General features: G+C 47.6%; 9 protein-coding genes across 9 annotated transcripts in view; 2 read left to right on the top strand and 7 right to left on the bottom strand.

Moving 5' to 3' along the window:
• The window catches only part of LOC101785554 (pentatricopeptide repeat-containing protein At3g04130, mitochondrial), a 2,017-nt gene extending 1,578 nt beyond the window's left edge, over window positions 1–439 (bottom strand). Inside the window, exon 1 of the mRNA XM_004952947.3 lies at window positions 1–439. This exon is cut by the window's left edge and continues 1,578 nt beyond it. Within this exon, the coding sequence (XP_004953004.1) occupies window positions 1–270 (270 nt within the window). The 5' untranslated portion in view covers window positions 271–439.
• Window positions 440–1,572: 1,133 nt separating this feature from the next.
• On the bottom strand, window positions 1,573–4,958 carry LOC101785151 (glyceraldehyde-3-phosphate dehydrogenase 3, cytosolic). Its single transcript, XM_004952946.2, has 12 exons — window positions 4,801–4,958; window positions 4,652–4,675; window positions 4,462–4,562; window positions 3,672–3,787; window positions 3,492–3,591; window positions 3,254–3,400; window positions 3,106–3,166; window positions 2,936–3,033; window positions 2,623–2,765; window positions 2,157–2,240; window positions 1,956–2,045; window positions 1,573–1,856 (listed from the first exon to the last, which is right to left on the bottom strand). The coding sequence occupies exons 1-12, from the start codon at window positions 4,802–4,804 to the stop codon at window positions 1,811–1,813; spliced, it is 1,014 nt and encodes a 337-aa protein (XP_004953003.1). The 5' UTR covers window positions 4,805–4,958; the 3' UTR covers window positions 1,573–1,810.
• Window positions 4,959–21,226: 16,268 nt separating this feature from the next.
• On the bottom strand, window positions 21,227–23,260 carry LOC101784757 (anthocyanidin 3-O-glucoside 6''-O-acyltransferase). The gene is made up of 2 exons (XM_004952945.3): window positions 22,411–23,260; window positions 21,227–22,328 (listed from the first exon to the last, which is right to left on the bottom strand). The coding sequence occupies exons 1-2, from the start codon at window positions 23,137–23,139 to the stop codon at window positions 21,630–21,632; spliced, it is 1,428 nt and encodes a 475-aa protein (XP_004953002.1). The 5' UTR covers window positions 23,140–23,260; the 3' UTR covers window positions 21,227–21,629.
• Window positions 23,261–24,944: 1,684 nt separating this feature from the next.
• LOC101784357 (cytosolic Fe-S cluster assembly factor NBP35) lies at window positions 24,945–27,909 on the top strand. The gene is made up of 3 exons (XM_004952944.3): window positions 24,945–25,100; window positions 25,363–25,464; window positions 26,759–27,909. Exons 1-3 carry the CDS (start codon window positions 25,043–25,045, stop codon window positions 27,652–27,654), a joined length of 1,056 nt encoding a protein of 351 aa, XP_004953001.1. The 5' UTR covers window positions 24,945–25,042; the 3' UTR covers window positions 27,655–27,909.
• A 527-nt stretch (window positions 27,910–28,436) lies between these two features.
• LOC101783950 (glucose-6-phosphate 1-dehydrogenase, cytoplasmic isoform) lies at window positions 28,437–34,852 on the bottom strand. The gene is made up of 16 exons (XM_004952943.3): window positions 34,570–34,852; window positions 33,070–33,291; window positions 32,718–32,803; window positions 32,520–32,565; window positions 32,256–32,442; window positions 31,404–31,561; window positions 31,255–31,323; window positions 31,000–31,058; window positions 30,534–30,570; window positions 30,168–30,239; window positions 29,854–30,001; window positions 29,550–29,645; window positions 29,261–29,331; window positions 29,037–29,152; window positions 28,866–28,911; window positions 28,437–28,780 (listed from the first exon to the last, which is right to left on the bottom strand). The coding sequence occupies exons 2-16, from the start codon at window positions 33,250–33,252 to the stop codon at window positions 28,604–28,606; spliced, it is 1,551 nt and encodes a 516-aa protein (XP_004953000.1). The 5' UTR covers window positions 33,253–33,291; window positions 34,570–34,852; the 3' UTR covers window positions 28,437–28,603.
• Window positions 34,853–53,532: 18,680 nt separating this feature from the next.
• Window positions 53,533–55,418, top strand: LOC101783266 (protein HHL1, chloroplastic). Its single transcript, XM_004952942.4, has 6 exons — window positions 53,533–53,865; window positions 53,972–54,109; window positions 54,295–54,381; window positions 54,478–54,525; window positions 54,871–55,066; window positions 55,184–55,418. Exons 1-6 carry the CDS (start codon window positions 53,599–53,601, stop codon window positions 55,195–55,197), a joined length of 750 nt encoding a protein of 249 aa, XP_004952999.1. The 5' UTR covers window positions 53,533–53,598; the 3' UTR covers window positions 55,198–55,418.
• Window positions 55,419–55,462: 44 nt separating this feature from the next.
• On the bottom strand, window positions 55,463–58,956 carry LOC101782863 (26S proteasome non-ATPase regulatory subunit 6). Its single transcript, XM_004952940.4, has 8 exons — window positions 58,733–58,956; window positions 58,536–58,650; window positions 57,176–57,266; window positions 56,925–57,070; window positions 56,615–56,834; window positions 56,430–56,538; window positions 56,126–56,294; window positions 55,463–56,018 (listed from the first exon to the last, which is right to left on the bottom strand). Exons 1-8 carry the CDS (start codon window positions 58,875–58,877, stop codon window positions 55,844–55,846), a joined length of 1,170 nt encoding a protein of 389 aa, XP_004952997.1. The 5' UTR covers window positions 58,878–58,956; the 3' UTR covers window positions 55,463–55,843.
• Window positions 58,957–64,972: 6,016 nt separating this feature from the next.
• On the bottom strand, window positions 64,973–66,022 carry LOC101779788 (putative cyclin-F2-1). The gene has a single exon (XM_004954997.1). The coding sequence runs from the start codon at window positions 66,020–66,022 to the stop codon at window positions 64,973–64,975; it is 1,050 nt and encodes a 349-aa protein (XP_004955054.1).
• Window positions 66,023–68,671: 2,649 nt separating this feature from the next.
• The window catches only part of LOC101782462 (telomere length regulation protein TEL2 homolog), a 7,070-nt gene continuing 6,862 nt past the window's right edge, over window positions 68,672–68,879 (bottom strand). Inside the window, exon 13 of the mRNA XM_004952939.2 lies at window positions 68,672–68,879. This exon is cut by the window's right edge and continues 237 nt beyond it. The gene's annotated coding sequence lies outside the window, so the exon portion shown is untranslated.

Below are 68,879 nucleotides of genomic sequence, written 5' to 3'. Positions count from 1 at the left end.
GTCCGCGACGCCGGTCGTGAGCCGGATCTCAGAACACTCCGCCCCGAGGGACCGGACAAGGTCCTCGACGCTCCCCTTGCGCACCTTGAAGAGCGAGCTCTTGATCCGCTCGGCCGCCGCCTCTTCCTCCGCCGTGAGTGCGGTGCCACTGGAATCCTGGCTCGGGCGTGTGGAGGACGATGATGACGAAGATCTGCGGAGAGGGAGCGGTAGCAGGGACCTCCCGGCATCGCAGCACCGGCGCAGACGCCGGAGACCGCGCAGAGGCATCGGGGTTCGCGGCTTCTTCCTCCCTGCGGTTGCTGCTTCTAGCGAGACATCAGGGTCTGTCCCCGCGACAATGGCGGCAGCGGTGGCGGTGGTGGCGGCGGCGGAGGGAGAGGAAGAGCGAGGCAGCGAGCGTTCGGGAGCACCGGAGCAGGGCCGACGTAAAATTGAACACGCGATCAAAAGGCCCCCATATCGGATAGAGGCCCAAAGTACTCTCCCGCTCATAGGCCCATAGCACACAGCTGTTGGCTGAGTTGCACGTGCACATTTCATGTTCGCCCACGAGCAACATCCTCGTTTTAGTTCTTCTAAGAAAACAGGCTCGGCTCAGATTTAGCTTTTTTTAGTGCATATAAATATTTACGAACCTAAAAAAATTAAAACGATCTACAACTTAAAACGGAAGGAATATTAAGTAGCATATATTTGATCTTTGATTTGTACAAAAGCTACAGAAGTACATTGCTCAAGTTGCTTATTGGATTTTGCCTTTCCTGCTGTAAGGAATAGATGAGTCGGCGTTGAACAACACTGAATTTAGAGCATTAGCACTGTGATGCGTAAAAAGCAATGCTTGGAATGTCTTGTAAAAAATGATGCTCAGTTTCATCTTTTGCAAAGCATTGGTTGTGGATCCCATAAGGTACATAAACAAAAAGAAATGAATTGATCATTGGGTCTGTTGTTGAGGGTCAGTGCTATAAATTGTTTACCAAGCATCAAAGGCTGCAGTGGCAAAACCTTTATCTCCAGTTTGAAGCATCGATTTCCCCCCACCCTATGGGTGCCCAGAGGGCGTAGCATCTGGAACAATCATACCTTCAATATATTATGCATCATCTTCTATCTAGTAAAATGGTACTCCGGCACTCTTTCTCGATGGAATGACTGACATAGCATAAATATGAAAACTAAAACCAAAGTTATACTAAGAAATTTAAAATTCGGTACATCCATAGTTCATGCCATACTTTGTCGCAAAAGATTCATACTCAAATTATTTCAGGTGAAGTTACTCAAAAGATTCATATTCAAACTATAGCTATAATCATTATGAATCTTGTATGGACTAACAACAGATGATTTTTTATATCCTTTGGCATGTTCACGAGATAGTGTAAGGCAAACGAAACCATACATCTACTTGTCACCCGTAAGGCCTGGGCATCCTGCACGCAACGACTGTCTATTTCTGAAATTGGCAAGCACCATCAGGTTCCTCAAGAACCATTCTCACCCAGGACATACTAGGTCAACAACTAAACAGCCAGTGAACGAAGCAGAGTAATTTTTTGCAGTCAATTAGAGTCGTGCACAAGCACAATGCGAAAATGAAATAGATATTGATTTAAAGTTTAACGAAGGTACATAGACCTGACAAAATATGAGCCATTACAGCTCAACCAACCACTAGGATACACCCGATATAGTTTCAGACATAATTCCATACAAAAAATTTATTCTCGGTAGAGGGCTCTCTACACTTTCTTCTGGGAAGAAACACCAGCTCCCCTGTATCACCATGCCTCAGCTCGCTCATCTAGTTGGTGCTGTGCATGTGGCGGATCAGGTCGATCACACGGGAGCTGAAAAGAACAATGGAAAATGAGACAGGATTCAGGAATTTAAGTGCTCAGAAGTGCATTTCATAGTGAGATCACACTCGGTAAAGGCAGTTGTCGTACCTGTAACCCCACTCGTTGTCGTACCAGGACACAAGCTTCACGAAGTTGCCGTTCAAAGCAATGCCAGCCTTTGCGTCAAAGATGCTGGACCTGCGATTGAGAAAAACAATCGCAATATTTGTAAGGAGACTTCTGAGGGTCCTGTATATAGACCATGAATCGGAAAATTTCACCACAAACAGTAGATATCTGAATGTATACCTGTTGTCACCCTGGAAGTCGGTGGAAACAAGGTCCTCGTCAACGTAACCCAAAATGCCCTTGAGGTTACCCTCTGCCTCAGCCCTGCGATGGTGTTTTTGAACATCAATTACTAAGCACTAAGCACAGGTCACAGAAACCATTCAACAATGCACCAAGCTAAAGCCCTACTAGGGCCTTGTTTAGTTCCCAATTTGGGAGTGGCAAAATTGGCATTTTGCCATAAATACGCAACTGTAGCATTTCATTTGTATTTGTGAAATATTGTCCAAATATTGACTAATTAGGCTTAAAAGATTCGTCTCGCAAAGTACAACAAAACTGTGCAATTAGTTTTTGATTTCGTCTACATTTAGTATTCCATGCATGTACCGCAAGTTTGATGTGATAGAGAATCTTCTTTTTGCATAGTGCCAAAGTTGGGAATTTGGGAGTAACTAAACATGGCCTAGATGGGAAAACTCACTTGATGGCAGCCTTGATCTCATCATAGGTAGCAGACTTCTCAAGCCTAACAGTCAGATCAACAACAGAAACATCAACAGTGGGGACACGGAAAGCCATTCCGGTCAACTTTCCATTGAGGGCAGGAAGCACCTTGCCAACAGCCTGTGGGAAAACATGAAGTTACAACAAGACAAATACAGAATTAAGGAAGCAATGAGAAATTTTGTAACTTTTAGACGAATTTATAGTTACTACTTTCTTTCTGTGAAGCATGCAAAGAGTAGCATTTAGAGCAGTGCTCGACTAAAAGAAATAAGTGTTCAGTTCCTAACCTTAGCAGCTCCAGTGCTGCTGGGAATGATGTTGAAGCTAGCAGCCCTTCCACCCCTCCAGTCCTTAGCTGAGGGCCCATCAACAGTCTTCTGGGTAGCTGCAAGATTCACATTTAGCTGATAAGAAACACCAAACATAATTTTCCACTAAACCAATTTGCAAAACTTACCAGTGATGGCGTGAACAGTGGTCATCAGACCCTCAACAATGCCAAACTTGTCATTGATGACCTGCAGCAAAAATAAATAACCAGTGTAAGATAATAGGATCCCAATGAGCAATTTATATCAGCAGCTAAACACCATAATGAAAAGCACCTTAGCAAGAGGAGCAAGGCAGTTGGTGGTGCAGCTAGCATTGGAGACAATGTTAATGTCAGACTTGTATTCCTTCTCGTTGACACCACAAACAAACATGGGGGCATCCTTGCTAGGAGCAGAAATGACAACCTTCTTGGCACCACCCTGTAAAAGCAAGCAGAGAAACCATTAGATGCTTTCAACAACTAAATGGTATATGGTACCTTGGAATCACAAAAGATTTAAGTAAATGTACCTTCAAGTGAGCCGCAGCCTTCTCCTGGTCAGTGAAAACACCAGTAGACTCAACAACATACTCAGCTCCAGCTGCACCCCACGGGATCTCCTCAGGGTTCCTAAATACTAGATCATTAGCCCACAACAGTTGAATTGGGTATGAATTATGAAAGTTACTATGAAAGGAATGTTAACAAACCTGCAGCCAAACACAGCAACCTCCTTCTCCCCAAAGAGAAGGGTCTTGGAGTCCTTGACCTTGACCTCATGGTGCTTCCACTGTCCGTGGACAGTGTCATACTTGAACATGTAGGTCTGCAAGAACAAAACCACACTCAGGAACTAAACTCAATTGGTGTACCTACAGTATCAACTCATTGAAAGCAATGAATAGAAATTCCCACACAGACTAATCAAGGAGAGACTCAGAGAAGCCAGGTTATTTATAAAATACACCAGATTTGGGTCCTACAGTCCCTATTACGCCTACAACAATGAAATAAAATCTCATCCAAACCATAGATTTGCAGTAATCTGTTATACTAATATATCTGCGGAGCTGCAATTCATAAAATATGCTGATCCCGATCACATGGCAGGCAGAAGTAGGAACAGATAGGTGCATCCACATATCAACGACCATATAACTTCAAAACTCCTATACAGTGTAACAGCCATCGCTGTCAGGTCAATATCACCAACAGACCACATAAAAAATGGCATCTACATCAGATCTACGCATCCCTTTATCCTTTTAAATAATAAATAACTCCATATAATGCAACTGTTGCACATCCAACAAGGTGTTACATTACTAATTCACGATCGTATATTGAAAAATTCCACAAGTAACAGACCAACGACGACCAAATCGTATAAACCGTACAGATCTACTAGCATGGAACAATCACATTCAGTCACTCCCTACATCACTCCCATGATAAGTATCAGTCAAGCGATAAGCATATGAGCAGGGCAGGAGGCTATACCATGTAGTCAGTGGTGATGAAGGGGTCGTTGACGGCGACGAGCTCGACATCGTCGCTCTGCAGGGCCACCCTGGCCACCAGCCTGCCGATCCTGCCGAACCCTGCACCACCAACCCAAACACACATCAAAACCCACACAATCTGCATAACTCAACCAGATCAGAACTCAGATCGGAGCCCGCGAACTCACCGTTGATCCCGATCTTGATCTTCGCTGCACAACAAACCAAACCAAACCAACGAAAACATCAGTGGAACGTCAGATTTACATTTACACCCCAAAAAAACAAATCCAAATGGAACACAGCAACAACAACGCTAGCAGAACGACGGTATTACCCATGGGGATGAGAGGCTGCGTCGACGGAGAAAACGAGGTGGGATGGCTGGGCTTGAAACGGGATCGAGATGGGGTTCGTTTCAAAAGTGCGATGCGGCCAATAGATCGGAGGGGGCGATATATATAAGGGAGGGGGCTATAGGGTTCGGCGGCCACCGCTGCTGGTTTTTTTAGACGGCCGGGCCCAGCCGGCACCGCGGGATGCGGATCACCGGGGCCTTGGTTTTGGCTACCGGGAAAAATGCCGGACCACGGGTGGCTGACAGGTGGGGCGCTCAGGGGATGGTTTCGAGAAGCTTCCCGTGGGTCGGAACGTTGGACCTTGGAAACCCTGGACCGTTGCTGGGTTTGGGCCCACCGGAAGTGGGAGAAAAGCGTACGGTGGAGAGGGCTGCGCTTCTTTCTTGCACAAGAAGAAGAAACGACCGGCCGGGCTGGTTTTCTGCGGCCGCCGGATGGCAAAAGATTCTGTGGACGTTGTTGGGGTGCCTGAGATTTCAGATTTGCGCCTGGTGTGGCTAATCATTGCGTGTCATGACGTGATTGGGAAGAAATTCCGTTTTCTTGCAGAAAAAACTACAGCAAGGTCGACGCTATGTACATAACTGGATCGACTTTTTTATGTTTTTATTACGCAGGTTTATACGGCCATGGCTTGAACTCTTTTATACATGAAGAAAATGAATAGTTTCCAAGCCTCTGCAGCTTTGTGGTTTGCACTTCAACACGTATTTCTTTCATTAAATCAAGACTTTAACTGCCGAAAATATAATCATGTGTGAGGGTGTTCAAAATACTAAATTAGTCAAACCAGCCCAAACGAAGAAAAATAGAAAATACACTAATTATAAACTTCAACTATAGAAGAAGCAAAACACGAGACGTGTATGGTTTGTGTGGTTTAGCCAATTTAGAGTTTTGAACTCACATAACAAAAAGTATATAGTATGGAGGAAGATTTTTTTTAACATGGAACTAGTCACGTCAATTATCATATAAATGTATGGAATAATAAAGTAATTATGGGTCAAAACCTTGTCGTAAGGGTTTATAGAGGGTTCAAATTGTATACATGGGTATTGTGACATGAGCAACTCCAAGAGTATCCTAAAAAATTCTTCCCCAAAACTATGTATTAAGAGTTCTCCCAAAAAAAATTTCCCCCAAAAACATATCAGTTCACAGCAGATCGCTAATAAATAGCCTCCAATATTTCAAACACAGGTCACGTCATCGTATTGGGCCCATCAGAAGGGACGCGTGGGAATCAGGATTGGGGGAGGAATGCCAACGCTAAAATATACGTGGTGGCAGGCAATTTTTTAGCGTCGCTAAAAAATTGGGGAAGGTTTAGGTGGATTGTTGGAGTTCATTTTTTTCTCTCTTTTTTCTTTAAAAAAAGTATTAGGGGTAAGATTAGCAGCCTTTTGGAGTTGCTCTAAGGCCTAACTACTTTATAACAAACGTGTCCATCCTAATTTGAGTCTCGCTTCAAATTTCTGGCTAATTATTGTTTCACATGGTAGATTGTCGCATGTTGTGACTTTTTCATTCCAATCTTTCGAATACATTCATTAAAAGGGTATGTGTACACGTATGCCCTGTGTTGCACTCTGCTTCGTAAAAAAAAAAGATAAAAATACAATACAATGGTTGAGAAGTCATCTGTGGGACATGTTAGTGTTTTGATGATTTTTAAGTAATCGAGAAGAGCTTCGTCTGGCATATATCAATAGAGAAGGACTCTTACAGTAAATTAGAAAGAACAACAACATGTGTTCATTGAGATTGAGATATATCAACTGGGAATGGCCTTAGAAACTGAGGCTGCAGGATTTCATTGCATCAATTAACTAAAAGTAATAAGAGGCAATTTTGAAGAAAGTTCATTAGAGATATTAGTTTTAGTAATATCTTTAGGATGATATATACTCTCTCCCATATATCGCCAATGCCTCCATGTATCGTTACGTTGACATTTAAGACATGCTTCTTGTTGCGAATTGAGCGTAGCTCAGTTGGTAAGGTTCCTTATAGTGAAACCTACCCACCAGGGTTCAAGTTCTCGATTCGGCACTAGTACCGGCGCTATTCTTTTAGTGGTAGGCGACGTGCCCCTCGACAGTGAGGCGCCAGTGGTGACTTTGTCAGTCTCGAGGATTTGCTGCCTCAGTCTTTCGGAGGTACTCATAGTGGTAGGGTTGCGTGCGTATGTTCGTAGGGGTGAGTGTGCGTATGTGTATGTGACCATCTGCGTTTGTATCGTGTGATTCGTAAAAAAAAGACATGCTCCATGTTAGCGATAGGTCTATCTTTTTGTTTTTTTTGAACGGGCGATAGGTCTATCTTTGACTGACTTAAGGTGTGTTTGGATAGCAGGTGCTAAATTTTAGCACCTGTCACATTAGATGTTTGGACACTAATTAGGAGTATTAAACATAGTCTAATTACAAAACTAATTGCACAACCCCTAGGCTAAATCACGGAACGAATCAATTAAGCCTAATTAATCCATCATTAGCGAATGGTTACTGTAGCACCACATTGTCAAATCATGGACTAATTAGGCTTAATAGATTCGTCTCGCGATTTAGCCTAGGGGTTGTGCAATTAGTTTTGTAATTAGATTATGTTTAATACTCCTAATTAGTGTCCAAACATCCGATGTGACATGTGCTAAAATTTAGCACATGCCTCCCAAACACCCCCTTAGGTTGGTTTAACTCGTCAGCCTTCAGGCCTGCATCGATCTCGGGCGGCACGCGGGTTTTGGTGGATTGGATGGGCTTCGTGCAGATGGTTTCATGGACGCAAACGACGACGTCCATGGGCCATCTCGCGAACGAGAAACCGAACGAAACCAAACGCAGGCTTAGGATTAAATTTCATGCATAAAGTGACTTCATGCATATATCATTATAAAGTGTTAATATTACAAAATGATCTGAGGGTCTAAATAGAAAATTACACATCATTGGACTAATCGCAGTGGAGGGCTCCATCTTTCGTCGATCGGGGGCACGCCAGTCTAGAACTCTAAGTCTCCTGTGCAGCTCCTTCTACTTCTATCTGAACATCATTTAAGGGGGAGGGAGAAACACAACAGGGGTTGAAGGGAAAAACGGTGAGTACATCAAAATGTACTCTGCAAGTGTGGGAGGTAAGGGTACGAGGGGCTTAGATCAAAAGGCTGACACAACTGGCTGCAAGCACAAGTTTTAGTTGGCCATAATTTATTAAACAACCTAGTTACTACGGTGAGAGTCTTCCCATCCCAAACCAAACTTAAAAGTAGAGCATCTATAATATATAACCAAGCAACCCATCCAAACCAGCCATTCCACCTACTAAACATATGAGGGTTCGGACCGCTCTTGACCATGAGCACGGCTGTTATAACAGTTTGTAACACTCTACAGAGGTTGTACATCTTTACCCACGAGTCATGTCACCATTCGCTCTACTAACCCCCCCCCCCCCACACACACACACATATTTCCGAGATGTGTGTGCTACGTGGTGCACTACGAGGCCTTTACATAGATTCACCGGTAGTGCATTAACCCACTCAAGGTTCGAGTACCCATTGTTGCGCCAGCAGACTGTTGGGTGGTCAAAGCCACCCTCACTGCAACCAACAGCCTAACGCGGGCTGCTGGATTTCCTGATTTACCCTACTTAATTGGCCAAGACCATTGCCCATCCGGTTCTCGTGGTTGTATTGTTCATCATGGGTGGTCGCTCCACATATCAATCCTTGAAGTGGCTCGAGCAAGGCAAGCATCAACCCAAAACACCATCCCCCGATCAAACACTTGCTTGAGCCCCTAGGTTCCACTTTCTAAAAAATCACCAAACCATGTGGTTATATAGTTAATTAGTCAATATTAAGATTAAACCCAACCCATATGTAGAGCACAACTAAGCAATTTACTACCCAAAACCCACAACTCTCTAAGGGCTTCAAGGATGTCATAAACAGTACTAGTAAACCCTACATAGAATTCCCATCATATTGACTCAATGCATGCATAAAGCGTAAATAAAAAGTGATTTTATTGTAAATGCAGGTAACAAGGAGTATGCATCAAGGACAATTGCCTGATTTCCCAAGACCACTGCTCCGAAATGTTCCCCAATGCAAAGCAATTAACTGAAACAATACAATTAAGCAACTAAAAACAATACACCAATCAGTAATAAAATTATTTTGAAAAATGTACTATTAGCTAACACTAGTTACTACGGATGCAGGAGCGCAAGAAACGCTGAAAATGGAGCTACGGTTGGAAACATAGGATTGGCTAGTGGGGTGGGGGTTTTGTTTGGGTGCAGTTGTCATTTGATGGTTAGTAGATGGTTACTGTTGGAAAGGCAAGGATTTGGGAACGGAGGCGAGGCTATAGAAAGATTTTGGAAAAAGGGTATGCTCTTTTAGTTGTCGTACATGATGAGGCAAGAGTGTTGCATATGGTGGGAACGGCCAGAACATGCCGAGGACGATGTGATCACCGGGGCAAGGAAGGGAGTGTTTCGAGCATGTTTTCTTGTGTTCTAGTTATTGCATTGAGATACGAGGGAATTCTCTTGTGGGTGTGCAAAGGATGGAAGTGAACATGATGTGACTGGGTGGTGCAGCGAGAGAGACTCTAGATCAATGGGAAACATGGGCAAGATCTCTGGTGCACGTGCTAGAGATGTAAACAGTTGAGCAGTGAGCGCCATGAGAAGGGAAAAGCTTGTCTCTGGTTTACTTATGGCCGAGCCATTTTGTGGTATTGTGCCCAACTACTAAAGACACCTGCTCGTCGAAGGGCTTGTCGATCCGCAACCTGGTTTGATGGGGAACACGAATGGCACTGGGTGCCACTGCTGCTAGGACCTCAGGAGCAGTGAGCACCACGACCTTGATTCCTTGGACATCGCAACTCCTATAGACGAACTGATGGGTAGGACGCTGTGCAACTATAAGGGACACTCGGTGGTAAAAGGATATGGTGATCAGGCTAACGGTGTGCTGGGGAACATGAAGGGAAGACAGGGTGGCACGGCTGTGAACAGCAGCGGTGGTGAGCACGACGAGATCAATATTTCAAGAACCGTGACAGATATGGCTGAGCCGATTTGCTGGGTCATGCGCAGGTACATGATATGTGACTCTGTCAAAGGGTTTGGCAACTGACACGTGCATCTCTGGGGAACGCAGAGGAAAGGTAGGATGGCACAGCTGAGAACAGCAGGGACGGTCAGCACTATGAGATCCATATCTCAGGAATTGCTGTAGATATGGCTAGCCATTGTGCATGGACATGTGCAGGTATAAGGTACATGTGGTGGTAAAGGGTTTGATGTTTAGACAACTGGATCAGCGGGGAAAGCGAGAACAAAACGTGATCATGTGGTTGTGTAAACAGAACGGGCAGCAAGCGTAGCAAGATTAACATATGGCAGATCCTTTGTGCAGAGGTATATGAGGCAGGTTGTGGTCAAAGGATTTATCAAACCGTGTACTATGTCAACGGGAACGCGAGCGACAAACGGAAGCCTGGCGGCTGGCCGTGAAGGACAGGAACATGGCATGCGGGAAAACTCGCCAGGGTTTCAACGGGATTGGCACTATGGGTATGAATCACATCACAAGCCTCACATTGGGGTTTATGGTGAACGGAGGCAGACAGGACTATGTCTGGTGGTCATGATGGGGCAAGATCGCTGGCAGCTGGTGCGGATCAGCAGGGCTACGGTATCATCTCGGCGTCTGTGATGAATGATTCGGAGGATGTCTTCAAGGGCCTGCAATGCAAGGGGATGAAAGAGGGGCGCCAATAGGTGAAAAACAAGATAGGGCAGCGGCTCACCAAACAAGGACGACGACAAGGAGGGAGGGGTCGGCTTGTCACGGGTTCAGCAGGGATGTGGCTTCACCTTGGCGTCGATGCTGATTGGGAGGGCATCTGTAGGGGGCCTGCAACGTGATGAGATGAGAGAGGGTAGGTACTGCATGATAGAGGAGAGGGGCACGACCTCACCATGGCGCATGAATCACGATGGTCATGGGTAACTCTTCCTCGCTCGTGGTTCAGGAAGAAGACGACGACCTCCATCTCCAATCCACTGCTCAAGTGTGCGAGGAGAGCGATGCAGCGGCAAAACGGAATAATGGCAACAAGGGCACTCAATTTTGGCGGTTAGGAAGGCATAAATTTACGTTTGACCATTTTACGTTTGACCAAAATGGTCAAATTTATAGGGAGGATCAAATTAATTTATGAACCGAATAGATATACTATGAAAATATATTTAGTGAAGAAATTAATGGTACTTATTTGGTATCATGAATGTTAGTATTGAAATGTTTTGATTCTAAAAAAATTGGAATGACTTACAATTTGAAATGGAGGGAGTATATGTTAACTCTGCACACGAAGAAAAAATACATAATCAAAAGTGTCTCCTACAAGTTGAGGACCCAACTTTTAGAACGCATTTCTTCTTGTGTTTGCCACCATCCAGAGCCAGTAGAAAAATTAGCACCAGCAAAGCAACGATCAACAGTGGCCATCCGATTGATGACCTGCCGTTTTCTTTTCAGAGTCATCGCATGCATATGCCGGGCCAGCCAGTGAGCAAGGCAGCAGTCAACGGGCGAGTCTAAAGGGTATTTGGTTCCACGACTAAAATTCAATCCCTGTCGCATCGAATATTTAGATAATAATTAGGAGTGTTAAATATAGACTAATTACAAAATCAATTGCACAGATGGAGGCTAATTCGTGAGATGAATTTATTAAGCTTAATTAATTCATGATTAACATATATTTACTGTAGCATTATATTGTCAAATCATGAACTAATTAGGCTTAATAGATTCGTCTCGCGAATTAGCTTCTATCTATACAATTGGTTTTATAATTAACTCACGTTTACTCTTTGTAATTAGTATCTAAATATTCTAAACATTCCATATAGCAGGGACTAAACTTTAGTCCGTGATCAAACAGGTGTTTTGGACGGGCTCTGCGCTCGACTCTCCCTCACTCCCTGCCGTGCCGTGAGGAACCTTCGCGGCAGCTTCCGCAACTCCGCGGGAAAGGAGGAGGGGGGCACTGATGAGCCAGTGATCCGCCGCATCAGCCTCGCAGCGAAGAAGAGCGTCGTGATGGTGAGAACTGAGAAGCAAAGGGAACGGTTTCAAGGGAAATTTAGGTGACGACGACGACGGATAGATTTTATTTTAGGGGGTCGACGACGGATAGATAAGGTTGCGTCGCGTGCAAGCTTTCCGTCGAGCGCCCCCCGCCAGTGCCACTGCCTGCCTGCCAAAATGAGACGAGATGCAGGAGGTAGCTAGGGCTGGAAGCTGCCATGAAGTTTCCTTGCGGGTTTGCAATCGGAGATGTTCAGATGAGAGGAGGACGACGACTTCCATCCAGTTCCAGCCCTCGGACCTCTATTAATAGCGGAGTCGTCGGGACGGACACGATAAGACGCGAAACAACTGAGCCCTCCTTGTCTTCTCCAGCCAGCCGCCGCCGTCCGCCGGCGATACATCGTCCTTTATTTTCCCTATCCGATGGCCGCGCGGGAAGACGGCGCCAAGAAAGACCCGGCGGCGAGGCGGCTTACATTTGAGGTTGGTGACGGCGACCTCACCGGAGGGCATCCCGTCGGGCAGGACAGCGTTGACTTCGGTGGGCAAGGCTCCATGTCCACGGGGCCTGGCGGCGGTAGCCGTGATCATGCCTTCTTCTTCGACGCCCCGGCCCCGCCTGGCGGTGGCCTTGATCATGCCTTCGCCTTCGACGCCCCACCAGGACCCGGCGGCGGCGGCGGCGGTGAAGGCCTCAGATCTCCTGCTGGCCGACTCACGCGTCCACTGCTCGGCGCCGAACACATCGGCGGTGCCGACCCAGCATCGGCCGGCCGCCATGGTGATCACCATGACCAGGAGCGGGACCCACTTCGCGTCGCTGTACGAGACTTTCAGCGCGCCGGCGGCGACCGCGGTGGGATGCTGCGCCATCTCGCGCTCCTATTCTTGCTTCTGGGCGCGAGCGCGATGGCGCTCGCTGGCGAGCCCGACGCGCCGTGGCCCAACCAGGTCGCTGCTCTCCTGGCCTGGCTCGCCGGGTGCATCCTGCTCTTCCTGTCACTGCAGTAGTGACGCCGGCGGCTGTGCGAGAGCGCCCGCTCCTACGGTCCTACCCGCAGTTCTTCACCCTCCTACCTGTCGACTTCGACAGCGATGGTGATCAGTCCTGCACAAAGAAAAACCTTACTATATAAAACCTAGACACTAAAGGAAAATAAGAAAACTAAAAAATAGCCGTCTGGGCTCGTAGCTCACGTACGGACGTACGGTGGCGCTTGCATGCATGCGCCCTATCTACCTAACCCGCACGTACACGGTTGCGTGCAAATTATGATGAGAACTCCAAATTTTAGAGTCCTAGTTGCTTCCGTTCCAAATTGTAGATTATTTTAATTTTTTATTCATATATATTCTTATACACCTAGATATATATCTAAGTGCATAAGAATATCTATGAAGCTTAAAAAGCTAAAATAACTTACAATTCTCGAAACAGAGGGAGTAGATTCGATTCTATCGACAAGACAAGTACAGTACATGGCAATTTGGAAATCGGACTCAAGAGTATACGGGTCAAAGATTTAAAAGGGAAAAGAACTGCCCAGAATATTCATGACAGTTGCATCGCTTGGTCATGTCATGTCACGTGGGTCCCATCCCCTATATAATGGATGTGTGTGTGGTTGTTCTTGTAATCCCGTCATGAGTGGTCATGTTTCTATCGGTTCTATACTTCTACTAGAATTAACTATTGCAATTGCAAGTGTGTATAGAATACGGTTAATTTAGTTTGATATATCAATGTCTATGCAATGGTTTAACTTAGCTTTAGTACTATGGCCATGGGAAAATTCTTATTGTGATGGTGGCGGGAGTTGAGGGGATGTACTGTTCTTCCTGTGAAAGGAAGAATTTTGAGATGAAGAGTGAATGAGTGCTCGAGATTTGAGTTTGTAACGAGCGATTGTATTTTTTTATAACTATTTTATTTTAGTGGTAGGTGTCGTGAACGTCGATATTGTGGCATAGTGCGCGCGCGGGTGTTTATTACGAAGTTGAGTGTGCATGTGTGTGTATGCCTTCGTGTTTACAGTGTGTTTTGGGAAAAAAAAAGTTTAAGATGACCAAGCTGAGCCCTAATTCGCTTCAACTTAGGCTTGATCGGAGTTTTGGCTCTCGTCAAGATAAGCTAGCGAGAGAGTGTAAGTATCTCCAGGGGAAAAAAGAGGGGCAGGGGCGCAGGGCACTCTCCATTCTTCATTCGAAACTCATGAATGTCGGGAACAAGGTTTAGCAAAAACAAAGTTATTTAGGACATTCGGTTACACCTGCTTCAAAGGCTTACTCAGATTACTTGAGCCGGTCTCATGTCTCAAGCCCAGTTCCAAGCTCAAATCCTAGTTTAATCCATGTCTTAAGCCAATTCCTTTGCCTGCGGCCACTAGTAGAGAACTGGGCTTTAGTCCCGGTTGGTAGGGTGCAAAGATCCCGAAAATGCATCCGGGATAAACCAACCGGGACAAAAGACCACCCACGGCCGACGCTGCAAAAAAAAAATTCCCAAGCTCCCAGGAGCGATTTTTCACGCGAAATATGCGCGTGCGCGGTTCGTGGGATTCGAACCCACAACCTCCAGCCTCGCGCGTAGCTTCCTTGCCATCCCACCTACACACCACATCTGACTATGTAGGGGATACTATCCTTTTGTATTAACTCGTGGGGGACCCTTTTATCCCGGTTGGAAACACCAACCGGGATAAAAGACCCCCTTTTATCCCGGTTGGTGTTTCCAACTGTTAGGGGGGAATATTAACGATCCCCTAAGCAACATTTAGGGAATCAAACACAGAAGGCCCAGGCCCACCAAGACGTGATCAAAACTCCACCTCGCCCGATCAAGACGCCAGGGTCGGAAACGGCCGACCCCCCTCCGCAAGGTCTCCGCCTCGCCCGACCGTAACCCCAGGGTCGGGGGCGCCCGACCCTGTGCCACGAAAGTTCCGCCTCGTCCGACCCCGAGCGAAGGAGTCGGGCACGCTGGGGCCCACGGGGTCAGAACCCCCCTCAGATACGATCCGCATGAGCAAGACAGACAAAAACCAGTGGGTCCCCCCCGTCGCCCTCGCCGTAAATGCGCCGCAGGTCTGGCAGAGGGCAGGGCGACCGCGCCCCTCACACAACCCGGCGCAAGTACCCGTGCACGACCGTCCTGTGCGGGCTACAGTGCCGGCGGCCGGCTCCCATTCGCCGCAGGGTACTCATGACCTGCGGCGACCGGAGCAAAGGAGGGAGCGGCCCGTCCTCGGGTCCCGCACGCCCTCGGGTCCCGCGCGAACAGCAGTACAGATGTAAAGCTCCTCCTCTCAACAGCCGTCACCGGAGCAGCGGCATCCACCGTCCACCCTAACGGACGTTGGGGTAACGACGAAGCCGCCTCATCATGATCTGGCCTGGTACCTACGAGCATCGAAGTAGCTATCTACGGGGAGCAGCGACACTTGGCGTCCGGCGACCTCCCCCTCCGACATGCACACCGGCACGCGTTTAGGGTCGGCAGGACATCGGGCGCCTAGGATCTCTCTCCTCCTTCCGGCCATACCTTTTACCGTTCTGCTCTTTACTCTTTACAGGCCTTTTTACCCGATCCCAATTGTAACTCCGGCCGTCCCCTTGCGATATAAAAGGAGGAACCCAGAACCGGAGAGGGGGGGGATCAAGGAGCTTCTTCTCCCGTACACCATAGTACACTACCACTCTTCCTAAGAGCACAAAAACCGAAGAGACTTGGGACCAGTCCCTCTCTCGCCAATCTGTAACCCCCTACTACAGAACCCCCGCGCGAGCAACACGAGCATCCTCGATACTGGACGTAGGGCTTCCTTTGCCCGAACCAGTCTAATCCGTGTCTCCCGCGCAACCACCTGAGGCTCACGCGCATAAAAGAAATTTACTAGTCTAAGTCTTGATCCGCTGATCTTGACAACGACACCAACCGGGATAAAAGGGTTCGAGGATTTAATCCCCTTCCAGCCACCTTCCAGTGACCTCGTTGGGGGACCCTTTTATCCCGGTTTGAAACACCAACCGGGATAAAAGACCCCTCAGAGTCTTTTTTTCCCACTAGCCTTTGCAACCGGGATAAAAGGTTCCGGTTGGTGAGCCCCCCACCAGTGACCGAGTTTTAGTCCCGGTTGGTGAACCTTTTGTCCCGGGCCAACTTTAAACCGGGACAAAAGGGGGCGGATGGAAAGTCGTTTTTCTACTAGTGGGCATTTGTGGCCACTGTGGTAAGACACTTTAGGAGACTTATTGGACGTTGGAATACAACACGCGAGATGACATATGAGCTTGATTTCCACCGATTCAGAGGGAACGAGTTTTGAATTGTAGGACTCATCCTTGTAGCTATCTTCCATTCAGAAACGCATCACAAAGAATCAAACTCTTATGCGGGTGTTTGTCACATCAAGTTCGTGCATCCACATCGGGAAACGAACAACAACGAACGTACAGTATATTAAATGCCAGTTTACAATTCCAGGCAAGAATTAGTGTCCCCACCAATAGCATCCACTTGACGTTTTGATTACCGGTTTCGTCCATCCCTGCAATGATGCAATCAGCTGCAGTTTTACCGTACTGTCCCGATCGAATCGCTGCAGGTGTGGCCCTGACAGTCGCTAATTCAGATTGCACTGGAGGCTGAAGCTTCGGAATCTGCTCTGTCTTTGTATGCCAGAAAAGTCCGAAATCCAATCCAGGAAGAAAAAGCTAGCTCTATCTGACGCCCACGGCGCACTCTAAAAAAAAGAAACTTCGAATGGACCCGACGGACAGATACCGAACAACAGACCTGCGAGGCTGCGACTCCATGATGACAACTTGTCGATCAACTCTTATATATCGTTGAAGTAGTCGTTCCGAATTGTAAATCGTACATCTAGATATAATATAGGTTTAGAAAAGTTAGAAGGATCTATAATTTGAAACGGAGGGAGCAGCATCTATCATCTACGATTCGATCTGGCACATGTACTCACGATATCGGTCCTCAATTTTCGCCGCGTGTGCCTGTACATGTAGCATACAGCAGACTGTATAGCGACGGCCAAAGGGCGCTGTGGATTAAGAGTGTAGGCGCTGCAGCAGCTACGTGAACCGCTCGGGAACTTCGTGGCAGCTTCGCGCGCGGACGGGACTACGGGAGGCGACGCCGACCCGCGTCGTCGTACTCGCGGCGGTGTGAGGCCGTGGCCTGGGGCGACAGCATGTCGCAAAAGCGAAGGGGTAGTGGCACGCGGCTGTAGCTGTAGCGAGGCTGCGTCGCGCGTGCGAGTGCAACCCATGGCATCGCTTCTGCGCGTAGCTTGCTTGCCCCGTCGTCGGGTCGGCTCTCGGGCGCCCAACGCGATACCAAACATGATCGGGGCGAGACGAAGCTGCCAGGAAGCTAGCTGGTTGCATCTATACATAAGGGACGACCAACGCGATACCAAACATGATCGGGGCGATGGACGCACGGGAAGACGTCGTCAAGGGAGATCAGGCGGTGGAGGAGGAGGCTTCCTTCGGGGCTAGCGGCGGCGAGCTCGCGGGACTCCAGTCCGTTGGACAGGGCGGCCGCGTTGACTTCGGTGTACAAGGCTCTACGGAGCTCGTAGGCGCCGATCTCCTCCCACAAGGTCTCCTTCGACCGGCCGGCGGCTCGACAGGCTTCGATTCATCACCTGACCTGGGGGGAGTAAGCTCGACGGAGCTCCGCCCGCGCGCAAGAGCTCGCCGGATCCGCGCCGGTGGTGTCTATGATCATGCCGTCGGTGCCCCGGTGCCGGTCGGCGGCGTCGGCGTCGGAGAACTCGGCTCACCTGACCAGCCCGAGAGACCATTAGTGGGCATGGAAGACGTCGTCGGGGTCCCCGGCGCTGACCAGCGGGCACCGCTTCCCGCGCCGCCGGCAGGGCGCCGCGCTGACCGCCACGGCCTGGAAAATGACCTTCAGTTCCGGCACGTCGACGCCGTCGGCGTTATGGCGATGCGTTCGGCTGCGCTCCTAGCCATGTTTGGCGCCGCGATGGCGCTCATCGGCGAGCAGGATGCGTCGTGGCGCAACCAGTTCAGGACCATCATGTTCTGGCTCGCCGGGTGCGTAGGGCTCTTCCGGTGGATCCTGTTCCTGTCACGGCGCTGACGCCGCCCGGGACGTCGACCACTCCTGAACATCGTTTCTCTAAAATTATTTAAAAAGGAAAAAGAAAACAGTTATCCGATAAACAAATCTTCTTTAAAATAAACACTACTACGATCTCTGCGGAGCGTCAATTTTTTTCATTAAAAAGCATAGTAGTCTGTCATTTTTTAGTGAAATCGGCAATTCTACAGCTTAGTTTTCAAGTCCGACGGCGAATTGGATTTGATCGAAAGACATGAAAAGTTCTTGCGGATTTAGCCTCACAGTACACATACGGTCAAGGACATCAAAGGACGAACATGTACAACACAGACAACGACAACTGAATCAGTTGGCTCGACAGGTCCTATTTGAATGTTTGTACAAAAAGTCACGAGTGCTGTTGTTCGTCGTTGCCTTTGGCTATGAACTTGGGATCAACGAACCTTTTCTTCTTTACAAATGCGCATAGCACATGTCTGTGCCTGTGCCTCTTGTTGCTTAATCAGGTCTCGGGTGTAGTACTACTTCTCTATGCAATTGACGAAATAATGCTGCTGAGGCTCACTTGGCATGTACAATTTCTTCTCTGTCAGAGTTCAGAGGTGCAAGTATACCTACGGTTTGTGAAAACAAGTTGGAGATGAACAAGCTGACCCAATTAATCATCGGCGAATCCTTTGCTCGATAGAACTTGGATCTCGTCCCCGATGAGGCTTGAGCAAGACTCGTTACTCCAGTCGCTCTCAATTTTGCTTGACAACTTTGGAATGGCACATGCGAGATGAGCTCGACTTTAAACGATTCAGAAGGAGCTCCAAATCGTAGGATGCATATGCCAATTCCGATTGTAATTCCGAAGGGGTCCAAAGTCCAGACAGCGGATAAAAAATCCAACTACCCAGTTCAACTCCAATTCCACAAAGCCGCACAGGGAAATGTGTTATTCGGTAAAGGACGATCCGTAGAGAAACGATTTTCGATCCGGGAAAAAAACCTTGGAAGGATCCGGAACTAAAGAGACATTAGTCACGGGTCTAAATTTCGTAGTCCCTTGGAGCCCTTTTAATCCCGGTTGGTGGTTCCAATCGAGACAAAAGTGAAACCACTACTATAAAAATGACTTTTCGTTCACTTCCTTAGTACCGGTCACATTTTGATCCGGTACTAATGTTACCGGATCCAAATTTGGAACTCCCTGAAGGTCTTTTAGTATCGGATCGTAACACCATCCGGTACTAAAGGGGCACTTTTAGTATCGGGTGGTATTAGGACATGGTACTAAAAGCTCTCCACGGGTTACTTTATTTTAAAAGCATATCTAGTTTCATCACATGTGTTACTTTAAAAGGAAGACTCGCGCAAGGCTTGAGGTCATGGGTTCGAATCTCACGGACTGCGCACGACGCAAGGCTTTATTTTTTGGCGCAAAACAAGTTAGTACCGGTTGGTGATCCCTTTAGTACCGGGTCGACTCCTTTAGTACCAACACAGCAATACCGGTTGTACAACTGGTACTAGGGGGGTTTGGAACCAGTACTGAAAGTGGAATCCTCAGTAGTGAACTTTTAATTCTCTGCGACTCTCTCTTTCCCTTATCCTTGTCTCGATCTGCTCCCTCCCTCCCTCCCCGCCGCGGCCCGGCGAGGCGCGGGTGAGATTGGCGAGCGATGAATGATTATTTATTTGTGAATGATTCGTTTGTTATTTTATCCGGTGAATCCACCACGTGTTGTGAATCAAATCGAACTCATGTGTTGTGAATAAGATCTTGTGCGAATTGATTGGTTGTGCGTTCTTATATGTGATGATCATTGTGAGATGAGCATGTTTGTTGCTCTTGATTTGATTGTCTCTTTGGTGGAGTTGGAGCTCAAGGAGGTGGTACGGTGGTCGATGAGGTGGCGGGGCGAGCATGTAGGAGGGGGGCAGCCTACTTTTTTTAAAAAAAATCTTTTTAGTTCCGGTACCAACCGGGATTAAAGGGGATCTTTAGTCCTGGGTAAATGACCCGGGACTAGGAGGACTTTAGTCTCGAAAGATTAGTTCCGATTGGATTTTCAAGATACATGAGCCTATCCAACCGGGATCGATGCCCGTTTTTCCACCAGTGGTAGTACGCCGAGGACAATGGATCAGTGTTTCCCACCGATAACATTTCCCGTCACAAGGCAATCACATATACTCCGTTCTACTCCCTCCGTCCACGAACATATGACGTTTAGGACAATATAATGAAATGAACATAGCAGGTTGTCCCTCAGTGAAGATACCAGTGGATTTGTGGTACACATCTATCAGTCCACACCTGATAAGATTCTCCAACCGGCCCGGCAGATCGACAAAGGTTTTTACAATTTAGAGAAGTCCAGGGTCGTTACATTTCCAAAGTAAATTCAGAACACCAGGCCAATCATCGCACATATCAGCGTCACTCCTCGGCAGCCTGCGTTTTCACAGCCGTGCATCAGCCTCGCAGTCCTGCAGGGTTTGCCGCAGTATGTCAGCACTTCGTTTCGGAAGATCATACCATTCCTTCTCTTCCACAATTTCCAGCAGCACAGAATCACAAATGAGTCCAGCAACAGGGGACGCGATCCGGCCGTGGAGTGGTATGTAGATTACAGGTCTTGTGGTGAGGCGGCAGGTGGAAGCAGCACTCGGCACTCCAGAACGACCGTGCAATCGTGCACCAAGTCTCCAACATGACCTGGGTAGGTCTCCGGGGCGTTGCCGCAGATAGTTGTCACAGGCAGCTGCACACAGGCCGGTGATTGCCTGGTACACCGGTAGCAAAGCCCGCAGCGCGTCGCAGTGATGCCCCATAACCTTGTGTTCAATTGTGGTGATGCTGGCATGCCTGATGACCGAAACTGCCCAGGAAGATCGTGCACCTTGGTTTAGCCGGTGGATGAGCTTTTATTAGCAGTAGGAACGGATTCTGCGCACCAAGGTGTTTTATGCCAAGTGCTCCCTGATCTCGGTCGCAATGAACCTTGTCCAAGGCAATCAGGCAGCTCGATCCGCTAGCAGTATCTTCACCAGTCCACTGTCCACAAGAAGCTGCGCCATTGTTTGTCCATCTATGATATGCACCCTGTGGTAGAGCTATGCATGGCAGTATGTCACACATCAGATAGGACATTGGAGAGCTTTGCCATGTTGATCAGCACTGTTCGTTCCATGGAGTTGAGCAGCGACGCCTGCCAACCCGCGAGCGGCGAGATAGCGGCCTTCCCGGCAAATGTATCATGTATGAATCGAAGGCAGATAGCCTCAGCCCTCAGCCCTCAGCCCTCAGTGATTGTAATTTATTTCCGAATGCGATGGTCATTCGATGCTCAATTTGCACTTTTAATGAAAAGGCAGAGCACCTGCCCAAGGTTCATAAGGGAAAAAAACTACCCAATTCAACTCTAATTTCGCAAAGTCGCGTCCTTTAATTCAGGAAAAAACAGCCAATGTTCGATAAAAGGACATTCAGTTGACCGATGATAATGGATTTCCCACCAAAAACAGCCAATATTCGATTAAGGACGAGGACAGACAGACATCCACAGTCAGAATCCTCAAACCTGCAGGAAGTTTGCCGCGAAGTGGTCCATGTGCGCGTGGTCGAGCTCCACGGTCACCTGCACGCCGCCGTTCGGCGCACCCAGCAGCAGCACCATCCCCCTGCCGGACGGCGACGACACGAGCTCAACCCGGCTCGGCGCGCCCCAACCCATGTCCGTGTCGTCGTACGCCATGAAGCGGTTGGACGACCCCGTCGGCGTGAACCTCTCGCGGGGGATCCCCGCGTAGACCTCGGCCCACCGCTCGGCACCCCGCAGCGGGTTCGCCAGCTTCTCGCGGGCGGCGTCGCGGATGGCCGCGGCCGCGTGCGCCATCCCGGCGTCGGGTTTCGTCAGGTCACGCGCGGCGGCCTTCGCAAACGACAGAGAGAGGCAGTTCCCGAAGTAGCCTTCGCCGACGCCCGGTAGCAGGCGGCGCCGGCAGTCCACAGGCACCAGGAAGTAGCAGGTGTCGTCGTCGTCGCCGCCGCCGCCGCCGCCGTGGTCCAGCGCCTTAGCGCGCACGATGGACGTCCACACTAACGACGACACCGCGACATAGGTGCTTGGAAGTTTTTCCAGCGGCTCGCTGATGGCAACGCTCTGTTCCATTACGCGCTGCTTCAACGAGTGGATCTGATCGCGGCGTATCAGAAAGCTCCTTCGCCGCTGGGCCAGCTCCAGCGTGGGGCGGGACGCCGGCGGCGGCCTGACCTGCGAATTTTATGTTCGTGATGAACAATGTTCATTGACCATGCGCAGCAGGGGGGAAGACCATCTCAGCGAGAGAGGCTACCGTAGGCAGCGCCGGCGCAATCGTGCGCAAGAACCTGCGCGTCAGCTCCTCCGCTTCCGGGTGCTGAATCGCCGCCCGGTCGAACGTCGGCGGCGGCACGAGGCTTTGGGACGACGCCGACCGCGCTACGGCAGACCATGCCCTCATGAACTGCCACACCGAATGGCCGTCGGCGACGGCGTGGTGGATGGACACCCCGACCACCGCGCCTCCATCACCGGCGGCCGGCCGAGTGACCTGCACGGCGAGCACCGGGGCGGGGAGGCGGCCGACCTCAAGCTCGGGCCCGAGCCGCAGCAAGTCCTCCGGGTCGTGCTCCTCGCCACAGGCGAGGCGGCGCATATCGCCGATGCTGCCGTCGTACTGGGCCTCCACGAACCTAACTCCAGGGTAGACGGCGGCCGGCGAACAGTCCACGACGAGGTCGCCTGCTGACGGGCGGTAGGAGAGCTTACCGGCGAGCGGGAGGAAGTCACCGAGCGCGGCGGCGAGGGAGGACCGCAGGGACCGGACGAGGCACGGGAAGGGCGGGACGCCGGGGCCTTCGTAGACGAAGAGCCGCTGCATGGGCAACACCCCGACGAACAAGCAGTCCATGAAGGAGAGCTTCAGAACGCGGTCGTCAGGGAGTGGTTGATGATGAGGTGAGCCGCCTGCTGGGGCGGCTTCATCTGCTCCGGCAGCTGGTAGGACATGGCTGACGCTGACAACTCGCACTCGGGAGCTCATGGCGCACAGAGATCGATGCTATCTCTCCAACTCGATCGGTTGTTTCATACTAGATCGATCCAGCGAGCTATCAGCTCTAGCCAACAAAGTGGTTGATGAGCTAGCAGAAACCACGCAATAATGTAATCAGAGATAGAGCAGTGCTGCAGATTGCCAACGAAAAAAAAATAAGGTTGACAAGGGACGGGAGAGAAACGACACAAATGGTGCCGTGCAGATACCAAGAAGCAAACGGAAGCACGTCAGTCCTAATTTCTAAACGCAAATCGCTCATAATCTGTCCTGCATTGTATGCGCACTACGTACTACCAAGCTGCTTTTCATACGAATATTCTCGTACCAGCCAAAATATTTCTCTACGCATCTTTATATTAAAAAGAGAGCATTGATTATAAAGTGGTTACAACGTGCAACGACGAATTGTGGCCACATTCGTTAAACCCACTAGAGCTATATTGAGCAGTTGGTTACAACTGAGAAAGAGAAGTGCCATGCATGCTTAGCTAAGCCACAAACAGGCAGCCCAACTGAATACCAGCCATAAATAAGTAGAACATTATTGACAACAACATAGAGTTCCCATCACAATACATACACATTCTATATACAAACATACAACTGATAATCTATTGGAGTTAAACCTAGCCACATTATTTTCATCCATCCAATACAATGCCAAACAGGATCGAGATATATTAATACTTAGTAGGTTATACATTGCATGAATTCTATTCAATCATCCTATGACTTGCTTCTTAATTGGAGTTTCTAATGGGTGAGGGTTGTCAGTTCAGGTTCCACAAAGAACCACCAGTGTAGTATGAGCCCGGCCGGTGAAAGATGAAAATTTTAAGTGATGCGTATTGTTTGCTGAAATACATGGATAGTATCACTCTGTGACCACGAGATTGAGGACACGACATGATACACAACAGTGGAAGTCCCCGCGTATAAATCCAGGGGCACTACAATTAGTCCGTCCACGCGCGGATCTTGTATCTCCGCATTGACTAGTAGACACTACGTCTTATCTTTTTTAAAAAAAATTAAAGTTGTTGGGCTAGCAGCTAGGGATATTGAGCTGGCACCTGAGCTGGCACCTGAGCAGAAGTGAAAATGTTCAGATTTGCCAGCTTTAGAGTTTTGGGATAAAAATGTAGTCCTATACAATTTGTAGTAGCCTATCTTAATAGTAGCCTATCTTAATTAGTTAGCTCAATCAGTGGTTCATAAGGCCATTTTTATATAATAGAGTCTAAGGCCGTTCCAGTGGCCATGTGGTATTTAGCGATCATGGTCGCGGTTTGGTTATGCAACTTGTTTACTTATACTATCGGAGTGTTCACTGTGTTGAAACATAGAGCAGATCCTCTTGATCAAAATATGACCCTCGGCACATGGTTCCGTGTTGCGTATCGTGTCAATCATTCAGTCACAGTGGCCTTGTATCACTGCTGAGATTGCACGATTTTGTAGCAGACGGTGAATGGTCCCTTCAGCGTAGATTTGGCTGTCAAAGTAGATGCAAAAGTACCGAAGAATGCTAAGTAGTGTTCATGTTCCTCCAGTCGGATATGCTTTGAACGTTGTTGTTTTGGTAAAAGAGATTTAAAATTGTTTGAAAGTCAACTCGAGAAAATAGGGGTAGGAGAATGACGGAAGCAACGGCGAACAGATGCAAACTTGTAATCGAACACCCCCTCGAATCTGCGGTCGTACCGCCGCACCACAGCAGGACGTCTCGTCCATCCGATCAACATCGAGCGGCCCAGTATCCTCACCGGGCCGGGCTATAACGCAAACGGCAAACCCCTCGTCCCATTCCCATCTGCACCGAGACGGCCCAAACCTGAAAATCTGAAACCCCACCAGAGAGGAAAACTTCGAGAAGGGAGGCAGAGAGATGGAGAACGGCGGCGGCGGCGGCGGCAGAGGCGACGTGCCCGACGACGCCAACGAGCGTAAGAGATCGCTGCCTCTCTCCTTCTACTAGTCTCGACTCCTTCTACTCCCTCTGTTCGATGGGTTTGGTGTCGATTTTTTTTCTGGGTTTGCATCATCTCCTGACAGAAGAAAGGGGAATATTATTTTGGTGGGGAAGATTAGCTGAGATGCACGAATTAGGGCGTCGCGCACCAGTTCCGATCGCCTGTTTTTCTCTATCCAAGCTTGGTTCGAGGTTATACAAGTATTTCTAAGTATGCGTTGTCTGCTGTTGCGCAGATTGCCCTGGTACGCAGTCGGAGGATGCGGGGAAGGCAGATGCCTGCGCCGGATGCCCCAACCAGCAGATTTGCGCCACTGCCCCCAAGGGTCCTGATCCAGGTAATCAGATCATCCATGCCCTTGTGTTGAATTTCCATTCAATTTTGTGACTTGCTTTGGTGCCCCCTCACTGTTATCTGTCATATCATTTTGTTTGATCTAGATTTCCTGGCAATAAGCTTAGTTCGGTTTAGTTAGATTTATTCACAGTAGCTGAGCAGCAGATTTAGTATGTTTTGGTATCAGTACAAATGTCCCCTGAACATGAAACTTAGTAGATTTAAGGGTGGTATTTCTGAGTTGCTGGATTCTTAGTGGCAAATGGAAGGACTAAGGTGCCTGTCACGTGTTATGTAGTAATCATTGAGGAGCTGTTAGCGCCTGTGTACCGGAAAACAGGCTACAGCTACAAGGGCTCAGTGATCTCCAGGGGAGACCTGATATCCTGATGCCACATCACTTTAATAAAAAATAAAATAAAATCCACTACCACTGCTGTTGCTGAAGGTTCAAAGTTTGTGAATCTCTAATTTTGGCTCAGACAGAGATTAGAAGAGTGCATGGGTTCCATATTTGGATCTTGTTCCAACTATCTGCGGGTGTTTGCTTAATTGCTTGGTAGTAAATTCTTGCTTCAAACCTGCATTGTTGTTGCACTATAAGGTCTAACAGATCTCATCACAAGAAAACAACTATACTTTACTCTTTTTTTTGTTACTTCCAATATTAATTTTCTTACTCCGCTTGGAACCTCATGATCTGTTTCATCTCCTACCGTGGAAAATGGACTGGGATTTCGCTATTTAGTATCTGCTATTTGAATATCAATATGTTGAAGTATTACTAAAGTTGCTCCAGTAAATTGCATACTTTTCAATATTGAGTAGCTTCTTGAAAGCTTGGACACTATCCATCTGCTTGTAGTAAATTTGGAGTGATGAATTTCATATTCACGAGGAAAGACACTCATGGCCCTATCCCTGCATTATACTTTGTGGACTTTTGAAGGGTATGCTATCAAGTCTGCCATGTGACTTCAGTCAGTGATCTAAATAAATACTTGATCTGAATGTAATCATTAATGAGAAAGAGAATCTTCAATGTGATATATATTTTTTTATATATTCACTGGAGCGAAGCATCATGGTTAAATTGAAATTTGTGTGATTGCCTAAAGCCCTGAACGCTTGTAGTTGGTAACCTTTTGCTAGTGGGTTAAGCTTTTTGGCATGCATTTTAGTGTGATCATGCTGTTAACCATAAGTGATTAATATGTGCATGAATGCTATTTAGTTTTCCATTTCTATTTGTTCAATGCTAAGTGAACTAATTATTGACTGATTGTATTTTGCAGATGTGGTTGCTATTGTTGAGCGGATGGCTACGGTGAAACACAAGATACTGGTTCTGTCTGGAAAGGGAGGGGTTGGAAAGAGCACATTCTCAGCCCAGCTCTCATTTGCCCTAGCTGAAATGGAGCATCAGGTTGGCCTTCTTGACATAGATATCTGTGGCCCTAGCATCCCAAAAATGTTGGGCCTGGAGGGTCAGGATATACATCAAAGCAACCTTGGGTGGTCACCAGTCTATGTTGAGTCCAACCTTGGTGTCATGTCAATTGGTTTCATGCTGCCTAACCCAGATGACGCCGTCATATGGAGGGGTCCCCGCAAGAATGGACTGATCAAGCAGTTCTTAAAGGATGTTGACTGGGGGGAGATTGACTATCTTGTAGTGGATGCACCTCCAGGAACATCTGATGAACACATCTCGATTGTGCAGTACCTCCAGGCCACAGGAATCGATGGTGCGATAATCGTCACAACTCCGCAGCAGGTCTCTCTAATCGATGTGAGGAAGGAGATAAACTTCTGCAAGAAGGTGGGAGTCCCAGTCTTGGGTGTTGTGGAGAACATGAGTGGGCTGAGGCAGCCACTTTCTGATCTCAGGTTCGTGAAGTCAGGTGAGTCAGGCGAGGCAGACGCTACAGAGTGGGTGCTGAACTGCATCAGGGAGAAAGCCCCTGAGCTTCTGTCGGTTGTGGCATGCAGCGAGGTGTTTGACAGCAGCAAGGGCGGGGCAGAGAAAATGTGCATCGAAATGGGAGTCCCTTTCCTTGGTAAGGTGCCCATGGATCCGCAGCTGTGCAAGGCGGCTGAGGAAGGGAGATCGTGCTTTGCTGATCAGAAGTGCAGTGCCAGTGCTCCAGCTCTTCAGAGCATCGTGAAGAAGTTCATCAAGCCCGAGTGACAAAATAGTGTTGGCCTGCTGGGGATCAGGTGGTGAACAATGAAATGATGTGACGATGCTATAGTTCTCACTATGTATGTTGCTGCGGTACACGCTGAATTTGTATTAGTGCTGGTATAGGATCCAGTAAGTTTTAGTTCGTGAATTATTGGTGGGTGCACAAACTACTGCAGAATTCTGAGTGAAGTATGTTTTGAGCTGCTGCCTGAATGATGTTTGCTTTACATGCTTTGTACTGCGAGTACATTAACTGAATGAGCGAATGGATTGTGCTAGCGAAAAGCCTAGAAACGCTTCTTTGCTGTTGTGGCGACTGTAATGTCCAGCACTCCAGCTACCATCCGGTTTGTGAAACTTGCAATTTATCGGGAGAAAAGGCGCCCTCACCACGCCACAAATCAGCGAGCTGATCGGTGTTGCTAAGCTAAGGCGACCCCGGCCTGGGCTGCCGCCACCACCCGTCAGGGCCAGCCAGGTTCAGGCCGTCAGCCACCCTCCACCGTGTTCACCCATCAGAGTCATTGTTTCACTTCTATGGAGTTCACTTAAGAACTGCCAATGGTCCAATTGTTGACGAACGAAACATAATAAGCGAGAACGGTAAGCATGCCCTGTGCTTCTCTTTACACTGACGACTGAACGGTGAAAACGAATTAGAAGGTGACAAGCAGCTGAAAATTGTTGGTCTTAAGCTGACTTGCAGCTATTATGGCTAAAGATGCAACTACATGTAGCTGCTCAAGTTAAAATAGACATTCAGAAGAAAAGTTGGCAATAGCGAGTGCATTCTGAACATGAAAGATTTTATTTCATATCGTAAACGGTACACACTTTCAACAAGAAGTTTCTCTTATTACGTGACCCGCGGATTACAAGGGCTATTTTCCTCAAGTGCTTGTTTGCAAATTCAGACCTTTCTGCCGTGGTTACACGGCAACTACCAAAACAGCTAAAACTTAGCGAGGGTTGGCGGCACCCATATGTAGCCATGGGTCTGCACATACCCCATCCTCCTGCTCATATCATCGGCCTCCTGTGGTCCTCGGGTTCCTGGTTGGTATGGAACGGACTTCAGCTTGCCAGCATCGATGTCGTGAAGCAAAGGAGTGAAGATCTCCCATGCAGCCTGAGAGGAACAAATACTGTCAGATTCGGCTATTTACAAGGGAGCCCATTTCAAAGGAAGTGCATATGTATGGCAAATCACAAACCCTCAGTTCATCTCGGCGAACAAAGTGCTGCTGATCACCTCTTATCCTGTCAAAACATACATTGGTATCGATAAATAGATCATGGTTCAGGAAGAAAGTTTTTCTTCTGAAACTTGCAGAGAACTGAATGCGCTGAAAGCAAATTTGGCACTAGGATGGAGCAGCACATACGTGTCCAAGATAAGACGCTCATATGCTTCTGGGATTTTTACATCTTGGTACCGCATCCCGTAGGATAGATCCAGTTCGCTTTGTTCAGTTGCCATTTCCAGTCCAGGTTTCTTGACCTACAAAAGTTCATGCAGTTCACTTAGACTGTCAACCAATCTGTTCATCTTTTCCCTTGACAAACGTGAAAAAAAGTGTTAAGAGTTTGCAAAAGTAAATGCACGTACTGTTAACTTCATATACATGGCTTCTGATGGCTGCAGGCGTATAACAAACTCATTCCTTCCTTGTTTCTTGCCTATACCAGGGTAAAAGAGAGCACAAAGCATTAGTTCCGTTCAGTACAAACAGACAATTTAAATGGAAAATTTGGTCATTCAAACAAAATCATTCAAATTAGTAATAACAAGGTAAGTTAAGTTCTCAGGGAGTATGAGTAAATAACAGTTAAAAGCATTTGCAGGAACAGACTTAATGACAATACATTTAAAAATGAGAAAAGAATTTAGCACGTACATCTAAAAATGTCACCAGGAGCATCCTTGAATTGCACACGTATCTCTGCTTTCCTAGAATTTAGAGCTTTACCAGCCTTGAGAATGAATGGAACTCCTGTAGACACAGATATTTGCATGTCAGTACAAAAATAAACATTCCAGTCTTCAGAAGTATGAAAATTTGGTCATTTAAACAAAATCACTCAAATTAGTGATAACAAGGTAAATCAAATCTCAGCAACGTGGAGGTCTAGTTAAGGAAGTGTGCAGAACTTGACATGGGGGATTTTTTTTTAATAAATAACTCATCAAGTAATATTTACCCTCCCATCTTTCATTGTGTACCCTCAGTACAACAGATGCATAAGTAGGGGTGTTGGAGTCATCTGGCACAGTAGGGTCATCCTTGTAGCCATCATATTGTCCAATGACTACCTCTTCATGCTTTATAGGCTCCACTGATTGCAGAACCTGGCATTGTGTAGTAAAAAACCAAAAATGAATGCATTTGCAACTAGCAAGCAACAACAAATGATATATGACACGGGATTCATAAATTAAAATCACATCAAGGAAGCGTCTAGATGCCAGTTTTTATTGTCAGTTGATAACATAGAAGGATGAAAGAAGTAAGGACCTTGACTTTTTCATCTCTAATGTGCTCGGGTTTAAGAGAGACAGGCTTTTCCATAGCCACCAAACAGAAGACCTGCAAATTATAGTAACAGTCATACCAGACCTCTTGATTCCAGAATATAACATCATTATAGCTATGAGGAATTGTAATGACAGGTATCTACTGTGTCCGTTCAGAAGATTTAGCATTACAATGGTGATGAAATAAAATATTAATCATACTACTGAATAATCATGTATTAAGTACTAGCTGTTCCTACAGTAAACAACTGATACTATAGATTCAAATCATAGAGCAAATGTCTGATAAATGCTTCCAAAATTATTTTAAATGGAAGAAGGAAAAAGTCCATGAGGATATCCTTACCTGCAACAAATGATTCTGAATGATATCACGAATGATACTGCATCAACAAAAAGCAAGTCAGATACTTGGATTGTAAGAAGACAAATATCAGCACATGGAGGTCGTTTAAATGATAAATAAGAATGATAGTGCTTCTATGCTCTCTCAAAAAATACTGTTGGTAGTGTAGTAGGTGGTGCAAGATGGTCACAAGAAAGTAAAAAAGAAAAGAACTTTGGTCTTCCAAGGCCCGAGCAATATACAATTTGCAGTTAGTGTTTTTTTTTCCAGAAGTATAAAGTCACATGATCAGAGGACCTATTAGGACCAGAGGTGCACCATTTACAATACAGAAAGTATAGAACAGATGTTTTATAACTTGAGATTCAGTTACAGCCATATGTGCCTTCTGGCTACTGCTCAAAACAAATTGCTTATGCAAAGAACAACCATGAACCATATAAGAATGCAGTTGCTTCCAACGTACCCATATTGATCAAAATATCCTCCACGTCCCTCGGTTCCAAAGTCCTCCTTAAATACGATCTGCGGAATTGATTTATTATTTGCAAGCATATATATTTGGCATAATAATAACAGAAAAACTCCCAGCTTTCTGACATCGACTTTGTACAACTTTTCAGAAAAGAAAACTGACAAAAAGAATTCGGATCAACTTGGAAAATTCAATTTATGATTTATAAAGAAAAAAGTGCTCCAAGCACCTAGAGAAGAGTCTTACCTGTACATTAGCAATATTATCACGATTCCAGAGAGGCAAAAATAAGCGGTTTGCAAAACGAAGCACGAGCTGAAAATATGGCAATATGAGATAGAGTTGCATATAGGAAGGCTATAGATTCAGTGTTCACTATAAGTCACATAGTTTACCAAGTTTTGAACCAGCTCTTTTCCTAAATAGTGGTCAATTCTGTAGAGTTGTTCTTCTTCAAACAGCTTTCCAAGTTCGGCACTCAGTTCCTCTGCAGAGTCCAAATCCTTTCCAAAGGGCTTTTCAACAATAACTCTTGTCCAACCAGCATGTGAAGCTGAAAGTACAACATGAATTGATTATTGATATCACAAATTTTAGCACAGCTGCACAAGAACGGGGTAACATAAGGTAGTATGATAAAACTCCAAATTAGGGCATCGGCCTTGGTTATCTTTCTTAGTTACGTGTGAAAAATTGATGCCGCACAGTTTGAGTGCTTCTAGAAGAGGCAAAAAACTACAGACTACTGTATGGACTTTCAAAGGAATGATCTACTTGAATATGTAAACAGCATTTTGCTTTACTTTTCATCAGCCTCGGTGAAAGAGCAATGCAGAGAAACAAGGGTGGAAAGTGGTAGAGAACTATTCTGCTGAGAAGTTGAACAACTCTTGACAGAGAGAAAAATTTTGGAACTTTGCATGTTCCAACTTCCAACAAGCTGGGTAAACAATAAAGAAGAAACAGAATATGGTTCTTTATTTCCAAATAGCAACAACAAAGCCTTTTAGTCCCAGGCAAGTTAGGGCAGGCTAGAGATGAAACACAAAATGAGCCAGCCACCAACAACAACAAGAAGGGAAAAAGTTTATAAAAATATAAAAAGACATCAATACAGTCAACTGTTGGTTCTTTATTTCCAAACAAAATTAAATATTTTTTCTACACCAAAAGCTATGTAATAATCAGATAGCATTATTAACCTCAGGGAAGTTCAGTTGGAGAGAGACTTTTTGAGAGTAACTTACACGGATTCATGCAATATGATCTTATCATTTTGCATACGGATGGGTAGACTGATGGAGGCAATGCCAAATAAAATAGTCTGCGATAGCTTCCCGATTCATTGTTTTTTGATGTTTCATACTCAGAGATTGCCTTGTTTAATAACTCAAATCCTTCCCCACGATCATAGGAACCACTAACATATTTAATCTGTAGAAAAACTCAACATGATTACAGAAGTCGAACATTTAAGGATTCAGGAGCTATACAAAATATTAGAAACTTACTAGCTGCAAAAATTGAGAAAGATGTTCATCTGAACCTTTGAGGTATCTGCAGCAGTAGAGCATTTATATATTCAGATAGAGAAAGAATGATGGAATATTTCAATCATGCTAAACATTGGTGGAAATAGGAAGGAACCCATCACACAACTCAGTAATCTTGTAATGAAGTTCTTGTATAATTCAAGGAATGAATCTTACCCACGGATGCGTTCTCTTAATCCATCATCAGAAAGATTTGATCTGGCATACCCAAATATATGGACTTCTTCAGATTGCAGAAATCCCTATAGATATCAACACAGCAGCGGCGAATAAGGTTCACAAGTTTGTACATGTGCAAAACTAAGAAACTTATATGTACATATTATATATAGGAAATGCAAATATGTTATATTATGATGTTCTAGTATTTTCAGTTCTACTGTGCTGATATATTTCAAAAACAGATGGATCAACCTATGCACTTGTTTCCTACTGTTGTATCAGAAGTTTACAGTTCCTTGTGGCTTTATAGTTAATATGTAAAAAACTGCTAGTGCGTTTACATTACCTGCTGAAAAAGGTGAAAGAGTGCTGGGAAAGTTTTCTTCTTAGCAAGGTCTCCAGAAGCACCTAGTACAACAATGGACAAGCAACCGGACTCTGAAGATAGTCCAAGGTCCTTGAAACTTGACAGAGAGCTGAAGCTATTTTCCCCAGAAAATGGGGAAGATACAGATGAGCGTCCTGACATGATAAATTGTGTTGTTTCCTTCTTCCTTCAGATAAAAACCTAGGAAGGTTGAGAAGGTACAATTAATCACACAATGAATAAGATTATTACAGTCTAGGCCATGAAGGCAAGGCAATCTAAAACATTTCTGAGCAAGACCACCGAGCTCATGTTATTAACAGTCAGTTTATACTACTCCCTCCGTTCCAAATTATAGGTCGTTTTGGTATTTTAAGATTCATAGATTTTGCTATGCACCTAGACATAATTATATATCTAGATGCATAGCAAAAGCAATGAATTTAGAAAAGGAAAAACGACCTATAATTTGGGACGGAGGGAGTAAAAGTTTTGAAACAAAAAAGTGGGATTCTAAAAAAGTTTTTTTAAAAGAATTCCGGTAAATCTTTTAAAAACAATTCTACTCAAGTTTGTCCTCCAATATACCAGAGATTATGAATATTAATATGATGCTACGAGTTTACAATCTAGTTAGGAAAACTATCTTTTATAAGAGGAATCAATTGAACTGACCTTCATCATATTTAGGGGAACTGAAATCAATTCAATTGAACTATGCTAAGTGCAAGCAGTTCAAACCACTCATGTATTCAACCTTCATGAGTATGGAACTCCTTTTTTTTTTTGCAGTAAACATGTTGCTTGTAAAGTGTTTGTCATGCTAACAAAAACTCAAGGTGAATGTGGCACTTATGTAGCCTTTGAACAGTAAGCAAACAAATTGACATTATAATAAAATATTCCTCTCTGAAGTCAAAATACACAACTATACGAGTACAGCTTAGTTTCCATACTGATTTTTTTGTTAACATTTTTTTAGCGAAAGTGTTACCCATATTTCGTCAGCTAATCTTGAGATAATTGCATGAGTCATGCCTACAATCTGTGATAAAATGTTCTGCCGATCAGAGGTACGAGTAATAAGTTAAGTCACCATAGAAGAACACATCAACAGGCATCTTTCATAAGATACTTTACATAGCAGAATAAACTAACTACCTTAGAAAAAGAAAGGTGGGAGGATGACGAGATCTTGGCATATAGCACATTACAAGATTAGAAGTAGCTGATTTTAATTAAAAAATAATCGTTCCCAACCACTCCCTAGGAACAGAGCATCCCAAAGAACCAGCAAAGAAACAATCGCCGAAGACAAAACTGAACGATCTCTATCGCAGGCAGTTATTTCCAGGAAAGGGTACTTCTAATTATGAAGAAATTGAGGGCAACTCTGAAGCGACAACAGATCCGCAGAAACATAAAACATGCAGGAACGGCGAACGCGATCCTTCGTAACCGGAACGGACGGGCGCTTACCCCGCTGCAGGAACCTCCGGCGATCAACCAAGAACGCCGAACAGGAGGATCGCAGTAGCCGATATGGCTAATGGCTATGGAGGGACGCCGAGACGCGGCGCGGAGCAGACCAGACAACCACTGATGAGATTTGACTTCGCAAGGGGAGAGGGATTTATAACGATGGATCGCACTCGCCCGCTTCCGTTTTCCCTCCGCCGCTTTTATACACCCGCCGACTAGTCCCGGCGGCCTCCGTCCGGTTCCCGGCTCCGATTTAGTTGACCTCACCTGCCCACCGGCTAGGCGGCTAACATCCACCAACCCTGCACACATTGTTCTTCTGTTAATTAAACAATGCTCCGAAATTGAAGAATTTGCAAGGGCTTATGTGGCAAAAGGGCGTGATCTTGAACTACTGGTGGTGCATACGCATTGAAAACTCAAAGAATGCCACTATCATTTATACGATTTTCTTTTGGAAAAAAAAAACAAGAATTGGACTGTCCGTAAAGGGGTCTTGGTCTATGGTGCGCATGATGATAACATAATTCGATCGGATCCAATTTGCAGCCAACCTTGACTGCAACATGGAAATTAGAAATTTTATTTAAATAATTAGTGCAAATATTCTTAAATTTATACGCGCTAGGCAGGAGGACGCTGGACATGAATACTAATTTCGCAAGATTTTGTTTTTAGTGGAAATACACGGGTCTAGCATCGCAAAAGTTTGTGTTTAGACCTGAAAGAATGCTTAGCTTTGTAAGACCAGGGCTAGTGCTACCTTTTCAGCGAAACCACAGAGACCAAACCTGTAGTTCATCCAGACACAGGGACACAAGGACGGATCAGGGGGGCTAGGGGGCTATAGAGGGAGGGGCTGCTCTCCATCTGAGAGTCTAATTTTATCTGTAAAATACTGTAGATAAAGTCTCAAATCATCATTAATTTCTAGCTCTAGCCCTTAATCTCTAGTATTTAGCCTCCCGAGGTGTTCATCCTGGTTCCGCCCCTATCCTGTCCAGATGTCCGGACACAAGCAATAGCAACACGTACTCGTGACCCAAATCTCAAACACAGCCCCATTTCCTCAAATTCGGCCCGTGCACAGATGCATCCACTTCCTCAGGTGAGATCTTGCCAATCCCATCTTGGGCAAGTCACATCATCATGATTTGGAGCCGTGCTTGGTACAGCCGCACGGCGCCGAGTTTCATCGTGTCACGGAAAGCGCATTTGGCCTTTCAACCCTGGTGTCAACCTCGTAAAAACGCGAGAGGTCTTAACTACAAATAAATAGGGGAAAACTATCATATTATAAAATAAGCATGTGCATACTCGTCAAACGATGTGGGGGTAAAATCGTGACAAAGAGAACTTTCGGTGTCAGCTTGAGATAATTTTAGTCTGAGATGGTCCTGGGCAGCTGTAGTTCAACTTGAGATAATTTTAGGCTATTTTTGTTATAATACTACAGCAACGATCCCAAAAATTCAATTCAATTCCATTTCGTTTCGTTTTAGTACGAGATGGTCCTGGGCAGCTGTACATATTCTGCGATCACAGGTGAGAACAATATGGACTCTGGTTACACTTGCGGCTTTATTCTCTTGTCAACAATTTGGTCAGCCAGGAGAATGGGCCTGGCGACTGACTGTTCAGATAATGCGATCGGTTCGGAGTTCAGACACGGGCCAGCCCAAAATTAGAGTCCTCCATTTTGAAACTTCTGAGAGACGGTCAGATTAAAGCGTAAGAAAGGGCCGGACCGCCGGAGCAAATGCTCGTTCGTGCTGCTTGACCGGAGACCTTTTTGATTTTGAACGATCTCATTCTCACCCGGACGCGTTTTGACGAGGATTCGCAGGAGCTGACGATTAGTTTGGTACCCATGCTCGTCCTCGGCGAGAACTTCTCCGAGGATACTTAGAGGCTAAATTTCATGAGATATGGCAAATTCATTTTAGGATTAAAGATGGAAGCAAGTAGAACTTCGGAAAGATATCAAGGTCCATCCTTATCTCAGGACTATCGAGAAGACTTGGCAAGTCCCCCATGCAAGTAAAAATAAGTTTCCATAACATAAGAGAAGACTTGGCAACGAAGTTGGGCACGAGATGACGAAAGGAAGGCCCAGGCCGATTGGTCGGCCTGGGGTATTTCCTCGCGGCCTCGCTTTCCAATTTAAGTCACGACATCTCTGGACTATAAATACCTCAAAAATTTAGCGAGCCCGAGCATCCATTCATCAGAACTCGATGAAACCAAGGGCATTCACTAGAGGGAGCTGAGGGCTGCCGCAAGTCTTCGGAGCTATCTACGAGATGGCTTAGGCCAAACCCTACCCGTCATGGTCGTCCCTACACGGCGAAGCTATGGTAGAGTTCAGGAGCCAAACCTTGTATTCATTAGGGCCTGTGTACACATGACGGTGATATCAATCTAATTTTGTGCTTTGATCTATTATGATGTATGCTTATTCTTGTATGTCTAGCTAACATATATTCTTAGTAGGAATAGATGTAATCGTGGTAATTAGTCTATATCTTGCGGATACATCTTAGTACTACGCAGAAACTCGGTGTGATCACTCTTGCGTGGTGACAACATGTGGGAGGGAAAATGTCGAACGACTGCGTAGGAAGTCGTTTAAGGTAAAGCTTTGAGAAACTGGAGGCGTCAACACGCACCTCGCAGTGGCGGCCATGAGAAAGTAGGTCACTTGTGAGCCGCCACACTGAGAGATGACTCTTTATCAAGGTGCTACATAGGTTGGTTATCGCTTTGGCTGGACTACAATGAGAAAATGATAGGCTCTTGCTATCCTTGGTGGTGTTATATCATATATATCTGTGGATGTGATCTACTTTTATTTATAATATCAATCTTTACATCAAGGTTACCCTTCATATGCAATCTATGCTTCATGTTAGGATTAGATCCGTTAGATTAGATGGAAAACCCTAGTCAATTCGCTGGTGATCCACGGATTGATAAACCTTGGATGAAATACTTTATGGAAAAGCTACGATGATTCGTGCACTTGCGGTTCACAAATTGACGCGCTGACTGCTGTCAACATTGTGTACATTGACATATGCTTGTTTTTTTGGTTGTGTAAGATGAAATTGGTTTCAAAGTACAACACTATGGTTACATGTCCACGAGTGTCCTTCATCGTCATTCATTAAGAAATTTTGGCCTCAAATTATAAGTATCTTTACTGTCATTCAACTTAAGAAATTTGGCCACAGACCATAGATGTCTTCAATGTTATTCAATTCAAGAACTTTGGTTACATATTGTAAGTGTTTTCACTGTCATTCAATTTAAGGGAAAAAAAATCAAGGCATAAAAAATTCACGCTAGTAAGTTAATTTTACATGTTTTATGTACATGGAATCTGTGCACAAGGACCCAGGAATGGATATGCCACTTTGTGGTCATCATTATAGAAATTAGAAACTGATAGATGTTCTTTGATAAATGTTCCTTGCTGCTACTGTTTGCTATATTGAACAGGAGCTACTCAAATCAATTGATGAAAGCTATTGTTCTTCAACTGTTCAGAACATTAAGACTTGAAAAATATAGCTGCCTTCTACCGTAAGTTTGCATATTATCTCTTGTGGAGATATACTATTGGACTTGCAGGTTTGCGTGAACTTGTTATCGGTTGCAATGTTTGCCCAGGCTCTACAAAAGTTTTGGGTCCACCACTGATTCAGGGAAAATGTTGACAGGCATGAAAAGTATGAAGGACGATCGCTAGGACATTAAAAGGATGTAAGTTGTGTTGGGATACAAAACTGGAGAATATAGGGGTTGGCATCAAATTGATTGTATAAAAAGAAATAAGATCCATGCTAACAAATATTTTCTTTTTTCTGAACAAATATAAATTTTAGATTCTTTATTTGTAATAAGAGGATGTTCCAAATTTCAAATTCTTTTCTTAATGTAATAACAAGCGTTCTCCTACGTGTTTAAGAAAAAGGAATTGTGGCGGAACCACCTCGGATTAGCTTGATTAAGCAGAGTTCAGCCGCCTAACATGCGACACTCCTGCCTAACTCGAGCTAACACGAAGCGCCGTCGGATTTTATCCGATTTAACCACTAAAACAGGATCGAGTTCAGCAACCCACACAAGGTGAGCGGTTACAGAGAATACAACAAGTCCACTGAGTTCAACAAGTTCTACCTATTTTAGATCAACCATAAATCCAACATCAGAGTTTACAAAACAAAGAACAACAGAGAAAACTAGCGGAAGACTTCGTCGGGGTCGGATGTCCTGGGCGAGGCCAACCAGAACATCATAGAGTCCTCTCCTCGCCGTCCGAGGAGGGGTCCCACTCGACCGTCCAGCCTGGCGGGAGCTGGGGCGGCCAAGCACCAACCAGAGAGGGGTCGGACGCGGCAACTTCACCTGAAAACAGAAGCCACAACAAGGTTGAGCTACTAAGCTCAACAAGACTTAACCGATAGGAGTAAGGACTACTCCTCCTTCTAGACATGCAAGGCTTCTTGGCTGGGGGTTTGTTTGCCAAAAGCACTAGGTAACCCTATTTCAAGTTTTAGCTCCGGTTCTAGGTTCACTTACCATTCTAGGTTGTGCGACCTATTCTAAACAATCATAGGGCCAAACAAGATGTGTAGATATAACAACAACATTGCCATCATCAGATTCCTCAATTACTCAGGGTGACATAGCGATCAAGTAATCTCAAACTGTGAGAGGCAGACGAATCGATTCGAGTTCTTTAACCATGCATGGTGAACCTAGCCTCACGACATCCGCGCACCCGGAGGTCGCTTCCTGTGTCGGCCTTCCCCATCAATCCCCTAACCCGTGTCGGGCCCATTTCCTTTGGTGCAAGGTTCCACAGAGCCGGCCTCTGCCGTCCTGTGACCACACATTGCCACCACGTGCGACATCAGCAGGGGAAACTCCGTTCCAAGAACAATGGGGCGACCGCTCACGTCTAGGTTCAATCCGGTACTAGGCTTCCTCATCCCATACTAAGTATGAGGCTAGTACTTTCAAACACTTGATCACGAACACCACCACTGTCGGGCCTTAGCAGATTTCATAGATAGACGGGGCGACCATCCGTCCACCAAAGAGTTACCCAAAACCCTACCCCGTCCATCGTCCTTATAGTTATAACAGGAGAGTAAACATGTAACTCCTATAACTCGCGAGTGACAGGAAATCACTTGGCTTTTACCGTTTTCCTAGTTAAGCAATGCAGCTACTCGGTCCAACAGCTAGTGTTCAGATCATGGGGATAACTAAGGCATGCATCTAGGGTTTCAAACAACTCCTATACGTAAATGCACAAGCATGTTACAGAAGGCATGCGCAAGTCTGGTAAAACACGTAGGACTTTGATGCAACCGCTTGCCTTCAAGCAAGGAGGGCGAAAACTGCTCGGCTCCAGGAGCGACTTCGACTTCGGAGGGCAGGAACTCGGCTACAGCTTCTTCTTCTGGCGCCGGGTGAAGCTCGTAGAAACCGTCGGCGAGGTGTAGCTCTACATGAATGCAATGCAGGGGTTAGCTCAGACAGTTAGTTCAACAGCAACACTGGCTCGCCTGTGCCCAGAAACTCGCGACAAAGAGCAGGAGGCGATGGTGGTTCGAGAGCTGATGCTAACCAAAGGTAAGGGTGGGAAAAGAACCAGTGGTCTGATCCTCAAACTAGAGGACGTGAGAAACCCGGGGTCCTTAGACGCAAGCGCTGAAGGGTTCCCAAGTTTTACACATACACCCTCGAGTTGAAGGAAAAGATCACAGCCAAGCCCTCGGGCGAGGCGGATAAGGGTCGGCAGAACAGACGGGGTCGGACGAGACGGAACTGGGGTCAGGCGGATAGGAGGGGTCGGGCGAGGTGGACTGGGGTCGGCAACTCACCTTCTTCCTGAAAGGAAAGCTTGGGGTCGGGAAAGAGCAGACTTGGGCGGAGGGGCTAAGGCTTCGAGCAAGGGCTAAGACTGGCAATGCTCCGGCGGCGGCGCTGCTTCTTGCGGAACACAAGAGAGCCCTTACGCAGCACGGGGAGCAAGCTGCTGGTGACTTGGAGAAAACTGAGAGAATCTGAGAGCAAAGCTCCTCAGGACTTGGTGTGTGGCGCTAGGAGCTTGAGCAAGGAACTAGAGGAAGCTGAAGGCAACAGAGGCGGAGGGAACTCCGGCGACGGGGCATTCCTTTTATAGCTGCGGGGGTAGAGGAACGGAAACGGCGAGGGGAGAGAGAAGGGGAGCAGCGCGAAGGCCGGGGAGAAGCAATGGAGTGCTCTGCCGTGGCGGCGATTAAGCAACCAGGGCGGTGCTGCAGAACTCCGGGGGTGACGCCAGCGATCATTGCGTTCTGCCGTCAGGGCGGCGTAGGGGCGGGTAGACTGGTGGTTGGGATTTGGCGGAGAGCGGGCGTCGTCGTGCGGAAGAGGTGATAGAAGCGACCGGTTAAACGGCGCTAGGATCGAGGGCGCACAGGTGAGAAGACAGGCGAACGCGGACGCGGGGGAGAGCGCGGAACAACAGATTGTCGGGCGGCTTCTGACAGAGCGGGGAAAGGGACTGTCGCGGCCGCGGTCGGGGTTGGCGGTGGAGGAATCGTCGTGTAGCGACGACCGGGCGGCGCAACTGTGGCTGAAGGGACGGAAAAGACGGGCGACATCGGTCTCCGGGGCCGGGATCTGGTAGCGTGATGATGGGCGCGGGAGGCGAGGCTCTGCAGAAAGGGGTGCAGAGGGCTTCCGCTGCCATTGGGGAAAAGGGGCGCGGGAACGCACTCTGCTGCTTGCCTGAGACAAAACTGAGCGGTGGCGTCGGAGAAAACGAGCCACGCGGCAAGGAAACTCTGGGGGCGGCCATGCAACTCGAGTGCGGCTGTCGCGGGGGATCTGGAAAAGATCTCGCGGGTCCACCTGTGGATAGATCTGATGGGGGAGGGAGATCAACAGGATCTGACGGTGAACTGAGCTCGCCGGGGTCGGGAGAGGGGCGAAGCAGGAAGGGGTCGGATCTCAGGGGTCGGGACCGGCGGAAAACTGGGCACTTAGGTGCGGTCAAGCCAAACAGCTGACTAAGGTTAAGGGCTGGGATTAAGCCTAACTGGGGAGGCTTATGGGTCGGTCGTTACAGCCTACCCCCCTTAAAAGAATCTCGTCCCGAGATTCAGAGATCAAAAGGGTGTGCTGTTCTTACCTCCTTGATGGGATAGGAAACCTGTAAAACGCTTGTTCAGATATTCGTCCGTTTCCCATGTTGCTTCGTCTTCGGTGTGGTTTCTCCAAAGGATCTTGTACATCTTTACCACTTGGCGTCGGGTGTGCCTTTCCTTTTGGTCAAGAACTCGATCTGGGTACTCGGCGTAGGTCAGGTCGGGCTCTACTTGGAGTCGTGCTTGCTCTAAGATCTCTGTTGGAACTCGAACACATTTCTTCAGTTGAGACACATGAAAAACATCATGTATTGCCGACAGCTGCTCTAGGAGTTGGATTCGGTAAGCAACGAGTCCACATATCTCCACAACCTCATACGGGCCAACATAGCGAGGCGCTAACTTGCCTTTTATTCCAAACCGTTGCACTCCTTTGGTCGGGGAGACTCGAAGATACACATGATCACCAAGGTCGAACTGCAGGGGTCTTCTCCGCTGGTCGGAGTAACTCTTTTGTCGAGATTGGGCAGCCTTGAGATTTGCTTGAATTACCTTCACTTGCTCTTCGGCTTCTGCCACTAAGTCAGGGCCATAGACCTGTCTTTCTCCTGGTTGGGACCAGTTCAAGGGTGTCCTGCATCTCCTGCCATACAAGGCCTCAAACGGTGCCATCTTTAAACTGGCCTGGTAACTGTTATTGTAGGAAAATTTCGCTAAGGGCAGACACTTGTCCCAGTTTTTATCATAGTGGATAACACAGGCTCTTAACATATCTTCAAGAATCTGGTTGACTCTCTCAGTTTGGCCATCGGTCTGAGGATGGTATGTCGAGCTTCGGATGAGCTTGGTGCCCATAGATGCTTGTAGTTGTTCCCAAAAACGTGCCACAAACTGAACTCCTCTATCTAAAACGATAGTTATGGGTACACCATGTAAGGAAACGATACGGTCGAGGTACAACTCTGCATATTGCCTGACGGTGTAGGTGGTACGAACAGGTAGGAAGTGTGCCGTCTTGGTCAGACGATCCACGATAACCCAGATGGAATCATACCGTTGAGTTGTAACGGGTAATCCAACTATGAAGTCCATGCTGATGTCTTCCCATTTCCAAGAGGGAATAGGTAGCGGCTGCAAGGTTCCTGCTACCTTCAAATGACTGGCCTTGACACGTTGACAGGTGTCACATTCTGAAACATAACGAGCTATCTCTGGTTTCATTCCACTCCACCAAAAGGTTTGACGAAGATCATGGTACATCTTATTACTGCCAGGATGGATCGAGAACTTGAAGAGATGAGCTTCATCTAGGATTTGCTTCCTTAACTCGGGGTCGGCGGGCACTACTAGTCTGTTTCCATAATACACACCTCCCGTTTCGTCCTGACGGAATTGCTTATATCCTTCATCCTTTACTGAGATCTTGCTGATGATCCGTTTTATTTCTTCATCCTTAACTTGTGCTGACCGAATTCGGTCCTCCAAAACTGAGTCAAGGATGATGTGACCAAGGGTTCCATGAGGAACAATCTCCAAACTTAGCTTTCCCATCTCGTGACACAGGGTTTTGGTGAAGGCTGCTGACAGCAAGCAGTTGCAATGGGATTTGCGACTGAGGGCATCGGCTACCACATTGGCCTTGCCAGGATGATAGTGCACTTCCAACTCATAATCCTTTATCAACTCCAGCCATCTTCTCTGACGCATGTTGAGGTCGGCTTGAGTGAAGATGTACTTGAGGCTCTTGTGGTCGGTGTAAATGTTGCAGTGAGCTCCCATCAGGTAGTGTCTCCATATCTTCAAGGCATGTATCACTGCTGCCAACTCAAGGTGATGTGTCGGGTAGTTTAGCTCATGAGGTCGTAACGCACGTGAGGCATAGGCAATGGCTCGGCTGTCTTGCATAAGAACACATCCGAGTCCAGTGCTAGAGGCGTCACAGTATATGTCATACGGCCTAGAGGGGTCGGGTTGAGCCAAAACTGGGGCGGTGGTTAGCAAGTGCTTCAGGGTCTTGAAGGCTTTTTCACACTTGACGTCCCACACAAACTTGGCCTCTTTCTTTAGCAACTCGGTCATCGGCTTAGCTATCTTGGAGAAATCCGGTATAAAACGCCGATAGTAACCTGCAAGTCCAAGGAAACTCCTGATCTAGTGTACGGAGGTAGGAGACTTCCATTCCATGACTTCTTGTACCTTGCTGGGATCCACGGCGATACCATCCTTAGAGATAGTGTGTCCCAGAAACTTGACACTATCTAACCAAAACTCACACTTGGAGAACTTGGCATAAAGCTGGTGATCTCTCAGACGTTGGAGAACTATATGAAGATGGTCGGCATGCTCTTTCTCGTCCTTCGAGTACACTAGGATATCATCAATGAACACCACGACAAACTTGTCCAACTCGGGCATGAACACCGAGTTTATAAGATACATGAAATAAGCGGGTGCATTGGTGAGTCCAAAGGACATGACTAGGTACTCGTACAGTCCATATCTGGTAGAGAAAGCTGTCTTGGGTATGTCGCAGGGTCGAATCTTGATTTGGTGATAACGAGAACGAAGATCGATCTTGGAAAACACTTTTGCTCCGGCTAATTGGTCGAATAAGACATCAATGCGTGGCAGCAGGTACTTATTCTTTACTGTTACCGCATTGAGGGGTCGGTAATCCACACACATCCGTAAACTGCCGTCTTTCTTCTTCACAAACAGGGCGGGGCAACCCCAAGATGATGTACTGGGTCGGATGAAGCCCTTTTCCAACAAATCATGCAACTGGGTCTTCAACACGGCTAACTCAGCGGGTGGCATCCGATAGGGTCTCTTAGATATCGGAGCTGTGCCAGGAATCAACTCTATGGAAAACTCCACTTCTCTATCAGGTGGCATACCCGGCAAATCTTCTGGAAACACATCAGGGTACTCACAGATAACAGGGAGGTCTTCTAGACGAGCTCCCAAGAGAGGGTAAGCACAAGGAGTCGAAGACTCAGGATGCGTTAAAGATAGGGTGGAACTGCCATGAGAGGGCGAGCTGATGTAAAGAGATCGGGCTGAGGTATCTAGAACAACATGATGTCGGGCCATCCAGTCCATACCAAGGATGACATCTATGCCTTTCAGGTCAAGGATGATAAGGTTTTCCTTGAAGAGGGTGGGGCCTAGCTGGAGAGGTACAAGAATAACGACCTGATCCGACGTTATCCTTCCTCCAGGAGTGGCGATCACATAGGGTTCCTTAGTGTGACCGACACTTAGTCCACATCTTTCCCTTGCCTTATTCCCGATAAAGCTATGAGAAGCTCCCGAATCAAACAACACAACAACAGTTTGATTTAAAACAAGGAAAGCACCCGTCATTACTGACGCACCTTCGGGAAGTTCGGTCAAGCTGGTGTAGTTGAGTCGGCCTTGTCGGACTTGCACCTTGGGCCTCCTTCCTCTGGCTGCCATGGGGTTCTGACCTTATTGCTGATTCTTGTTCCTGGGGCAGTCCTTTGCGAAGTGGCCTTCATTGCCGCAGGTAAAACACCGATTACTGGCTGTCGGGCGAAGCGGCGTTGGCAGGGTCGGCCGGGGCACTTGCGGTTGGAAGCCTGGAAAACAAGGCGTTGTTGCCGGCGGGGGTTGGGCGATCCATTTCCCTGACTGCTGGGGTCGGCCAGGGGTTTGTGGAGGAACCATCCGGAATCTTCGAGTCGGTGGACTCGGAAATGCCACAGAGGCCTTCCGCTTCTGGTCGGCCTTGAGGGCTTGCATGCAGTCCTCCTGAGAGATGGCCAGGTTGACCAACTCGTTGTAGGTGTCCACCCTGATGGGGTTCAGCCTTTCCCTGAGCTCCAAGCTCAGTCCTCGGCGGAATCTGTCCCGCTTCTTCTCGTCGGTGTCCGCATGATAACCAGCATAACGGCATAGGTCATTGAAAGCTTGGCGCGTAATGCAGCACATCCCGAGTTCCTTGAGTGAGGGCAAGAAACTCGTTGAGCTTATGCTCCAGGAGACCTTCAGGAATGTGATGCGCTCTGAACGCCGTCTTGAACTCGTTCCAGCTGACCACGTGGCCAGCAGGCAGCATGGCATGGTAGTGGTCCCACCAAAGCCGTGCGGAGCCACGCAGCTGCTGAGCTGCAAACCGCGCCTTGTTGTTGTCGGGGCATGGAGCGGTAAGGAGCTCGAACTTGGATTCGATCGTACGAACCTATGCATCAGCGTCGAGCGGCTCTTGTGTCTTTTGGAACAGCGGGGGCTGTGTCCCCAGAAAATCCTCATACCACGCGACATGCGGCTGCTGCTGTGCTCTTCCACCATGTGGCTGCTGGTGTTGTCCTTGCACCAGATGCCTTAGCAGCTCGGTTTGAGTTGCTAGGATTGCCTCCAATGGCGACGGGGGCGGGGGCGGGGGAAGATCCTGTCGCTGATCACTACCACTGGGCATAGATCCAGACCTCGTGCGGTGCGCCATCTGCAAGAGTTAACGTCCCATTAATTCTCATAACCTTAGGTGCACTCCAACAAATGGGAACGTATGAATTAAATTCCTTAATGCGACTCTTGCCAATGGTGCATCACACGTCCTCATAGAGGAAGCACATTCCTCCCATTTTCAGCATAGATAACCTCTACTTATCCTGGTATTCCACTTCCGGCACACATGCCACATACAGACTCCGAGAATCTGATCCACGCAAACCAAAGGGTCGGACACAGTCCATACTTGAAAGGGTCGGATGAGGCGGAGACTGCCTCAAGGGCCGGCGCACTCTGGCTCACAAACTAGGGTCGGCCAACTGAACAGGCTCCCCGAAAACAGCATAGGGTTACGGCACAACTTACTCGACCCAGCATCCACACCATACGAAAAGGAGAAAACTATGCACTGAGATTAACTTTATACACTCGATGTTTCAACACAGGGAGTACTCAACTCAAGGCTAACCTATTACAGCTTTTCCAAAAACTAGGCTGCCGAGGAGTACAACAAAAAGAAAGAGGCTCCCTGAGAACCCTTAAGCTACCACTGGACACTATGAGTCGGAGAAGGGGCGCCATCTTCTTCTATGTCCATGCTGGACGCTCCCTCATCTTCCTCAGGGTCCTCCTGAGCTTCGAACTGCATGTTGAGGGCATGTATATCGTCGAGCTCGGCTTGGTGCTCCTCCAGGTGGGCATTGGCGACTGCTAGCTCCATTTCTACCTCCATCTTTTCCTCCGAGAGTTCTATCATACCGTCCACAAGGTCGGCGACTTCTCCTTCTAGCTCGGAGATCCTATCTTGCATATCATGGATCTGGATACCACGTTGGATCAGCTGGTAGGTTTGGCCTACCAGGTCTCTTCTTGCTGCCTAGAGGTAACCGTAGGTATCTGCAGCCGTACAGGCGAAGAGAGTCATAGCTCTTCCCTGGAGCTCTATCAACCTGTAGAGGGCAGCCATGCAACGGACGTTGGTGGAGATGGTGACCATAGCACAGGTAGTGGCCAACACCTCGAGGTTTCCGACGCGGTCAAGCCAGGCCGGGTCTAGCCGACTCCTGACGGGAAAGAGACCGATCGGGTCCAGCGTGATCTCCACAGGGTGCAACTGACACAACTGGGTGAGCAACTGAAGGGCAGCAGACTCCCACGTATCTTCCGGAGAAAGACCATAGGCTATTATGCCCAGGGAGGGCCAGTCGGGCCGCACAAGGGGAGGTGGTACCAACGCTTGCACCTGGCACATCTGAATGCCCTGTTCCATATACAACCGCCCGGCATACAATGGCGGGGACTGATACCCAAACCATTTCAGCGTATCCCACAATATCGCGGGAAATCCCTCGAAATGCAGGCACGTTGACTGGAAAGTACCGTCCGCTCCAAAGACAACATGTCCGGGAACAGCCATCTGGAACCAAAAAAACCGAAAACACGTGAGACAGATCCAAGGATCAGGGGTCGGATAGAAAAACAGACGGGTTTCACCGAGAGCAACTAAGAGAAACTAGAAATCCTTAGATCAAAAGAACTCTTTCGGACAGGGTTGCTGCTGAGAAAAAAGGGACCGCATGACGCATGCACGGCCTACCGTAGTCTTAACCAAAACAACTGCCCGAACCTTGGGTCTTACGCGGTCAGTGCCGGTGACAAGGCAACCATACGTCTCTCCCTATAATATCTAGTCGATTCTAGTAACGTATTAACGAGCGCGGTTAGCAACCTGCAGAAGAACACCACACACGAACCTTTCGTGTCAGCACCCACGAAAGCGTTCCCAAACATTACCGCTCACTATAGGAACGGCACCCATGCGTTTAAGGCTGCATGGACAGCACTCAACCGTGGAAATAGGCTCCCTTTGAATGAAACCATATAACCCTTCGCATACTCGTGATGCGGAATCGGCACACGTATGACAAACGTGGCGAAACAACCGTGCCGATAGGCTCGTTGGAATCGAGCCGTACCAACCTTCGTATGGAACACATACGGAACCTGCGCACGTGTAATAGACGTGGGCGAAAACAACCGCGAAGATAGGGTCCTTTGAATGGAGCTCCCTATCAACCCTCGCATACCCGTGATGCGGAACTCGGCACACGTATGATAGACGTGGCGAAGTGCTGGAGGGGTTAGCAACATAACCAAGTACTTATTAGTCACCTGAAACAACCCCAAAAATCCCCTAGGGCCTCTCGCACTAAGTCATCCTTAACGACCGTACGAGATTTTCAAAAGATTCTTGCAATTTTTATCCTTTTCAAAGAAGTGGTTAGGGCTCGTTGTATTCTCCGAATGCTAAACACGAGCTCTGATACCAGCTGTGGCGGAACCACCTCGGATTAGCTTGATTAAGCAGAGTTCAGCCGCCTAACATGCGACACTCCTGCCTAACTCGAGCTAACACGAAGCACCGTCGGATTTTATCCGATTTAACCACTAAAACAGGATCGAGTTCAGCAACCCACGCAAGGTGAGCGGTTACAGAGAATACAACAAGTCCACTGAGTTCAACAAGTTCTACCTATTTTAGATCAACCATAAATCCAACATCAGAGTTTACAAAACAAAGAACACCAGAGAAAACTAGCGGAAGACTTCGTCGGGGTCGGATGTCCTGGGCGAGGCCAACCAGAACATCATAGAGTCCTCTCCTCGCCGTCCGAGGAGGGGTCCCACTCGACCGTCCAGCCTGGCGGGAGCTGGGGCGGCCAAGCACCAACCAGAGAGGGGTCAGACGCGGCAACTTCACCTGAAAACAGAAGCCACAACAAGGTTGAGCTACTAAGCTCAACAAGACTTAACCGATAGGAGTAAGGACTACTCCTCCTTCTAGACATGCAAGGCTTCTTGGCTGGGGGTTTGTTTGCCAAAAGCACTAGGTAACCCTATTTCAAGTTTTAGCTCCGGTTCTAGGTTCACTTACCATTCTAGGTTGTGCGACCTATTCTAAGCAATCATAGGGCCAAACAAGATGTGTAGATATAACAACAACATTGCCATCATCAGATTCCTCAATTACTCAGGGTGACATAGCGATCAAGTAATCTCAAACTGTGAGAGGCAGACGAATCGATTCGAGTTCTTTAACCATGCATGGTGAACCTAGCCTCACGACATCCGCGCACCCGGAGGTCGCTTCCTGTGTCGGCCTTCCCCATCAATCCCCTAACCCGTGTCGGGCCCATTTCCTTTGGTGCAAGGTTCCACAGAGCCGGCCTCTGCCGTCCTGTGACCACACATTGCCACCACGTGCGACATCAGCAGGGGAAACTCCGTTCCAAGAACAATGGGGCGACCGCTCACGTCTAGGTTCAATCCGGTACTAGGCTTCCTCATCCCATACTAAGTATGAGGCTAGTACTTTCAAACACTTGATCACGAACACCACCACTGTCGGGCCTTAGCAGATTTCATAGACAGACGGGGCGACCATCCATCCACCAAAGAGTTACCCAAAACCCTGCCCCGTCCATCGTCCTTATAGTTATAACAGGAGAGTAAACATGTAACTCCTATAACTCGCGAGTGACAGGAAATCACTTGGCTTTTACCGTTTTCCTAGTTAAGCAATGCAGCTACTCGGTCCAACAGCTAGTGTTCAGATCATGGGGATAACTAAGGCATGCATCTAGGGTTTCAAACAACTCCTATACGTAAATGCACAAGCATGTTACAGAAGGCATGCGCAAGTCTGGTAAAACACGTAGGACTTTGATGCAACCGGGGCTTGCCTTCAAGCAAGGAGGGCGAAAACTGCTCGGCTCCGGGAGCGACTTCGACTTCGGAGGGCAGGAACTCGGCTACAGCTTCTTCTTCTGGCGCCGGGTGAAGCTCGTAGAAACCGTCGGCGAGGTGTAGCTGTACACGAATGCAATGCAGGGGTTAGCTCAGACAGTTAGTTCAACAGCAACACTAGCTCGCCTGAGCCCAGAAACTCGCGACAAAGAGCAGGAGGCGATGGTGGTTCGAGAGCTGATGCTAACCAAAGGTAAGGGTGGGAAAAGAACCAGTGGTCTGATCCTCAAACTAGAGGACGTGAGAAACCCGGGGTCCTTAGACGCAAGCGCTGAAGGGTTCCCAAGTTTTACACATACACCCTCGAGTTGAAGGAAAAGATCACAGCCAAGTCCTCGGGCGAGGCGGATAAGGGTCGGCAGAACAGACGGGGTCGGACGAGACGGAACTGGGGTCGGGCGGATAGGAGGGGTCGGGCGAGGCGGACTGGGGTCAGCAACTCACCTTCTTCCTGAAAGGAAAGCTTGGGGTCGGGAAAGAGCAGACTTGGGCGGAGGGGCTAAGGCTTCGAGCAAGGGCTAAGACTGGCAATGCTCCGGCGGCGGCGCTGCTTCTTGCGGAACACAAGAGAGCCCTTACGCAGCACGGGGAGCAAGCTGCTGGTGACTTGGAGAAAACTGAGAGAATCTGAGAGCAAAGCTCCTCAGGACTTGGTGTGTGGCGCTAGGAGCTTGAGCAAGGAGCTAGAGGAAGCTGAAGGCAACAGAGGCGGAGGGAACTCCGGCGACGGGGCATTCCTTTTATAGCTGCGGGGGTAGAGGAACGGAAACGGCGCGGGGAGAGAGAAGGGGAGCGGCGCGAAGGTCGGGGAGAAGTAATGGAGTGCTCTGCCGTGGCGGCGATTGAGCAACCAGGGCGGTGCTGCAGAACTCCGGGGGTGACGCCAGCGATCATTGCGTTCTGCCGTCAGGGCGGCGTAGGGGCGGGTAGACTGGTGGTTGGGATTTGGCGGAGAGCGGGCGTCGTCGTGCGGAAGAGGTGATAGAAGCGACCGGTTAAACGGCGCTAGGATCGAGGGCGCACAGGTGAGAAGACAGGCGAACGCGGGCGCGGGGGAGAGCGCGGAACAACAGATTGTCGGGCGGCTTCTGACAGAGCGGGGAAAGGGACTGTCGCGGCCGCGGTCAGGGTTGGCGGTGGAGGAATCGTCGTGTAGCGACGACCGGGCGGCGCAACTGTGGCTGAAGGGACGGAAAAGACGGGCGACATCGGTCTCCGGGGCCGGGATCTGGTAGCGTGATGATGGGCGCGGGAGGCGAGGCTCTGCAGAAAGGGGTGCAGAGGGCTTCCGCTGCCATTGGGGAAAAGGGTCGCGGGAACCCACTCTGCTGCTTGCCTGAGACAAAACTGAGCGGTGGCGTCGGAGAAAACGAGCCACGCGGCAAGGAAACTCTGGGGGCGGCCATGCAACTCGAGTGCGGCTGTCGCGGGGGATCTGGAAAAGATCTCGCGGGTCCACCTGTGGATAGATCTGATGGGGGAGGGCGATCAACAGGATCTGACGGTGAACTGAGCTCGCCGGGGTCGGGAGAGGGGCGAAGCAGGAAGGGGTCGGATCTCAGGGGTCGGGACCGGCGGAAAACTAGGCACTTAGGTGCGGTCAAGCCAAACAGCTGACTAAGGTTAAGGGCTGGGATTAAGCCTAACTGGGGAGGCTTAGGGGTCGGTCGTTACAGGAATGTTACCGTAGCGTTAGCACGGGTATTATAAATTATTTCCGCTTAGTGAAGTTGTTGGCTAGTTTTCGAGGACAAAGGATTTCAATTATAGTGGCTTGGTTCTCTTGTTTTGTGTCATTTCTTTTGATTGTATTTCTTACTTTTTCATATACATGTATGTGCTTTATATTTTATATACTCTGCAGATTTTTAGAGCCTCTCCTAATACATCCGCTACTTATTTTTGGAAAAAAAAATATACGTGGTTTTAAGTTTTTGTTGAGTTATTCCGACCTTAGAACTAGAATAATCTACTCCTTTTGTGGAAGACGATGTAATGCCAGTGCCTACACATATATAGGATCGGAGTAGTTTTTCGTACTTTTTATCGTGCTCCTTTGGCTGTGGGTACCTTTGCAATGTTTGTACAACAAAGATCCGATGAGATGACTAAGGTCTTGTTTGTTTGAGTTTTTACTTTTCGAAAGCTGACCTTCAGCTTCTCGTCGTGGAATAGTGGCTTTCCGAAAGTTAGCTTTCTGAAAGCTACCCAGCTTTCTGAAAGCGGAAGCCTCACAATCGCATCCACCCGACGTCGGCAGCCGCCGTCTTCCTCCACCAGTGGCCTCGCCGGCTATGCTCTGGATCTCCGAGGCTACTATGCTCTGGCACGAGCAGGCTCCCAGGATGAGAAAGGTGAGGGCGGCGAGCGGCGCGACCTGGGGTGGAGCTGGCGGCGGCGGGCGGCGCAACCTGGGATGGAGGGAAGGAGGTGGGCGGTGCGAGCTGGCAGCGCCGGGTGGCGCAACCTGGGGTGGAGGGAAGGCGGCAGGCGGCGTGAGCAGAGGTGGAGGGAGGACGGCGGGCGGCGTGAGCAGAGGTGGAGGGAGGGCGGCGGGCGGGCGGGCTGGCGATGGGTGGAGGGAGGGCGGCGCGACGGGTGCGAGCAGGAGCGGAGGGACGGCGGTGCGGGATGCGGAGGGCGGCACGACGTGGAGGAGGAGGCGGACGGGAAAAAAAGAAACGTACCGATTCGATACTTTACCAATGGCAGGCGGGTAGCTCGCCAGAAGCTCCTTTTTTCCTCCTTTCCAACTTTCCATCGTAACGTGACTTTCCATAACTTCTGGCCCATGAAAAACTAGGGTCGAAAGCTGGCTGTTTGTCTGGGCTTTCAGCTTCTGAGGGCTGAAAGCTAGCTGAAAGCCCAAACAAACAGGACCTAAAGCTATGTTTGGATAAGTTAGAGCTAAACTTTAGCTAGCTAAATTTTAGCCAATCCCATTTGGAGATATAGTTGATGGATAGAGCTAAAGTCTATAAAATATCATTTTTATCCTTATTCTCTCCTCCTTTCCATAAAGTTAGGAACATTTTGGCTTTTTCCCAAGTTACTTAGTACTCAGTAGCTCCTTCCTCTTAGCTAACTTAGCTAATGCTTTTTCATCTTTATAAAGTTTGGCTCATCCATTAACTCTCTGTTTGGGTTGCTAATGTTAAACTTTAGCTAACCTTGAATCTAAATATATCGCGCGGAGACGAGATGAGACGGGCTCCGAGTCCGAAGGATCATGCTCAAAACGATCTAGCAAGTTACGCAGCTGCTGGCTGCTGCGCAGCTCAATGCAAAAGCACACGCAGCACGAATTGGAAGGCCGTGCGCGTTTGCGTTGCTGTCTTGCTCAACTTCTGTACTCTTGACACAGGAAATCCAGGCAGTTCAGCTGCTCAGAAGTCAGAAGCTGTCCACGTAGGCTATGATCGAAAACCTCCCTAGGGAAAAAAAAATTCGAGTGCCGCAGAAACATCACAACTCTCAGCAAACACTAGGGCCCACGCATCAGTAATGGCCTCAGCTCCTCACCACCAGATAATCTGCTTGCTTTATCTTCTCCCGATTCCTCGAGGGACACGCAGCAGCGCCAAGCAGCGAGGCATCCATGGAGGTGGTGGGCGGCGTGTCGCTGAGGCCGTCGTCGGCGCAGGCGCCGGCGCGCATCGGGAAGCTGTCGCCCGTCGACGTGGGCGGGCGCTTCGTGCTCAGGGCGGCGCCGCGGAGGCAACCGGCGAGGCGCGCGCTGGTGGTGGAGGCCCGGGGGAGGAGCTGGTCGGAGCGGCAGATGGAGCAGCAGCGGCGCATGCCGCAGCTTCCCAAGATCGAGGACGACGGCAACCCGCGCTTCGTCATCTTCATTCGCACCGCCAATGTCCGTGGTTTGCTCTAGCTGCTGACTGTTGTCTCCATTGGATTCTTCCTAGTCAATTGGTTTCGTTCTGCAAATTCAATGGCGCGTGATCAAGGTTCCGCTGCAGGTCTACTTCTGGTACCCGCTCAACATCATCACCGGCGGCACGACGGCGAAGATCATGCTCGCCGCCAAGGACAACTTCCTCGGCAAGTACATCTACAAGGACACGCTCGCCAGGAACCTCGCTGCCGTCATTTACAAAGTAATCATCGACATCAGCAGATCTTTGCTTCACAGTTCACACGCTCTCTAAATCTTATTAATGATGATCTAGTTTTACTACTTGCACAGACTACATAGGTATATCCGCACGACCGCGAAAATCTTAATGGTGCTAATTAACAACTGACTGCTTTGACGTGTCTGTCCGTGTTGTTTGTCTGAAAGGATGAGGATGTGATCATCGACACCGCAAAAGAGCAATACCGTGTGTTGAAGACCGAAAATGAGTTTAGATATGGCTACAAAGTTGTGGTAATTTTCTCCTCGAACCTTGATTATAGAAGCTTAGTTGTTTTGTTAAGTTTTTGAATTGGATAATAACCATCCACTTTTCATTTGCATGAGCAGGAGAATGGGAACGTTAGGTCTGCGCTTACGACAAGTAATGTGATCGAAGTATGTTTCTGAAATTTTGTCAAGTTCTATCACAATGGCATAAACAATATCCTAGTTCGGACTTCAGACCCCTAATCGTTATTACTTTTCAATTATGGTCTTACTTTAGTACTGAACTATTTATGAGATATTTTACTTAATTATTATTTGCATGCTGGATAGCTCAAAATAGTGTCTTGGAAAAGTTCTCCTAAGCAGAAGTTGCATCCAAATGAGGATGGAAATTGAATCTTTGATAACAAATGTTCAAATTTTCAGTAAACATGTTTTGAGCATTCTGGCATGTCATTAACAATAGGACTCCTTTTTTTTGCGAAACATTAACAATAAGACTCCTGATCTCAGCTTCCAAAGAAAGACGAGCTCAAAACCGTTGTTGACAAGGTGAAAGACTTCTTTGGCGACGTAACTGCTGGCGCCAAAGAATCCTTTGCACAGATCACAGGATCTGCTGTGACCAAAGAGGACGAGGAAGCACAAGGCAAAGAGAAGTTCCGCTCAAAGAGACGAAAGAAGCAGCGGAAGTCGAAGCAGGGACTCAGTAAGTACATTGAGACTGCTTCAACAATTCAGCATCACTTGTGTAAACCTCATTGCCATCCTTTATTTAGCCATCAGACAGAGTCTAAGCACGTGATTTTCCGTTTACATCTTGCAGAAACGGAGAAATGATTGTGTCATTCAGCACGTCAGGGGTCGTTAGACAAGTGAAGCACCGGCCGAAGTTTTGTTATCTATGTCCAGAGTTGCTCTGTAATTTCTCCAGATTTAAATTTTTGCAAAGAGACATTGTGTAACCTCCTTGCGACTAACGTGTGTGATGACTTTCTCGCTAAATCTTGCAAAATTCGGTGAAGGTTACAGCTGTATATTAATTTCATTTCTTGGAAGTTTGAAAGTGAGTGTGGCTGTACAGTGCGGATACGATTTTGGATCATATGGCAACTCAATTTTCTTTATGTGTTAAATATCAAAGCACTTTATGTAGGTTACAAAAGGGCACCAGTGTCGAGTATGTCAAACCAGTAACTTAACGAAGATTGCACAGAACCACATATATGAGACTTGAAATGGGAAAACAAGGTTGGCCACAAAAGTAACGTCCATGGGATGGAGCTGCACCTTCCTCATTCTACAGACCCTTGGGATACATGTACCGAATTCACGCTTAAAACACAAGTTCTCTTAGAAACTTGTTCCCGGCGCAAGAAGAGCAACGCTCATGTCTTAATGGAAGCCTAGGTGAAGACGACGCAAGAAGTCCAGTGCGGGAAACATTGGCAGGGCGCTGAAGGAGCTGCAACAGAAACAGCAACTCTTATAGGTCAATGACTCGTGAAAGCTTCTGTATGCGGTTCAGCAAGAAGTCCCCTTGCTTGATGGTTGCCTGGTAGAAAGCATTCCTCTCATCTGGTCGGTTTGTCTCCAGAACACCAGCAACCTTATCAATTTTGCAGTGAAGCTTTCCAGCTGCAATGAACCGTGAGAGTTCCCTACAACAAATGAAAAGTAGACTTTATGAATACTAAAGTAACAGGAAAAAAATCATGGTTAGCAGGAATTACAAAGATAGAACCACAGCAACTGATACAGCACTTACTGGTCTATGAAATCAACAGTCACACCAAAAGCAGCAGCCATTGCTTCCATTGTCACACTCTTGTACGACTCCAGGAATTGTGAGTAGACAACAGTACGCACTTCCCGCATGTAGTAGCGGAAATGAGGCTGAAGGTATCGGTCTAACTTGATCTGCTCTGCCAAGCCAGCTGGAAACAATCATAGACCATAGCACTGTCAGAAACGAATACAATGCATAATAATCTTTTTTTGAAAAGCATAATGCATAATAATCTTACAATAATGCAAGAGCTTGGAAAAGTTATCTATATATCTCAACTTACAGAATGCAACAAAGAACGACTTGTACTGGCAATTGTACAGGGAATTGAGGAACTCAGAGAGGTGAGGTACTTTCCCAATCACAGCCAGGATTTCTGGTGCATCTACCACCTGTCAAATTTCTTGTTATTGAGGAAACCATGATATGATGATAAGGAAACAGAGCAGACTAGACAAAGTTGAATACCTTTTGTTTCAGAGATACACGATCCAGTGTGATGATACTAGTGAGGACTGTATAAAAGATGAATGTATCATATGGGAATAACTCATAGGTAGTGAAAGTCGAAATGGAATCTAAAAATAAGCTGGCAGCTTTTTTGAAGTTTCTAGTTGCCATGCAGTACAATCCTTCATATACTTTCAATCTGTTCTTCCTCTCCCAGTCACCTCCTTCCTCAAACAAGCTTCAATAAGTAAAACATATGGTTAAATATTACTGATTACTCTGTGAGACAAATGACAGAATGGAACTCACAAACAAAGATAAAGCTTACTTCTTTGCCTTATCAATGGACTTTGAGATGAGATCAAAATCCATGTAGAAAAAACCAATCTGCAAAGTGTGAAACACAAGATCCATCTTTTGGCCAACAGCTACAGTTTTTCCTTCAGTAACTTTAAGCTGTTCCAGGGCTTTCTCCTGAAATAGATCAATAAGGATTTTTAAGATGTGCAACCACAATATCTTGGACAGGCTCTTAGTGAACAAGGCCACAGATGAATGTAGAACAAAACAAGTCTGTACCTTCTCACCAACCCTTATAAAGTACAAGGATTTGGCAAGATGGGCTTCACGTACTTCGCTCTCACCCAAATTCTCCTCAGCGTCAGCAATTCTTCATGACAATTGATAAGGAGTTCAGTCTCAAAGGAACAAAACTTGCTTGCAATTAAATCATTATATACATAGTATGTGAAGTCAAAAACATGCAGAATCTTATAACCACTGAAAAGACATCCAAATTGCACTTCAGAGTTCTGTTAAACATTCTACTGTAGTTTGTTATCATAACTTGCTCTTCCTTCGCACTCATATCCTCATTATAACCTCATTAATACTGACTACTTGGCACAAATTCCAACTTACTTGACTGGTTTTTATTCCTGTGGTTAAGTTGTAGAAAGTTATTCGGCATCAATTGGATCAAATATCAAGGCATGAACTGTAGTATAGTCTTTAGAACCCCTTAGGCCCTTACTGCCCTTCCTCAACCCCTGTTATACCACTTAACAGAAATGCAATAACCAAAAGCATGTGTACCTATCAATGTGCATGACAGAGGATGCAGGGATATGCAAACCATCTCAGAGATACCAATTAGATCATAGCGTGGACATAAGTGTTCAACACAATTAAGCACAACTCTTACAAAAATTGCAGGACTTTTTTCAATGCCCTACTGAAGAGCTAAAATGTATACACGAACCATTATTCAAGGGGTAAATATATTAATTAATTAAATTAATTCAACTGGATCTTATCACAGTCCATGAATGTGAAATCATAGATCGAATGTGGGGACGAGGCACACTTGAAGAGCGCAGTACAAGTCCTTCTGGATCTATTTCAGTGTTTTGCATCGATAACACGACCTCTTCCTCCTATAGGTAGTTTGGGAGAAGTTTCTTTTGAAGTGGATACCTCAAGACCAAAAATAGCACGTAATTATTCAGCTTTCACGATATTCGATGATTTGCTTGCTATCTGAGGCATTAATTTACCTACTAAAATATCACCAGTGTCTACCCAGGATGCCAACTTCACAGTACAAGTACAATTGATATAGTTGAAGCATAGTACAAATATGTTTTTTTTATGGAACATTTGGTGTCAGCCTATAGGTTTTCTAATTCCCTCACCCCAAGAACACACAATCATAATCCATAACCCACACCTATCCAGTGCAATACAACGGCAAGCTGTACCACCTACTTCTAGCATCCAAACTAAGGTAGTCTGATTAGCGAAAGGTCATAGCACAACCTGAGTTATCATCAGTTCATCACCACAAAATCATCAACGCACACGGTACTAGATGAATAATCAACATGGCAACGGGAAAGAAGCCACATCCGAGCAGAAGGAAAAGGACGAAGCAACTCACTTCTCATCGAGCTTGCGGATCTCCTCGTCGATCCGCCCACGCATCTCGGCCAGCAGCGCGGCGTCCGGCTCCAGCACACCCGCGGAGACCAGCGACTCGAGCAGCGGCGCCATGTCTGGCCACAGAAAGCCGAACCACGTCAGGGAGCCGCACATCTGAGGAAGCGGGGGGAGAGGAGAAGAGGGGCGGCACGGTACCATCGGATTTCACGGCGTCGAGGACTTCGGCGCGGAGGGCGACCTTGGAGAGGTCGTCGACGGCGGGGTGGGAGAGAAGGAAGAGCTTGTGCGCCAGCACCAGGTGCCGCTCCTGCTTCCCATCCTCGCCGGCGCCGCCGTCCATCTCGCACGCCGCCGGGGGTCTCGCTTCCGTTCGGTTCGGCAGGCTCTCGCTTCGGTCGCACGGAGTCGGGTGCTCGGCGTCTGTGGGGGATTTATTGTGGATGGGAAACGTGGCCCAGTTGTAAACGGCATCCAGTGGCGATAGCCCATGGGCCGGATTTGTCGAAATCTACTCGACTCTCTTCCGAAAGAAAATCATTGACCATTGCAGTGGAACGGACTACTTCAATCAGTGTTCGGTGATCTATTATATAGAACGTGCTGAGCACGTTTTTCGTTAAAAAGAAGAAAGTTTGTTTATTATAAGAAAAAAAACCTTACGGTTTGAAAGAAGCAAAATCAACAACAAGAACCACATTCATGATCTCTAATAGCCCGACTAACCCTACAAAGCCCATCGAAGCTCAAAGCCTTGCCTCCTACAAAATGGCGAGAGCCAATGCTACCAGAGCTAGAGCGGATCAGTCATGCACCTGACGGTCCCGTTCCCGCCACAACGACCAAGCGACCAACCAAACCAGGGTTCAAACCCTTTCCGACGTGATTTAGGCACCCTCTTCCGAAATTGTAGCCACCATGAAGCGACCGCACCTTTCTCTTGGGGTACTAATATTTGGAGGTTCACATAACGAAGAGTGCGAAACCACGTTTCCCGACTATGTACACAACCGGTAAGCAAATAATCTATAGTTTGCATCTCTTGTGCATACAGAGCCTAATCATCTTTGTCACGGAGCTCATGACGATGAAGACATTTAGAAGTCTAACAACGATCATGTAAAACGAGCCATCCGAAGAACTTGCGTTTACCCAGGACATGAGCCTTCCAAAGTCTCTGTCACGAGTGCCCCTATGTATGCCCCTATGTAGATCACTGATTTTTTTGCCCAAGGGGAAATCAGTGATCTTTGATGCACGACGAATACATGCGGCATCACATCTAGCATCCAATTAAAAGATCATAATTTATATGCAGATACAAAACTCATGGATTGCCACTTTGGGAGAAGCGCCTTGAGTCTTGACTCTCTTTAACTGTATGTATCAACTGAAACGTAGAATCAGACAAGAGACACAAAATCTCCACATCGAAATCGATTTCGAAAGCAACACATAATAGTAGTCCCAACACGGCTTCCAATTTCGACTCCAACTGCATTTCACGGCATGAAGCTGATGAACTAGAAACAAAACCTTACATGATAACGTGAATGGGAACTAATAATGCAAGCATGCCAAAACTGAATTTCGATGTGCAGAACTGATCGAGCCAGCGCTTTTGCATGGCTAAGGGGGTGACACCCCTGCTAAACTTTAGCACATATCACATCGGATGTTTGGATATTAACTAGGAGTATTAAATATAGTCTAATTATAAAATTAATTGCACAGATGAAATCTAATTAGCTCATGTTTAGTCCTCCTAATTAGGATCCGAACATCCGATGTGACCCTGCAAAAGTTTAGTACCTCGTATCTAAACCTCCTAAGTTCTGCTGCTCCTAGCTATGATCCAGAACAATGGAGAGATCTTGACGGCAGTTGTACCCGATCAGCTCCTCGAGCTCCCTGCCACGCCTCAGTACCTGCTCCCCATCGTACGACCTTGGTGATGACTCGCCAAATTACCACCTCTCGCATCAAACAGACCAACCAATTCTGCGAAGCAATGCTAAAATCCCAACTTTGACACTATGCGAAAAGAAAATTCCTCATCACATTAAACTTACGGTACATGCATGAAGTACTGAATGTAGACGAAATCAAAAACTAATTGCACAGTTTGGTTGTACTTTGCGAGATGAATCTTTTGAGCTAATTAGTCAATATTTGAACAATAATTCACAAATACAAACGAAACGCTACAGTATGCTACAGTGTTGCACAGTGATTCTGGTTGTCCAAAATCAGGCAACTAAACAGGGTCCAAAACAAAGTAGCCCCAACACGAATTCCAAGTTCAACTTCCACTGCACTTTTATTGCATGACATGACACCTGAAAAACTACAAACATAATCTATTGATCAGAGCATTCGCGGCATTAGTATCAGTCATTACGTACAATGCCACCGAAACTCCTGTAGTACCGGTTTGTGGCCTCAACCGATACTAAATGGCGACATGTGGACCGCGTGGCCGACAGCTAGATCCCTAGGAAGCCATTTAGTACCGGCTGGTGGCTTCAACCGGTACTAAATGGTGAGAATATCATTTAGTACTGGTTAGTAGCTTGAACCGGTACTAAATGAAACCATTTAGTACCTATTGAAGTTACTCGCTGGTACTAATGTCAACCATTTGCTCTACATATAAATGAGCTGCTTTCTTAGCTTCCTCCTCGAGCAAGCTCAACCATTTGCTCGGGCTTAGTTTTTCTTCACTCGACCAGCTTCTTCACTAAACCGGTTAGCAACTTCATTCTCCCTCCTCTGGTCATAGTATTCTAGGTTTGAATGAGCTAGTTTTATGTTACAAATGGAGTACTTGTTGCTTTATTAGATGCTTTATTAGAGTGAGGAGAATGAAAAGTCTTTTAGAATGAGTTTTATATTACAAATGAAGTACTTGTTGATCTTTTAGAACGAGGAGAAAGGAGAGCTTTTTAGAGTGAGGTGAATGGGAAATTTTTTAGAATGATTTTTATGTTACAAATAGAGTACTAACTTGTTGATCTTTTAGAACGAGGAGAATGGGAAGTTTTTTAGAGTGAGGACTAAATATTATAAACACATTTACTCTATTTTTCTCCTACCTAATATTGATAAAAAAATTATCTAATACGAATCTCTATATTCATTTTTCACGTAATACGATGCAGATGGATTAGCATTGGATGTAACACCTCCGCTCCTCCAATACCAGAGAACAGAAGAACTTCGAGTCCACAAACTCTGGCTGAACATTATGAACGAATCTTGAAATAGTTTTCCAGACACCCTATGGAGCCAGATTTTCATAATAGAAGTATGGTGGCCAATAGCCTATTCTTACCTTGACCCATCAACTTATGGTTGGTTTTGGATTGCCAAAATGGCCTATGCTTAGTGAACATGTATTTTGCCTGGACAGGCTATTGGATCACCATACTTCTATTACGAAAATATAACACTTACTCCAAAAGATATTTGGACAATTATTTCAAAATTCCTTTATAGTATTTAGCCATAGTAGGTGGACTCGTAAATCTCATGTTGTACCATTATTTTAGAATTGGTGTATCTTTTTATCTCCTAAATTAACGGTCGTGACGTGGACGATCCTATGTTCTAAATATCTCATTTATGTAAGACTTAATATATGCGCTAGGTTATGTCGATAGATTCTTACGAATCGACATTATCGATATAAATCGTAGTTTGTATGTTGCGGTGATTAATGATCACGATGTGGACAATCCTAGGTTTTAAGTATCTTATTTATGTAATATTTAATATGCACAATAAATTTCACATGTAATGTACTCTAGTTAATATTTGTGATGAATTTTTATCTCTACTATTTCATCTATACATATAAACACCTGACAACCTTGTCATAATAACAACCTTGTCTTAATGATTGAAATATTTTTTAGAATTAAGATAGTGTGCACAGGAAAAAAATTGCTGGAGGTGGACAGTTTCAGCTCCCGCCAATTTGGCAACTTTAGTACCGGTTGGAAACATGCTCGGTACTAAATGGAGGAATTTAGTACCGGGCAAAGGCTGGAACCGATACTAAATGTCCCTAATTTCAGATCCCGCCATTTAGTAATGTTAGTACCGGTTGGGAGCCCTGCCCGGTACGAAATGGAAGAATTTAGTACCAGTCAAAGGCTAACACCGGTTCTAAAGTGTCCCACCTACAAATACTTCGTCTTCTCCAAATACTTAGCAGTTTCCAAAAATTAGCAGTTCCTCCCTCTACACCGCGCCGGCCCCGTCCCCATCACCCTCACCCACCACCGCCGCCCCGTCCCCATTGTTGTTGCCATCACCATCGCCATCTCCGTCTCCCACCACCGCCGCACCGGTCCCGTCCCGTCCCCATCTCCATTGCTATCACCACCGCACCGTCCTGTCCGCATCTCCATCACCGTCATCGTCGCCCGTCACCCCATCCTCGACCACCGCTACCCCGTTCCCGACCGCTGTCCCCTTCCCCGCGCCTCTTCCTTCCCCGCCTTCCCTGGGGGCCGCCGCCGCGCCTCCCCCACCTTACCCACACGCCCTCCCCGATTAGGTTTTCTTTTTTGGATAATTTTGATTTTGATGCATTAAAATAATTTTGCTACCCATATTAGATTAAAATGGATATGAATTTGCTTGAATTAGATACCAATTTGTATTGGATGCTAAGTAATTATTTTTTATGATACAATTATGGCATAAGGCTATATCTCTTAGAGGACATGTAGATATTCACAGGTAGCATTGTGATAGGATTGTGGATTGCTATGAAATGATGGTCTAGATTTACTTCAATATATATGATGTGTGTATATGATAATGTATTATTGGTGGCAAAGTTGACTAGTTAAGAAAAATTGTGGCAAATTATTTATCACAATTTTATTTGGACAGTTTGAGTTAACTATGGCAAGTGGAAGTTCTTGGTAGCGGCGGTCGTGGAGTGGCCGCTATGGTGGTGGCAGTCGTGGACACTACATTTTTGAGGAGCCACCATTGGCTCGTCCTCCAGGAATTCACTTCCCTAATTGCGTCATTGACTTGCCAAAAGGCGATCGAAACAGAGGAACAATTCCCAATATAGTAATATTCTTTCCTTCTTGTAATTGATTTTTTATTACACATGAACAATTCCTAAATTTACTTACATACAATGTAGCTTATCGACAATATTAGATGGCTGAAAGATGTTGTCGAAGCTCTAGGTGGTATTTGTCTTTTAGTGCAATCCGAGATAGTTGGTTCACGGAATTTTAAAAGAGTAAAAATTTGTTTTCAAGTACCTGTTCGAGAAACACATGCCAACCGGATGGGGGTACCGATGGTTTCAATTACCGCATGGAATCAATTAGCACCAAGTAGGGTAAACTTTGAAAAGACCGCCATGGAGGCCTGCCTACAACAGGTTAATAATTATGGGTACTTTGTGCCAGACTTCTCATATTTTCGAATAAAGACGCTCGAGGAGGGAGAAAGCAATGTGACTAGGACTACTGAGAGGCTTTGTCAGCTGAATCAACATGACATGGTATGGAACATATCTAATCATCCTTTTATCTTTAATTATATTACAATTTTAAAATTTTATCACGTTATTATCTTCTTTTAGGATGTCTTTGGTCAAATCTTGGCGGCAATGAGTTTCCATGCGATTCTAGGTCAAATCTTGGTGGCAATGAGTTTCCATGCAATTCTAGCTCAAATCTTGGATATGTTGAATTATAGTTACACCGATGGAAACCCGATACGCACCAGAGATTTGAAGCTCCAGGTTCATCTCACTTTCTACGGGCCATTTTAGTTGATATCGTTTCCATTGTTCGAGATTTATAGTAGTGCATGTGACCGTCCTTGTGAAGCGCTAGAGAGTGCACTAATTCATGCTCTAACTTATATTGATGAAGTTCTAGGCTTTACGATTGGAGACTTAAGCTATGTGGCATATCTACATAAGCGAAGCGAATTATTAAATATGTAGCATGCATGGATGTACTCCTACCGTACCGTTTTCTTATAAATTTAAACTTGTTCTCTCTAAGATCATGTACAAACTATTGAGTGTTAATGATGGATTTGAATGGTTTGGTATAATACGAATACGAATTAAAATAAAAGGGTAAAAAAGGGAAAAGGAATAAACTTTAGTACCGATTAATAAAACCAACCGGTATTAAACTGACGTCTGCAACAACACGACGTGGCTCGTAGTTTCAGTTTAGTACCGGTTGATGTTACCCCCACTACTAAATGGTGCATTTAGTACCAGTTAGACTGACCGGTACATGTTACCAACCAGTATTAAAAGTCGATGCTCCAGTAGCGAGATATGAAACATTACAAAGCTGGATTTCAATACACAAAAACTGCAACTACAGCCAGCGCTTCTGCTCGGCCGAATTCGTGCTAGTTCTACAGTAGGCTAGGCTGCTAGCTCGGATCCGCGAAGAGCAGTGGAGAGATCACGAACCCTGGATATTCAGGCATCATCTCGTACATGCAGTGCAGGCCCTCGTACACGTCCATGGGCTTGTACCCCGTCAGCTCCTCGAGCTCCCTGCCCCACCTCCGCACCTGCTCCCGGTCGTGCGCCGGCTCCAGCGACATCCTCGCCAGCAGAATCGCCGCCGCCGCGACGGCCGACGGCAGGAGCCTCAGGCAGCGGTGGTCGATCAGCGACGAGCCGGCGATCGCGTGCGCCGCGCGCCGCAGCTCCAGACCTCCCTCCCCCACGCCGGCGTGCCTCGTGAAGTGCTCCACGAAAGTGTGCGCCGTGGGCCCGCCGAGCCGGTACCCGAGCGCCGCGAGCAGGGCGCGCTCCGCGGCCACCACCTCCTGCCACGCCGCGAACCCGCAGCGGGCGGCGATGTCCCGCGCGTTCACCCTCCGCGCGGTGCCGCTGTCCTCGTGCTTCGCCGCGGCGTAGACGGCCGCCGCGCCCAGGAGGCGGAGCCGGTACTCGACGTCGGCGGCGCCGATCGTGATGACGGCTCCCGCCGAGAGGAACCGGTCGGCGTAGGAGACGGCGCGGTGGAGAGCGGCGGGGCCGACGCCGAAGTAAAGGGCGAAGCTGGACATCCACGCGACCAGGGCGGCGCGCGCCGCCGCCGGGTCCAGGCCGCCGCTGCCCCGTGCGGGGTCGAGGTAGCCCGGTGAGGGCCGCTCCCTGGCGTCAGTCTCCGTGGCGCGGAGGCTGGCGTCGATGTCGCTGTCGTAGGCGTCCAGGGCGGCCGCGGAACCGTCGTCGTGGGACGAAGCAGCTGAGTGCGCCGGCAGTGGCGCGGCCTGCGGCTGGACGTGGGCGTCGACGTGAGCTGCAGCTGGCGGAAGAGGAGGGAGCACGCCGATGGCGCGGAGGTAGTCGTCGAGCTGCGCGATGTCCATGCTCATGCCGGCGTCGCCGACGCCGGGGGAGAAGTCGAAGGTGGGGGGCGGAGGGCCAGCGAGCAGCTCTTGGGCGAAGGGATCCAAGATCTCCATCGCCGAGAGAGCAAGCGAGCGAGCGAGAGACGCCGAAAAGAAGATCCCGGCCGTGTGGTGCGGTGGTGGTGGTGGCGGCGGCGCAAGAAGCAGAGGAAGGCAGGACGCAGGAGCCTGGAGGAAAGAAAGTGCCGTGGTTACGTCGCGCTTGCGCCCCCGTCCTATTTATGCACGCGCGCATGCGCCTCGTCGTATCACACGCTCGATCTGGCCAGATGGGAATCCGACTCTGCGTTCCGACTTCCGACCGCAAGGTTGCCAAAAATAGCCGGCGCGTTCAGCAAGATCGGGTTTCCAAAAGCGCCGGTGCCAGGCGATCTCGCCGACGCTACACGGCGGTTGTATTTCCGCGTCGGGGTCGGGGTCGGAGGGGAGTGGGTGTCGGCGTCCTATCCTCCCGTGGCCCGTGCACTGTGCGCAGGCGTGACGTTCGCTGGCGCTGCCAGATTCTGAATCTGCTGTCGAGCCGGGGCCGGTTCGGATCGCGTCACTCGACGGAGTAGCGGAGCCCGTGGGTTCGTCGGAGTGTCACGACGGCGCGCCGTCCATTGATCGAATCGGCCGCAGGGCGCGTGGGGAGGAGGCCGAGGGAACGTGCCGAGCATATCCGGACCTCTCCGCACGCTGTTGTTCTCCGCGTCCGAGTCGGGTTCGGCGTCGGCACCGTGCGCTGCAGCAGGTCCTGATCGAGTTCGAGCCCGGGTGCAGATTGCGGGGCTGCTTCCACGAGCTACTTTGCATCGACGAACTAGCTCTCGTCCACATCAGGAGTTCAGGATCACGGATCAAACCAAACGAAGCCAAACCTCTCCAGTTCTTGCTGGTTCCATCGAGAAACGCATGTGCACTGAAGGCAGTGAACGTTTATTGAAGTAGCGTTCAATTAACTGTATCTCTTCCAATTCCATCGATGTCAACAAAGAGACCCGATGGCAAGTATCTTCAGAGCTCACATAGTCACATCTGAACCGGAAAATTGCGTGACTCAAATGTGGCTCACAAGCTTTAGTGCATAAAGCACCCAGATCATTAAGCATAACTGAAGCATGAGAAACTATTAACCATACGGCATTGCTAGCGCCCGGACGTCCGATGGGATTTTCCTATCGGACGCTCCGTTGCAACCTCAAAATAAAATATCTACAACATCAAAAATCTATAGTTGCAATATTGAAACATATGCGAAAAAATGACTACATCGTTCGGCTCTAAGATAGAAAATTTTCGCCGCAACATGAATACTATGTTTAATACAACATTCATTATGAAACACGCAGAAACACTAGTTGCAATATCGATGCTAAACTATTGCAGCATATGTCGAGCTGTCCGATTTTTTAAGATTACGGACGTCATGTCGAGCCGTCTTTTTTAAGATTCCGGACGTTAGTCTTGTAGCATTACCGTTAACCATATCAGGAGAGGTATGTATGAACGTGAGGCTTGTGTTCAACAGCCCTAATGAGGCATACATGCAGAACATGCGACACCCAACGGCGCACGAACACTAAGTAGAGAACTCATTTTTAATCCCAGTTCGTAGGGATCAAATCTCCCGAAAAAACATCCAGAATAAAACAATCAAGACAAAGGGGGTGTCTTTAGTCCCGGATCACTCAACCGGGACTAAAGACCCTCCTATCCCGGTTGGGAATACCAACTAGGATAAAAGAGTTTTCCAAAAAAAATAAAAAAGCACCAGCGAAGGCCCGCCTCGGCTCCCGCACCACCAGCCTCCGTGTGCTGCCGTCGAGCCACCGCATCCGGCCGCCACCCGCACCCCGCACCGGCACGCCTACTCCGGCCTCGCTCGCCCGCACCGGTGCGCCTGCTCCGGGCCCGCCGCCTCCTGCTCGCTCCTCGTCGCGGCCTCCCTCTGCACCTTGTCCGCGCCGCCCGCCAGTGCCGCTGGCCGCGCTGTCGCTTGCCCGCCTCCCCTGTCCCACCTCAGCTTCCGCCTCCTCGGCTCCCCCACACGCCTCCTCCTCCGGCGGCCCCATCGCTACCCACCTCGCGCCGCCTCCTCCGGTGGCCCCGCCACTCCAACCCGCCGAGCCCCCGCGCCGTGCCTGCCGACCCCGCACCGCCGCTTGCGCTGCGCCAACCGTCCCCGCCCCACTGCTCACGCCGCGCCCACCCCGCCTCCATGCCGCGCCCTTCCCTTGCCCCGCTGCCGCTTCTCACTGCCAGTAAGGGGCTAGCAGAGGGGGAAAGGAAGGAGCAGCGGAAGGGGAGGGGCTGGGAGAGGGAGGGAGGGAGGGAGGGGAGGGGAAGGAGAAGGAGGAGAGGGAGAGAGGAGAAGGAGCTAGGAGAGGGAGAGGAGAATACTGTGCGCATGTGTGAGGAGGAGAGGTGTTTGGTGGAGAAGATAAAGAGAAGGAAAAATTAAATGAGAGAAAGAGAGGAGAAGTTAATGTGGGAAGGGAGGGAACGCGTGGGAGGACGGGATAAAAGACCCTCCAAGATAAAAATTACCAATCAGGACTAATCCTTTCATCCCCGTTGGTAATTCTATCTTTAGTCCCAGATGGTGTTTCCAACTAGGACAAAAGACCCCTCGGGACCTTTTTTTTCCACGAGCCTTTACAACCGGGACTAAAGGGGCTCTTTAGTCCCGGTTGGTGAGCCCCCCGTCAATTTTAGACCCAGTTGGTGAACCTTTGTCTCAGGCTAAATTTAAACCGGGATAAAAAAGATAGATGGAAGGTGAGTTCTCTACCCAGTGGAAGTGACTGGCTTGCTGCTTTCACTCAAGAACAACAACGCAATAACATTGCGTCTGATGATCCCAAAAAATGAAAAGTTTCTCTCTCTGCAGCGTCCGCACTGCCACAGGAGCAGCACATGAACAACTGCT

This window comes from Setaria italica, chromosome I (assembly GCF_000263155.2).
Source record: "Setaria italica strain Yugu1 chromosome I, Setaria_italica_v2.0, whole genome shotgun sequence".
In the NCBI taxonomy this organism is placed as follows: domain Eukaryota; kingdom Viridiplantae; phylum Streptophyta; class Magnoliopsida; order Poales; family Poaceae; genus Setaria; species Setaria italica.
The sequence above is the reverse complement of the archived record's forward strand: the minus strand, read 5'-3'. Positions and strand labels throughout refer to the sequence as shown.

Bases quoted from the DNA above. Each gene is read 5' to 3' on its own strand.
- LOC101785151 (XM_004952946.2), bottom strand. The intron at 4,563-4,651 runs GTGAGTTCGCGG...TTGGTGGTGCAG, and splicing joins GATCAAGATCGGGATCAACG to GGTTCGGCAGGATCGGCAGG. The intron at 3,788-4,461 runs GTATAGCCTCCT...TTGTTCTTGCAG, and splicing joins TCATCACCACTGACTACATG to ACCTACATGTTCAAGTATGA.
- LOC101784757 (XM_004952945.3), bottom strand. From the start codon at position 23,139: ATGAGCTCCCGAGTGCGAGTTGTCAGCGTCAGCCATGTCCTACCAGCT. The intron at 22,329-22,410 runs GTAGCCTCTCTC...TAAAATTCGCAG, and splicing joins TTGCGCCGGCGCTGCCTACG to GTCAGGCCGCCGCCGGCGTC.
- LOC101784357 (XM_004952944.3), top strand. From the start codon at position 25,043: ATGGAGAACGGCGGCGGCGGCGGCGGCAGAGGCGACGTGCCCGACGAC. The intron at 25,101-25,362 runs GTAAGAGATCGC...GCTGTTGCGCAG, and splicing joins GCCCGACGACGCCAACGAGC to ATTGCCCTGGTACGCAGTCG. The intron at 25,465-26,758 runs GTAATCAGATCA...TGTATTTTGCAG, and splicing joins CCCCAAGGGTCCTGATCCAG to ATGTGGTTGCTATTGTTGAG.
- LOC101783950 (XM_004952943.3), bottom strand. From the start codon at position 33,252: ATGTCAGGACGCTCATCTGTATCTTCCCCATTTTCTGGGGAAAATAGC. The intron at 30,002-30,167 runs GTCCTTACTTCT...ACACAATGCCAG, and splicing joins TTAGAGATGAAAAAGTCAAG to GTTCTGCAATCAGTGGAGCC. The intron at 29,646-29,853 runs GTAAATATTACT...CTGTGTCTACAG, and splicing joins ACACAATGAAAGATGGGAGG to GAGTTCCATTCATTCTCAAG.
- LOC101783266 (XM_004952942.4), top strand. From the start codon at position 53,599: ATGGAGGTGGTGGGCGGCGTGTCGCTGAGGCCGTCGTCGGCGCAGGCG. The intron at 53,866-53,971 runs GTCCGTGGTTTG...GTTCCGCTGCAG, and splicing joins TCTTCATTCGCACCGCCAAT to GTCTACTTCTGGTACCCGCT. The intron at 54,382-54,477 runs GTAATTTTCTCC...TTGCATGAGCAG, and splicing joins GATATGGCTACAAAGTTGTG to GAGAATGGGAACGTTAGGTC.
- LOC101782863 (XM_004952940.4), bottom strand. From the start codon at position 58,877: ATGGACGGCGGCGCCGGCGAGGATGGGAAGCAGGAGCGGCACCTGGTG. The intron at 56,835-56,924 runs GTAAGCTTTATC...TACTTATTGAAG, and splicing joins TCCATTGATAAGGCAAAGAA to CTTGTTTGAGGAAGGAGGTG. The intron at 56,295-56,429 runs GTAAGTTGAGAT...GATTGTTTCCAG, and splicing joins GTCGTTCTTTGTTGCATTCT to CTGGCTTGGCAGAGCAGATC.
- LOC101779788 (XM_004954997.1), bottom strand. From the start codon at position 66,022: ATGGAGATCTTGGATCCCTTCGCCCAAGAGCTGCTCGCTGGCCCTCCG.